The 72,089-nt window shown below is 38.5% G+C and overlaps 1 protein-coding gene across 1 annotated transcript; it reads right to left on the bottom strand.

Annotated features, from left to right (window-relative positions):
• Window positions 1-31,054: 31,054 nt before the first annotated feature.
• On the bottom strand, window positions 31,055-67,316 carry LOC134290764 (uncharacterized protein K02A2.6-like). The gene is made up of 3 exons (XM_062857960.1): window positions 66,559-67,316; window positions 66,252-66,491; window positions 31,055-31,226 (listed from the first exon to the last, which is right to left on the bottom strand). Exons 1-3 carry the CDS (start codon window positions 67,299-67,301, stop codon window positions 31,055-31,057), a joined length of 1,155 nt encoding a protein of 384 aa, XP_062713944.1. The 5' UTR covers window positions 67,302-67,316.
• Window positions 67,317-72,089: the final 4,773 nt, after the last annotated feature.

The raw sequence follows: 72,089 nt of genomic DNA, 5'->3' as shown, positions 1-72,089 counted from the left end.
TAGTGATCCAACGAACGGCTTTTTGTTTTGTACTATCAGCAGCAATCTAATCTGTAATAAATCAATAACTTTTTCCACAAGCATCCAATCGTTTTGCGGTCTTCGAAGAAAAGTTTCATAAATGATCAAGAAGCGTTGATCGATTTGAATTAAGAAGACAAGGGGCGACCTCTGGGATTTTTTATCTGAAAGTGTCCCATAGTAAATCCTATGAAAACTTTGAACCGCTTGCGCTAAATTATAGTTTCACCGATTGCGCTGAAATTTTGTACAGTTTATATGGAACCTAAATGGAATCAAAAAAGCCGACTGGAGCGAGAATTTGATGTTTGTCCCATACTTATACATATGCTCATGCTGATTTTTTTCTAATCCAATGCTTCTAATGTTTCAGAGATGTAGAATAGCATTCATCTTAAGTTCTATCTGCTCGGCCTATTCAGGTATTCCTCAGCATGCTGGTTTTTCTTTAGCGTAAACGCTTCACGAATTCACGAAACCGTCGCACAGTGGGACCATTCTGACAAAAAGACGATCATACCTTCTGAGACCTGTTAGATGACAATTTATGATATAGGTGGGGATTTTTTTCTTATTACCAAACACTTTGGGCCTAAGGGTCTCCGATTTTCACGAAAATTTCACCAGTGCTAGAGGTCATGGATATATGATCATATATGGAATTTAAAAAAAATCATAGTGGACTATTTTTCCGGGAAACGCTAGATAAAATTTCACAATTTTTCAAAATTTTGTAAAACACCCCAAATTTCAAAAAATCATATCTTAAAAACTATGCATCGTAGAACAAACTTTTTTTAGTGAAATCGACGCCAAATTACCTCAGCAATCTAACAAAAATATACTAAGAAAAAAGTTTCTCAGATTTTTTTTACCATAGGTAAAAAACATCTAAAAATGCTAATAAAAGTACCGTCTGTAGATTATTTTGAACAAAATTTTCCTAGCGCAAAAACTAATGTTCTTCCTTTCGTACTTTGACGCCAAAATGGAATCTCTTACCGTTTTAGAGATATAGCTGAAAAACCAACGGCCAGTCGCTATATTTTCATGGGAAGCCATCTACAACAGCGACCTGTTGCAACACATTTGCTTTGCAACGAGCAAATGACATACGCTAATTGCAACGTAACTTTGACACTAACGTGCATTGGAGTGCACTGACAGCACATATATGGCACTTGAGTGCCCTTTAAATGCAACAACTTATCAAATTTAGAAATTAATGGTAAGTGTAGATCAATACTCTACACGTGTACGAAAACCAATTTTGAAAATATTGGCTTCGTTATTTAATGAAAAATCAAAAACCAAAAAAATGAGGAAATGCTTCCAGTTTGCCTTACATCGCATTTCTGATCATAAATTTGCAACTGTCATGGTAAGCACTTTTTAGCGCACTGTGCCGTACATTGAAATCAAAATTGCAAGAAAACGATAAGAGCTGGAAGTTTGGTGTCAAAGAACGAATTTTAGAGTGGAACAGGGGCCACAACTTTGCCAAAGAATGAATTTTAATTTATTACGCACGTTTCAAAGATAATTGACAAAAACAAATCAAAACACACTATTTTTAGCTATTTTGCTCTAGAAAACTTAGTTATTTAACTAAACCAGTCGATACAAAGATGCCGATTCATAGCAAATTCAACAATCTTTCAAATAAGGGTAAAAAACTGCAATAAGTTTGACCATTTTAAAGTTGTAGCCAGTTAAGGCAATAATAATCAAAAACATGGAAAGTTCAATAACTACGTAACGGTTGAGATTTGACCATACGCGTAGAAAATTTTTTTCGCCATTTATGGTCCTCTAAAGTTTGCACTCATGAACCTAACACCCTCTTCAGCTTGAATGCAATAAGCCAATGTTTTGACCATGTCATTTTGTATAAACATCTGCTGTAAAATAAACAGGGTTCAAAATTTCCGACTCTTCTAGCAGTTCTTTCGCTTGGCAGTCTTCTAATTCATTGAGAAATGCTAGTATTATACAGTTATACTTCTGAGGCATTAGGATACGTCTTTATCTTTTCACAGAACTATTTTTTTTTGCTTATATTATTTCCATTTTGATGTTTAACCAAACAAAAATCTGTTGTACTTAATTTTCACACGGCATTTTATGCAATAATTTAAACATTTGCAACAATAATTCTGTGCCATTTTTTTTTTAAACAACTAATCTAGCTTACACTAGAGTGTTTACACCCTTCCTTAAATAATTTTTTCCTTAAAAAAAAATTCATTATCATCGTTTCTCCTTATCGGGGCAAATTTTTATATTTCATTGAATTTCACAAAAAATAAGGTCAATTATGTTGCTAACACGTAACAAACTAAATGCCTTGGGGTATATCCTCGGAATATATTTACGAAATTGAGAAATTTCTATTAAAAACCTGGCATATTATATTTATCTTATAACTATGATTCCTTCAATCAGTTAAGAAAAAGGCAAACATAGATCAAAACTATACATATGAAAGTCCATCTTAAACGTATTTTTAATGAAACCGAGTTTATAATAAACTTCTTGGGCAAAAAATAAAAATTGTTGATATTTTGTCAATGTCAATTAATTTTAGTGTTGATATCCAAAGATTTTCCACTTCTGTTCTCAAGTTATCTCTAATCATATATAGGGTGACAATGGGTATTATCGGCAGGTTTGTTCTCTTCGTCATGGGGGGTTTTTGTCAGCCTAATTGCCACAAACTTGGCCATATAATTCTGCTTAGTTGGGAAGGATTTGAGACCAACTCTGAGTTCAATAGGTTTTAAAAAAAAACCCCAAAGACGAAGAGAACAAAACGGCCGAGAATAGGCAATTTCCCCTATTAGAGCCTATTTAGATTGAAGGAAGAACACATTTAGTAATTTTTGTGTGGTATTATAAATTTGACTTATTTTCCTCTTTATGAATAAAAATTTTAACCCGGTATAACTTAATTCGCCGTGAGAAAATATTACATTTTATAACGTCGTATTAAGTATCAATATATTATCAGTTGACTTCATTGGCGTAGCTAGGGGGGGTTCCAGGGGTGCCTGGCACCCCCTAGAACAAATTTGGCACCCCCTAGAATCTTTTCTTGACAGACACCTAAAATTTAAAACTTAACACAATAATTCTAATATTAATTAATGGCACATTCCAACAAAACTTAAGCACACCCAGAATTACTTAAATGCTTGTTGTACGTTTTGGTGTTTAGGATATTCTGGCCAAACATTTCTATAGGTCCCAAGTGCAGATGAGAGACTCTCTTTAAGTCACCTCTTTTTCGATTATAACGTGCTTGTATTTATACAATTTGATTTACTTCTTGCATCGGAAGGTAGATTAAACAATCCTTTGCCGATCTTTACATCACAAATTGTCAAAATGTTCACAGTTACATCGTAATAATTTAAAGAGAACCGGAACAAAGAGAGCCTCTCTTTTGCAGATTGAACCTTTAGATATGTTTGTCGCCTATTGGTCAGAATCAACAGACTCTCTATGGATTTCTCCAGAAATACCTCTATCTATTTATACAGTGATTTCTCTAGGTTTTCTTATGGATTCCTACCGGTTTTTCTTTCAATAAACTTCCCTTAGGATTCTTCAGGCAGTCCTGATGGGGTTGTACAGAGGGTTCAAAATTTCATTCAATTCGGTTCACTGGTTTCCGAGATATAACAGCTCGAAAATTAGTTGGCTTAACAATAGTGTTTTACCGGAACGGTTCTAACTTTGCGGAAGATTGGTCAATTGAGCCCAAATTTGTACCAATGATGCACATATACTAGGTTGACAAACAGTCAAAATTTGAGATTTTTCGATGCACTCTATGAAAAATTATAGCATGTTGAACTTTATTGTGAGAGAAAAAAAAAGTTGCCTATCCCAAACATTTTGGCCACCACCTGTACATACTAGAATTTTCTGCAGAGATTTGTCCAGCATTTTCTTCTAGGATTTCTTAGCAAATTCTTGGAATTCTTCTAGGGATTCCTCTAAAAAATTCTATTGGGATTCCTTCAGGAATTCCTGGCGGGATTATTCAAGCCAATCTTCCTGGAATCCTTTCAGAAGTTTCTCCGGTGATTCTTTCAGGAATTCCTTTAGAGATTTTATTCAGAGATTCTTCCAGAAATTTCTCATGGCATTCTTCCAGGAGCTTATATTGGCCTTCATCCGGGAATTGTGGCTAGGATTCCTCAAGCAACTCCTGCTGCGATTCTTGCAGCAATTTCTCTTAGAACTCCTCCAAAAATTCTCAATATGGTACCTTCAGGTATTCTACTAGGGAAGTTCCAGAAATTCTTCCGGAAAATCTCCCTTGGATTTGTCTAAAAATCCCTTCGGTGATTCTTCCAGAGCTTTCTTCAAGGATTTATCCAGGATTTCCTCCAGAGTTTCTTCCAGAAATTCCACAGAAGATTTCTCCAAGAACTTCTATTGCCCATCCTCCATGAATTCCAGCAGGAATTCTTCATTTTAGAACTCTTTCAGAAATACTTCTAGGGAATTCTCCTGGCATATTTACTTGCTGCAATACTTTCGGGAAATCCTCCTGAGATTTCCAGGCATCCTCCAGGCAATTTTCAGGGAACTACTTTTAGGATACCCCCGGTATTCCTGATTCTAAGAATTCCTTCAGATATTCCAGCTGGGATTCCTTAAGCTATTCCTGCGGTTATTCCAGCTATTCTTCCTCCAAAAATTCTAACTGTGGAACTTTAGAAATTATGCTACGGATTCTTCTGGAGCTTTCTCCTGGTTTTTTTTTTGCTGGGAGTTTTCCAGGCAAACTTCCTGGAGTTCTTGCAGAAATTTCTTGGATTGTTCTAACACGGATTTCTCCAAGCACTCATCCAAGAATTCCTTCAGAGATTTTATCCAAAGATTCCTCCAGAAATTCTTGCATAAACTCCTTTTGGCCTTCCTTCAAGGATGCCTCAAACAAGTTTTCATGCGGTTCTTCCAGCAATTCCTCCATAAATTCTTACTAGAATACGTCCAGAAATTCTTCTGGTGATTCCTATACGAATTTATTCTTCCGGAAAATCTTACTGAGATTCCTTCAGAAATTCCTTCTGCGATTCAATCAGAGCCTTCGTTATAAATTCTTTCAAAATACCTTTACCGGTTCTTGCAGGGACTTCTCTAGGTATTCCAAGGATTTTTTTTCTTTGGATTCTCCCAGGCATTTCCTGTGTAGTTTTCTCTAGCAATTACTCCTAGGATTTATGCTGAGATTTCTACAATGATACATCACAGAATCCTGCAAATAATACCTCTTGAGATTTTTCCTGTGATTTCTTCAGAAACTCTCCGGTGATTTCTCCAGGAATTTTTAACCAAGGATTTTCTCATAAGCCTCTCATGCTCTTCCTCCAGGAATTTCAGCTGGATTTCTCAAGATATTCCTGCTGTGGTTCTTCCAGCAATTCCACCTAGGACTCCTCCTGAAATACTTACTGAAATACCTAACGGAATTCTTCTGAGGATTCTTCTAAGAATTTCTCCAGGGATTCCTCCAAAAACTTGCTGGGATTATTCAAGGTAATCTTCATAGGAGCATTGCCTTCAGTGGAATTTTTAAAGGATTTTTTTCGTTGGATTTCTCCAAATATTTATCATTGGATTCTTCCAGGAACCCCTCTTGACTTTCATCCTGGAACTTCTCCTGGGCTTCCAAAAGCGATTCCTGCTGCCTCTAATGTGTCAGCAATGCCTCCTAGGTCTCTTCCAGAAATTCTTATTTTGATACCTGCAGGAATCCCTCTAGGGATTTCTTCTGGTATTCTTGCTGGGATTCTTCTAGGCAATTTTCCTTGAATACTTTCAGAAATGCCTTTGATTCTTCCAGGGATTTTTCTTAAGACTCGTCCAGGAGATCCTCTAGAGCTTTTATTCATGGATTGCTCTAGAAATTATTCATGATATTACTCCTGGAACTCCTCTTGGTCTTCTTCAAGGAATTCTAGCTGAAGAAATTCTAATATAAATCTCTAGAGGATTCCCTAAACGAATTTCGGGAATAGTTGGAATTTCCAGAGAAATTCCAGGAGGTATTACTAGAAAAATCTGTAGTGAAATCGTTTAGGGATGTACGGGAAAAACTTATAATTAATTAGAAGACACAGATTATAGCTAATTGACAAATTGAGAGATGGGTGGGATTTGAACCCACGGCTCCGTGTTCGCTAGACCACAGTATGGCCATTTCTTTGCAAGTTTCTTCAGCATCACACACGAGACGCGACATGAGACAAGACATAACACTTATCGATCTTACAATCATCAAGAAAATATTAAAATTGCCAGTTTCGGGCGTGATCTAGCCCATCTACAGGACAATGTCCGAATGACTGCGTTGATTTTCGTACGTCCAAAAACGAAGAGCTCATCTCGGGACCCACGCTTTACTTCCCTTCCGAAGGAAGAACTCACATTGTTTTGTGACTTTGCCGGGAGTGGGATTCGATCCCAGGTCCTCGGCGTGATAGTCAAGTGATCTAACCATCACACCAGGTCCACTCCACAACTTCGAAAGTTCTAAGGTAATTTTGATGGAAATTTTTCCAGTAATTTCTTTTGGAATTTGTCGAGAAGTTTTCCGTTTCATTTTCTTCAAGCAAGCCCAGTTTAGAATTTCTGATTTTTCGATTCAGCAGTTTTCGGAAGCAATAGATATAACTAGAATTAAATCATAAAGAATTGCAAAAGTAATCACGATGAAATTGCCTGAGAAATTTGTAAAACAACTGGAAAAAAATGCTAAAATAATTTCAGAAGAATTAGCTATTAAAGTTATAAAAAAACTAAACAAATTAAATAAATTAAATTCCAATGAAACTACCACAGAAATTAAAAAAAAAAACATGCTGAAGGAACTATTAACTTTTACAGTTTATGCTAACGTAAGAACTTCACGACATACACGAGACGCGACATGAGACAAGACATAACACTTATCGTTCTTACAATCGTCTCGAAAAGATTAAAATTACCTTTACGTCGACCGCTTTCGGGCGTGTCTAGCCTAGGTCTAAAAATCTCGTTAATACAGATAAAAAAAATCCTACAAAGTGGTTGCAAAGAAATTCATTACCGGTTCAATTCCTAAAGAAAACATCAAGGCTTTTTTTTAATTGGCTAAATGCAATCTCAAAATAAATTGCCGAAATATATTCTTTAAACATTTTCACAAACATTCACAAAAAAAAAGTTTTGTGGAAATCCTCAAAGAATTTTCCGAAATCATCAAAAGAGTTCCTGAATAAAATTTTGAAAGAATTCCAAAAGTAGTTGTCGTAGTATCACAGTGACAGAATTTTTAAAGAACCACCAAAGATTTTTTTTTTCAAATAAGTTTTCGAAGGAAATCTTTAAGGAATTTGCCGAATCAATTTCCAAATGAACGGAAGTTCCCACAGGAACAATCGAAGTTTCCAAAATTTCCAAGGAAATTGCTGATAAAATTCCCAAATAAATTTTTAATGCAAGTAATATCGGGATTGCCGAAGGTGTTCCAAAACTATCTGCTGCAGGAATTCCTCAAATAACTACAGTAGAAATCTAGAAGAAATTTTCTAAAGAATTTTCATTACAAATATTGGAGCGATTTATAAAAGAATTTCCGAATATTTTTTTCAAAATTATTGCCGATTAAATTTTCAAAAGATGCGTTAAAGGTGTTTAGTGTCAATTTCTAAGCATATTACCAAATAAATTCTTAAGGAAATTGCCGAAGAGGATCCAAAGATATTTCCGAAGAAATTTGCAAAAACCAAAGGAATTTCTTAGAGATTTGTAAAAGAAGTCTTAATTGAAATGCAGTGCAAGACAATTTCTAAAATACAAATTCCATGTATTATACGCAGACGCAATCAAGTTATCAAGTTTCCAAACCTCTCAACGGTTTGGATTTTCCAAAAAAAAAAAACTGTTCTTTATAATATAGCGCGTTTAAATTTACGTTCTATTTTTTTCCGTGACGCAGTTTATCATTATACTAAGAAATTGAGGATGGATCGGTTCTTTCTTTTACAAAAAAATCAAAATAACCTAGAAGCCACTGAAACTGGCACCCCCTAGGCACCCCCTGGGAAAAAATCCTAGATACGCCAATGGTTGACTTACAACTTCAACTTGTTTCCTACGTATTGCAATCATTTACAGCAGGTAGGTTTTATGCTATACATTTGATTACATCGACCAGTAAAGTTATTTGCCTACGGAGATCAATACCACAGATATAATACTCCATCTTAGACGAGTTTACATAACATCAAAGTTAATTAAGGCTCAAATAATCATCATTCAGTCATCAGAAATCATCAATTATTCAAAAGCAGTTTTCTTGCTCTAAATCACAAAACCACCATAGAAAATGATTTCACTGTTATACAGATGGCGAGTACACTGAATTCTTTTTTTACACGACTTTTTTTTACGCGATTTTTTTTTGCACGACTTTTTTTACGCGATTTTCTCGAAGTTACGCGACTTTTTTTTACGCGATTTTGGTCATTTGCGGAGGGCAAATCGCGTAAAAAAAATTTCCTTTGGATTTTTTTTGCGCGATTTCTCGAAATTACGCGAACTTTTTTTACACGATCTTTTTTTGCGCGAACGCATCAATCGCGTAAAAACAGAATTTAGTGTAGAATGCAGTGATATATTTTTATTCACATTGGTTGCTTTTGAGTTGCTAAACAATGATGGTTTGTTTCCTCTTAAATAAACTTCAGGCTCGCTAAAATAATCGGATTGAATTTTTCCAAACTCTAAAACGCCTAACAGTATGCAATGCGCGTACATCCATTCGTAATGGACTTATCCACCGATGAATCGAATTCATCGCGGTCCGAAAATTTTGACACTAGAGCGGGGCCGTTCCAATCAGAATTGGACGATTCTGATTGGAACAGACCCCGCTCTAGTGTCAAAATTCTCGGACCGCGATGAATTTGGTTCATCGGTGGATAAGTCCATTGCCAGTGTTCATTTCGCCCCGAATCGACTACAGCATTAAAATAACTAGTTGATGAAATGAAGTTCTGATAGACGAGTGCACCGATGAACTGAATTCATCGCGGTTCGAGAATTTTGACACTACAGCGGGGTCGTTCCCAATCAGAATTGTTCAATTCTGATTGGAAATCTTTCACTTCTGATTGGAAGCGACCCCGCTCTAGTGTCAAAATTCTCGGACCGCGATGAATTCAGTTCATCGGTACACTCGTCTATCAAAAATAAAATAGGGGGATTAGGGGCATAATGGACACCCTAAGCAAATGAGTATGTTAGGCCTGTATAACAGACAAAAACTTAACATATTATCAGTTGGCTTGCAACTTTAACTTGTTTCCTACGTATTTCAATCATTTACAGCAGGTAGAATGTCATTATTGTGAAGAAATAATGAATTGTAAACCGTGTGTTTTTCAGGCCTGGCAGGAAAGGTACGGGGCGAAATGGACACCCATCGGGGTATAATGGACACCCCTGCATATTTTATGTTGTATCTTTGATAATATCGACCAGTTAAGTAATTTGCCTACGGAGATCAATACCACAGATATAATACTCCATCTTAGACGAGTTCACATAACATCAAAGTTAATTAAATAAATTTTAGGCTAAAATAATCGGATTGATTTTTTCCAAACTCTCTAAAACGCCTAACAGTATGCAACTCGCGTACATTCATTCATAATTGCCAGTGTTCAATTTCGCCCCGAATCGACTACAACATTGAAATTGCTATTTTGAGAAAATTCTGATCAAAAATGTAATACTTTATCCATTGCTAAATCTGCGTATACATGTAGATAAGCTAACAATTTACTTGTCTTTATGGTGAACACACTCAAACACTCGTAATACCTTATTTGCTGCTGCTTCGAAATTATAAGAAATCCACCACATGAAAAACATATTTCAATTTCAATGATATTTTGTTTATTTTGAAGGAATATAAATGGTAGGTACTTTTGAAAAATAGAACAATGACTTGTTCTTTTACACTTATGCATTAAAAGTTTTACATAAAAGTCAACGGTTTCGGCAAAAACAGGGGTGTCCATTTCGCCGCGGGTGTCCATTATGCCCCTAATCCCCCTACTCAAGGTAGTTCATCACTAAGTAGACGGAAATGATCTTGTAATACATTTACAGATATTTGCATGTCATAGGAATGGCCAATGAATCCGGAGACGGCGGGTTCGATTCCCGTTCCAGTCGTGAAAATTTTCTCGACTTCCTGGGCATAGCGTATCATTGTGCTTGCCTCACAATATACAAATTTATGCAATGACAGCCAAAGAAAGTCCTTCAATTAATAACTGTGGAAGTGCTCAAAGAACACTAAGTTGAAGCGAGGCAGGCCAAGTCCCAGTGGGGACGTAAAGCCATAAAGAAGAAAAAGAAGAAGTAGAAATGGCCAATATGGATGCCTATAGGACGAATGAAGCACAAATTAAAATATTATTGCTATGGGGATATCGCCTTATTATTCAGAGCGATAATGTCCCGTCATTTTTAAGTGAAAAATTCATTTTAACATGGGAACATTAGAAAATCGATACCGTTGAGTCCACAATTCAACGGCACAGTGGGAAGTCAGAATAAAAGAAGCATTGTCATCAACAAAGTTGGACAACATTAATTGGAAGGATGCCGTGGAAAAATACATCCAGATTCATAACAAAGTGAGACCAATCGCAAATTTAGGTGTAATGTCATTTGAAATTTTGGTCGGATGGAAGTTTAGAGGGACTTACTCATGCCACTGGGTTAGTAGTAAGCGTGCATCAATTGACAAAACGGTGTACACCCTGGACTTAACAAACAGTTTTTTTTAATAGTATTAGCTTTTATGAAATCTCATTTTGCTACAACTTTCTTAACCCACTTCAATCACAGCGACAAGGATGTTACAGGGGATTCGCCGGGTAATCGGTATTGCCTGCTCCTGATTCCGGGCGACGAGGATTGTTTATTTGGGTCCATCGCGCATCAATTCTATGGAATGGCTTCCAATGATACGTCATTCAAATCGTATAGCTTGAAGTTGCGAGCTGCTGAACTAGCCTGATAGATACCAATATGGATGGTTATTACGAACATATAGTGACCATCGCTAATGAGGTGATAGAAGAGCCTCTGGCTGCCCACGAAAAGGTACTAGTTCACCCATTCAAGTTGAAGACCTCCGGATATTGGGGCATGGCTGAATGTTTATCTGATATTACAAACCATTTTTACGTTACTATTACAGCGTACACCAGTACACCAAAATCTAATTTCGACCACATACAGCTGTACAAAACGACTTATATTGTTGTCTCATGTATTACGGATTCATCAACAGAACGCAGGAAAAGGTATGAACAAGATTCCCAGTGGATAGGAAGCGGGGTATTAAGCAGGGTTGATACCTGCCCTCGTTTATCCTCAATTTACTCATGGAGGCAGTCGTGGAGTCAGTGGCTGACGAAGTTTAGGGATTCAGTTTGAATATTGATGGTATACAGACGATGGCCCTAGGTAGTTGACGACCTGATTGCTGAATGACTCGAGGATGTGCAAATAATCCTAGCCAAGCTGAAAAAAATATCTTGGTTACGTCGGATTACGTGATTAAATGAAGACAAACGAATGGCTTTGCTTAGAGAGCCAAGTGCCCCAGCAGTAGAAGAGATTGAAATTCTTGGAAAAGTATACAAAACAACTGATCTGTTGCTGGGAACAACATATACCGGCAGACTTGAGAAGCCCATGACAATTCATACACGATGCCGGTACGCTATTCAACATTGTCGAGAATGGTTATGGATTTTTTTGAAGAGATACTGATCATCATGGCATGTGATCTATGAATCCATAATCGTTCAATTAGTGCATACTATACGATAGAAAGATATAATATAAAAAAGCAAAGTATTGTGTCAAAACTTGGGCCTAACAACTTGTTTTAGAGAAAATGATAATGATTTTCTTGTAAATATTGAAATCAAGTTTTTTTTACCAAAGAACTCGAGAAAGCCTTAAAAACCGTTTCGTTGCGTTATGTTTTGGAAGATTGCAATGAGATGTCGCACATGAATTCGGAATACTTACCGTAAGCAATCGAAGTAGTTATTCGAGAGCATAATATTTTCGATCATCTTCCCCAGGCATTTGAACCATTCATTGCTCAAATCGTCAGTTATTGAATTTAATTGCTCACATTTATTTTTGGAAAACCTTCGCGAACAATGTGCTCCAACTTACGAGTAACAACAGAGAAGGAGAATCAAATCTTTTCTTGTTGAGTCTGTATCACAAATAGTTGATGATCAACATGGTGAACACTCTTTGCTGGTGCTGGTTGCCGACGACAGACGGCAAAGTTAAGAAAAAAAGATCTTCGGAGCGGCCACCGCACCGCACAGTGGCTGATTTCGTCATTTTAGCGCGCTTAATTAATAACTTTTTAACTAAGACGTTTAGCGTCATGGTGTCTTCGAGAAAGTTTTTCGCTATAATAAGGAGCTTCTTTTGAGCTATTGTAAAAAATGATCAATCCCCCTAAAAGTGAGACAGACAATTTATTTTTTGCTTTTTTCAAGATACAAGGTTGGTGTCTTCACAAAAGTTGTATAAAATATTATTTGGAGCAACTTTTCCAAAGATGCCAAGTTTGTAACTCCGTTACGTTTCAAGATACGTTACGTTTTTTACCATCAGCCCCTTGAAAAGGGTTTTTGAGCAATAACTTTCGAAGGATAGATTCTACATTTTTCTAATGTTCTACAAAGTTATAGATAATAGTAAAACACATAACTTTGCCGAACACGACATCCCGCTTATTTCAAAAATAAAATAGTTATAACGGTTTTTGTAGTTTTCTGGGCCATATTTCAAGCATATATAATCTAGCTATAGGCAATTATATGCAAATTTCCTTTTACGCATGTAAATATACAAGTAATTGCCTGTCTTAGAAAGCCAAAACCATCAAACTGTAAGAGACTGTAAGATGGTTTTTGTACAGAAACTTTCAACCATGTATGTTACTTTTATATGGGATTTATTCATATTTTCACCATATTTTTTTGAGAGTTCATTACAGCTTGCATTTTTATTGTAAATGTGAGTGTGTGAATATATAGAAAGGATTGGAATGCATTCTGCAACATTCATGAAGTACGTTACATGAAAACTTACCATCTATTTCTATTTTCTGACTGACAGTGCTGCACGTAGTCCACGAAAAGAACGTATAAAGTGTAACTTTTTTGTCAGATCACGATTAAACAGCACCTTACTGTAAAGTACAATATGATTTATAATTTGCTATAACTATTGTATACATGTACTAGAGGGAGCGTTCACAAAATATGTCACGCGCAAGTTTAGAATTTGAGAAAAAAAATGGCACTTCGTTCGCTCTTTTCGTGGACTACATGCAGCACTGTGAGTTAGTAAGAAAATATAAATAGATGGTAAGTTTTCGTGTAACGTACTTCATGAATGCACCACAATCCATTCTATATATTCACACACACGTACAATAACAATAAAAATGCAAGCTGTCATGAACTGTCAAATAAATATGTTGAAGATATGAATAAATCCCATATAAAAGTAACATACATGGTTGAAAGTTTCTGTACAAAAACCATCTTACAGTTTCTTACAGTTTGATGATTTTGGCTTTCTAAGAGAGGCAATTACTTGTATATTCACATGCTTAAAAGGAAATTTGCATATAATTGCCTATAGCTAGGTTATATATGCTTGAAATATGGCCCAAAAAACTATAAAAACCGTTATAACTAATTTATTTTAGAAATTAGAAGAATATCGAGTTCGGCGAAGTTATGTGTTTTACCATTATCTATAACTTTGTAGAACATCAGAAAAATGTAGAATCAATCATTCGAAAATTATTGCGCAAAAACCCTTTTCAAGGGGCTGATGATAAAAAATGTAACGTATCTTGAAAAGTAACGGAGTAATGTAGAATCAATCATTCGAAAATTATTGCGCAAAAACCCTTTTCAAGGGGCTGATGATAAAAAATGTAACGTATCTTGAAAAGTAACGGAAACTTGGCGTCTTTGACAAAGTTGCTCCAAATAACATTTTCTACAACTTTTGTGAAGACACCAACCTTGTATCTTGAAAAATGCAAAAAATAAATTTTCTATCTCACTTTTAGGGAGATTGATCATTTTTTACAATAGCTCAAAAGAAGCTCCTTATTATAGCGAAAAGCTTTCTCGAAGACACCATGACGCTAAACGTCATAGTTAAAAAGTTATTAATTAAGCGCGCTAAAATGACGAAATCAGCCACTGTGCACCGGAGAGAATTCTTCGGTTGAGCGGTATGTACGAGAGACTCAGTCAAAAAAGAGAAGAAAGGGAACTACGGCGGCGATCGAGTATCAAACGCCCGGTGTTTATGCAACCAGCGTGGCTCACTGAGTCACTTGCGCTGTGCACATTGGGGACTACGAAGGTTGATGAGCCGGGAAACACTCTTTCTTCCTACGGGGTTTCTTATGGGAGTATGAGTGAAAAAAAAGCAAAAAATCTTCCCTCCTTCACTTTCTCACAGAAAACCGCAAACAAAATCATCACCTTCGTAGTCCCCAATTGAAGATCCTATAAGATTTCCGTTGGTAGAACTGAAGAACTCGCTGCTTATTTGGGAAAGGAAATATGTCATCGGTTTGGTCACAAGAAATTAACCGTTTCTTAATCGATTGAAACAAATCACTTTTTATGTAAACAACTATTCTGAATGGTGTTGCGTTTACATACTGACTGGTTGAACTATAGTTATTAAGAAAAATCATGCAAATCAATGAGAAAGGGCAGCAGACTAGTGAAAGCAAATAGTCCAATCTATGGACGAACGAACTCCGACTAGAGTTGGGCCCGTAGCTTAGATAACGAGATAATGTACGAATATGGGAAACAGGCGAAGGCATTTTTAAGACTGCGACACTGGGCGTTCAATTAAGTCGGATAGGGTTACCTAGAGCAAGGAATGATATCTAAACGTTGGAGAAACCAAATTGGTGACCTCGAAACGGGTGGTTCGAGGGAAACTCCCTCGGCTGGCTGGCGGAGCTTTATGATGGTAACGGTTTACGGCGGGAAATTGAGAAGAGAGAAGGTGTTGAATCTGGTTTGTTTACTTAGTCACCGGCAATGAATGGACTGGGACGGTAGGTGCTTTTTCGTTCCGATATAGGGAAGATTTCGACGCGAGTGCAAAGTGCAGTGATAGCAGTCAGTGGCAGCAGCCGCGCAGCTGATCTGTTGGATTTTCCTCTTAGCACCTCGCTACAAGTGTATTCCAGCCCGTTCGATCCAGAGGTTCTTCCTATCGGCTCGTGGGCTTTATGGTGCTTTGGGTCCCGATTGGAGGGCAAGGAAGAGACAAAGTAATAATAAAACATGAAATACGAAGGCGTCAAATGGCTTTATTTCTCACGGTTCGTTTGGTCGTTTTGTTCCTATTTTTGTGCGCTATTGGGAAAGGGCGATTGGCACAGAAAGTGACCGCTAGGCGGAAAAGTGGGGAAAATGTTTTTACGGAGGTTGGAAGCATGAGCTTAATTGTGTTAAATGAACTACTGGCCCCGTAAGTCATGAAAGCTTAACGAGGTCCCTTGGTCTATAGGGGAGACTGAGGAGACTTGATCCCTGGGGAGACTTGTTCCCCCCATAAAAACTCGGAATCAAAAACAGTTTTCTTCTAGCATATTTTTTCCAAAACAACATCTGGACAGACGACAATGTTTTGGCTACAATTGATTTTAATTGCGTATTGCATTATTTTTTAATGGCTGATGGTTTGTTTTCAGTCCTTCAGAAATCTTTTAGGCGATTCCGAAAAATCTCAATAACTTTGTGAAAATTGATCCAAATCGTGTCAAAATTTCACAGCACATAGTATAAATAAAATACTATCAAACGTATTTATCCAAATAAGGTTGTTATATAAATATTTCAATTAATGTACCTTAGTGTATACAACAGTCACATGGGGAGACTTGATCCCTCGAGGATTACACACACATTATACATGTGAAAAATATAATTCTATTTGGAAGCCTCTATTTACTCGGAATTCTAGTATATTCAATGATAAAACGTGTCAGATATTTTTTTTTTTATTACATACCATTAAAAGGGGGATCAAACCTCCCCATTTTCAAAATATGGCATATCCTTAACAATTTAAGAAAATCTTATAATTTCAAATACACCATATTCATCAAAAATGTAAGAAAACTTGAAAAGAAAATGAACAGGAAGCTTCTGGAATTATTTTCCCTTTAAATTAAACATGTGCTCAAAAGGGGATCAATTGTGACCCATTTTTGAAAAATACATCATAAGACATGCCTCCATAAAAACACAGTTTTGAAAACTTTAACAATAATTTAAAGTCCTTCTGTTGTGTATAAACTTGCAATAGATGTTTACCTGCCATTCTGTACGAAAAATGGATCTAGTTTCGTGTTTTTTCTTAATGTTACAGGCAAATTAAGAAAAAGGGATCAAGTCTCCCCAGTCTCCCCTACAGGAAAGCTCTGCCATAGGTTGTGCCATAGGTTTAGCAAATATGTACCTACGACGTTTGATTTAACCCCTTCGGGACGACTTTTTTCACCAACCTCGCCGCTGTAGAACGCGTCAGCGAGGTGCATATGACCCAACCGTCCTGAAAGGGTTAAGCCGCTTGTAACCGAGGAAGAGAACGGTCATTCAGCAAGACCGTGCTAAGAGAAAAACTGCAGGTACTTTAAAATAGGGCACTGTGTAGTTTCGGGTTTCCGATGTTGCGAAGTTTATCGAACATCATCGAAGAGAAAGCCGTAGGAGTCAAAGTATTGGAGTATTGTTAAGAGAGGTAACTGGTGGGGACTTTCCACGATCATCACCACATCCGCGACTGTATTTACCCGAACTGCCTTCAAATAAACACAGTACTCGAAACTTCAAAATTAATTCTGCTCTCACCTCCATTTCCACCTTTTGCGGAAATACGATAAGCTAAAAATCTCAACAAATCAGTTGAATCACTTTTCGCAATTTTCAGCGCCTAATTTTCAAATATTTAACGATATGGTTAAACGACCACGGTTTTCATCAGTCAACGAGCTTGAAACTTTTACTGCAAACCATTTTATTCTAATAAATATCATTTGAAATTAAAAATCCAAAGTTTTACTTTCGGGGTGAAATTGATCAGGTAGTGGAATGTCTTTGTATGTTCTGAAAATATTTTTTCCACCTGAATTATCCACCCCTATGCAAAACTTTTACAACTTAACTAAATTTTTAGTTATTTAAGTTTGAAAGTTTAAAGTAGAAAACGCCTGAAAGTATGCAATTTACATACTAAATAAGTAAATATTTACAGAAAAGTGCAATTTTATGCATAAGTTTGAATATTTATAGAATTCTTGATGACGAAATCGTGTTTAGCGAATACTTGTGCATTACATGTGCGATACTGCCAAGGTAACATAAGCCTAAAAGTGTCTTAAAAGTTCGCCTAACACGCAATTTCGGAAAATTTTGAATTTAATACAGAAATATGTGACTAATTGGCTGTAAAACATGTAAACTCAGCATTCAATAAGCCTTAAGCTAGATGATGGTCATTTTCTACGAATTGTTTCAAGTTTAACCCGTAGACATTACACATTAATAAAAACAAAAAAAAAACCCCCGTAGGCTACGGGGCTTACAACAAAATTTCAAACCGCTGCCAAAGACGAAAACATCAATATTTTTCAATGAAATTTTGAGGTTCACTTCACTATTAGTTGTAGTTTCAGTTATGCTGGGAGCCACAAAAATTGAAGCCACGAGGACAGTTTTATTCCGGTGGACGTCTGGGTCAGGAAGGGTAAAAATTGCATAACCTTCCTTTTAGCAAGGCCCATTAGTTGGAATTCAAATGAATTCATCTGAAAAGTTGTTAGTTATTTAGTTAGTTAGTTAGTTAGTTATGTATTATTGTATATTACGTCAGGCCTGCGGGTTAAGAAGTATATAGGTAGTGTAGAAGTTTTTCCAGGCCTCCAAAATATTTTCAATTTTGAGTCTAATTTCTATGCGGTTGTAAAATATTTCGAGGCACGCAAGAAGTAGTTTTTTCTGTTCTAAGCTAGGTCTTAAGCATATTGAATTAAACTATAAGTAAAACTTGATGGTTACATACTGTTTTCGTTAGAAAAATCATGTTTTCCACGAAAGTAAGACGATTTTACAAGAAATTGCATACTTTTAAGGGGCCATTAGACTGTTTGTCATAATGACAAATCACGGTGCTCCATTTACCGTTATTATAAAATAAAATATACCATCAAAACCTGAAACGCCATTCTCTTTATTTATCTATCCTACACCTCTGGACAAATTTTTAAAATCATCGTTGGGCGATTTTTTGAGTTACGCCCTTTTAAAGGGCCTAACCTCTAAAAAATCGAGTTTTCTATAGAATAACACCACATTTCATAAAAAAAAAATGAATCAAAGGCATCAATAACAGAAAATATCATGAGCAATATTGAAATTTGGTAGTATGCATCCATATGACTATCGGTGGAATGCATTATGTATCAAAATTTGTCATTACGTCAGTATACGGTAGAAGTTCTTAGGGCCTATAGAAAGCAAACATTACATTATTGTAATGAATATGTTAAAATTATATTGTATTGTGATTCTATATGTCAATAGATGGACGTCAGTCATAGCGATAGTATACACATGCATATCAGCACCAACATTTCAAAAGGACGTAACTGAACTTTGAAACAATATCTTTTCCCATAGCTGTAGATCGTATCTCATTTTCCCAGGACACCAACAACCACTATCGGAAAGAATTGCATTTCCTCCGTCCAGTAATGGTTGAGCATTGCAACGAAGAGATAAAGGATTGGTTTTGGCAAGCAGTTTTGAAGCCATTTTGAAATGTTAGCACCGATATATTGAGAGCGTACACTCTCTATATATAGCAAACCTGCTTTAAAAAACAATAGCCAAATATGGGCAACCACAAATTGAACAAAAAGAAATATGTGTGCCAATGTGTGCCAAACGGCTTAAGTTAAAAGTATAGTAAACCAAAACATTGAAAGGCCAAAAGACAAAAAGTCGAAACAGGCTTCAAATAATCACACATAAAAGGCTGCATGAAAATCCTTTCTTTTTTAAATATGTAGGTAAGACCTTTTGTATAGTAGGGACCTATTATACATTACAAGAAAAATTATCGAGCAAAGTTAAGCAAACATGTAAATAGATATGCGCGGTTACATTTAATCGTTTCGGTGTCTTCTGCGCGGTCAATCCTTAGCTATTTTCCGCACATATTGTAGAAGACACGAACACGATATGATGTACTGGCGACGATTTATTAGCGATGTTGAACATTTTTGTGCGATAATCTACGGCGAAACGCGCAATATTGTCTTTGATTTTTTTTGCATTTCTACGTTTTGTTTTCTCAGCCTCAGCATTTCAAAAGCGCGTAACTGCTTTCCAAAATAACACCTTTTTTTTCAAAGCTGTGACGTGACACTTCTAGGCAAGAAGAATGCTCCTCTTTCGATGGCTTACATTAGAGGGGTGACATGCAATCTACATCCATAGAAGAGCCGTATCATCAACCAGTTACGCCCTTCTGAAATTCTGAAGCTGAGAAGATAAATCATACAAATCTGGAGCAACATTTGAAAAGGGCATACAAGCATTGGTAAACAATGACTTCACACGTTGCTCCTGAGCCCCCGTCAACTTATTCACACAAACTAAGACCGTTTTCAGATAGAGCAAACATCGGTCTTTCGGATAACGGTGTTCATTTGCGTGAGTGGGCTGCTGTTAGGCCCTTGCAGCGATTTCGAAAAAAAGGCACAAAACCTGTTGGGCCTTTTTCAAATGTTGCTACAGAAATTAAATAAAATATAAAGGACAATAGGTCGAAGAAAAGTTAAACTAGTAGGGGCAAAAGGTCTTACCTACATATTTTCAAAGAAGAAAGAATTTTCATCCAGAATATTATGTTTGATTATTTCTGGAGCAACATTTGAAAAGGGCATACAAGCATTGGTAAACAATGACTTCACACGTCTCTCCTGAGCCCCCATCAGCTTATTCACAAAAACTAAGGCCGTTGTCAGATGGAGCAAACATAGATCTTTCGAATAACGGTGTTTATTTGCGTGGGCGGGCTGCTGTTATGCCCTACGGAGCGTTTTCGAAAAAAGACACAAGACCTCTCGGGCCCTTTTCAAATGTTGCTCCAGATTTGTTGCCTGTTCCGACTTTTTGTCTTTTGGCCTTTCGATATTTTGAATTTCTATTCTTATAACTTAAGATATGTGGCACACAGACATATTTGTTTTTGTCTAATTTGTGGTTAAATATTATTGACAAATTTTGACTTTGGAGGCGAATGAATTAAAATTAATAAATTTAAAGCCTCAAAAAAAAAAAAAATTGACTATTGTTTTTAAGGCAGATTTGCTGTATGGCTCTTAATATATCGCTGCTAACATTGCGAAATGGCAAAAATGCCTGCCGAAACCAAACCTTTATCTCTCCGATGCAATGTACAACCACTACTGGACGGAGGAAATGCAATTCTCTCCGATATAGGTTGTTGGTGTCCTGGGAAAGATGAGATTCGATCTACAGCTATGAGAGAAGATATTGTGTTGAAGATCAGTTACGTCCTTTTGAAATGTTGGTGCTGAGCATGTGCATACTATCGCCTTGACGGAGAGTAATGTGAACATCTATTGACATATGGAGTCACAATACTTTTAATTGAATTTGTTACACCAATGTAATGTTTGCTTTCTATAGGCCCTAAGAACTTCTCCGTATATTGACGTAATGACAAATTTTGATACAAAATGCATTCCACCGATAGTCATATGGATGCATATTATCAAATTTCAATATTGTTCATGATAATTTCTGTTATTGATGACTTTAATTCATGATTCTGTTATGAAATATGGTGTTATTCTATAGAAAACTCGATTTTTTAGGGGTTAGGCCCTTTAAAAGGGCGTAACTCAAAAATACGCCCAACAATGATTTTAAAAATTTGTTCAGAGGTGTAGGATAGATAAATAAAGAGAATGGCGTTTCAGGTTTTGATGGTATATTTTATTTTATAATAACGGTGAATGGAGCACCGTGCAAATATTTGCCATTGAAGTCCGACATTCGTCCAAGGTTGCTATGATTCACATTGTGTTGGTCATTTGTCGGGCTTGTTTGGACAAATATTTGCCATGTCTAATGGGACCATTAGGCGATTAATGCGGTACCTTTTGTGAAACATTAAACGCCTAAAAGTAGGCCCAAAGTCCATTTGGGCAGTGGTCGGTATTTTGGGCATTCTTCGCTATAACTCAGTCAATTCCAAACCAATTGACTTGAAATTTTGTACACGGCTAGATACTATACGTATATCATCGTGTTCCAAAAATTCTATAAATTGGTTCAGAGTTGGGTGAGTTATAGCAGAAAAGTGCCCAAAATAGTACCCCTGCCGAGGTGGTTTCACTTCCCTATCACCGAAATGACGAAGGAAATTGTTTTGAAACAGGACGAAAATATAACATTGAAATAAGAATATAAATCCAAGCCAAAGAAAATATCAAAATTGAGGATTAAAATACGATAACTAAAACCTAAAGTCAAACAGTTGAAAACACGTTTGAAAGCTTGTTCCACGGGTCTGATAGATCCTGTTTTAGTAGAGCTGTAGCAAAATAAAACAACTGCGCGGTGAAAGGTACTCCGAGGAAATGAAAAAATATGACAATTATTTTACACTAATGTTCTGGAAACGCCTACAAACAAATGCGAAAATATTTTACTCTATCCTCAATCAATACTATAAAAAATTGCTTTCTAGATTAGATATAGAAGGTTAATCCACCATCATTCTGGAATTTTTGAAGCTTAAGGCCACTGCATTACCATGAGATGGACGAGTTCCCATATTTTACCGTATTTTTACATGAGATGTTTATGTCGCAATGCATCACTAATGTAGCAAATATCAAAACAGATTATTTGACTGGATTCTCCAAAAAACATTAGTAATTGGAAGTTTGGTGTTAAGCAAATCTGAGAAAAAAATCTTCATCCAACTCAAGCCGAATCCAAATATGTTTTGGTTAAACAAGTCGTCAAACTTGTACCTGATGCCGGTTCAATACCTAAACTTATTGTTTGTGACCAAAGCTCGTTAAACCGATCTCTTTTTAAATCGCCAATTATGGTAAATTTTAAATGCGTCAGTGTAAAGGAACAAGTAATTGTTCTATTTTCCAGAAGTACCATTTATATTCCTCCAAAATAACCAAAATATCATTGAAATTGAAATATGTTTTTCAAATTCTAATAATTTCGAAGCAGTTGCTGAGGCCGGAACAAATCTCATTTTCTTTTTTTGTCACAGTGCTCGTTGACTCGTCAAGGGGGGGGGGGGGGGGGGGATGACAAACAATAAACGTATTTGAGCATGAGCATGAGCATTGTTGACCGTACACTTCGTGGTTGCTACTCCGTGATTGACCTGAGCTAGCGAAATTTCACAGAGAACTACTAGGCTTGTGGCTTGGGATTTGCCACCATTCTCAATGTAGGTACACGTTTCGAGAGTTCAAACTTTATTGGGTCAATAACGGCGCTGGCCACGTCCTTACGGTCTACCAAGGAAGGGAAGGAATGTTAGTTCGACAACCGTTGCTACTAGATGTTGTATGTGCTACTGGACCCTCCACAGTTGTCACGGGAAGAAGGTTTTGTTAGTAGAGAGGGATTGATGGTTGCATAGATCAAGGATCTTTCATTGATTTTGATCACCGCTTACTTTATTTGTTGGTTTTAATTGGTTTTAATTAAGAGCACCGCCGTGGAAGACGAACGGACGGCGGAATTTTTCTGATGATGATCGAAAAAATAAAAAAGTAGGTTGAAACGTTAAATGGTTTTTTAAATGATATTTAACATCACCGAGAAAAACCAATTAAAACCAACAAAAAAAAAATTGATCAAGGATACACTTTGGTAAGCGATGCGATCCATGCAACCGTACAGTATACACACAAATGTGTCACCTCAGAATTTGGAAGAATGGTGAGACCATGAAAATTTATGTATTGAGAAAGATTTTGCGTCACCTCGCAGTTGGAGAATTTAATTAAAGTAAAGCAAAATTAATGAAAAATTTGGCCGGTACTTGAAGTGACGAACTTTGCAGTTCTTGTTGAGTAAATATAAAAATATACATTTACTGCGTTTTTTCAAAGAAAAACAAGGATCAAGCTCACCGATCATCAATCATTCACTCGAGCACCCGTCGACCTATCGCTAAAAAACAATACAATATACTCGCATGCACTGCACAGAAAGGCGCAAACACCGGCGACATCCGTCTCCTCCACGATGTCTAACGTCGCCTTAGTGGAACCAAGATGAATGCTACGATGACCGGGAAAGGCACGTCTGGACAGTTACTGACCAACCCGGCTGACCAGTTGAAACGCTGGTTCGAGCACTTGGGAAACCTTTTTCATGTGTCGGCTACGCCATCAACACCTCAGCATGATCCTCCAAGGGTTCGACGCATTACCCGTGTCAACACCGAAGCTCCATCAGTGCTGGAGATAGAAACAGCCATCCGTGGCATGAAATCGAACAGGGCCCCAGGAGTCGATCGCATATCAGCTGACTGAGATGCTCAAAGCTGACCCCGTAGTATCCGCACAACTACTGCAACAATAATTCTGCAACATAGGCGAAACCGCGACATTTCCGGCCGACTGGATGCAAGGCGTTTTAGTAAAGGTACCTACCCAAAAAGGGTGACACGACTGTATGCGATAATTGGCGGGGCATCATGTTACTATGTATCGTTCTCAAAGCCCTCTGCAAAGTGATTTTAAACTGGATACAGGAGGAGATTGACGCAACTCTCCGACGGCTGCAAGCAGGATTCCGTGGTCCGGACGATCCTGTGTGGACCATATTGTCACGCTCCGTATTATCCTGGAGCAAATCAATGAATTCCAAGAGTCTTTTTACCTGGTGTTCATTGATTACGAAAAAGCTTTCGACCGCCTCAATTACGGAAACATGTGGGAAGCCCTATGTGTAAGGGTCTCCCTGAGAAAATCATCGGCCTCATTGGTACACAGAACAGGGCATTTTCGTGCAGAGTACTGCACACCGATGTTTTGTCCGATCCCATCCGGGTCGTTGCTGGAAAGAGGCAAGGATTTATTCAGAGCAAAAGCGGATTACAAAATGATAACAAGTTCTGTTACCTCGTTATCATTCGTTTGATAATTGGGTTTGTTATTATTTTGGTTGAATTATGAGCCAATATAACAAAAATGATAACTAAAGTTCACTCCTCGAATTCCAAATTGATAAGACGTTAAGTTATAATTGAGTTCAAGTTGATAACTAACTGTGTTATACAATATTATGTTCAACATTAGATAGTTATCAATATGAAAAGAGACAGCTAATTGATAACAGATTTTGTTATCAATTTGTTGTCATTCAAAGCTATTTTATCGCCCAACATAGCAAAAATCTACTTTACCGACATCGTCAGCAATTGAACAAAGTTTCTTATAATTTACAACCCATGTTTTTAATTATTGAGTCCAGCGGGTCTCGAACCCTGATCGAGCGATTGCCGATCGTAGCCCATAGTCCCTATACCAATGGGACTTAGTGAGAGGGATAGTGATTTAAGGCTATGGTTTCATACTGCAGTCGCATTGAAGGTGGAAAGTGGAATCTATTTTTAGATTCGAGTTCCATCAGACTTTCAGTTTTGGGGAAGCTTTGAAATATGCGCTTGGAAGCTGATAGCATATTTTGTTATCATTTAAAATTTTTATGTTATCGCGATAGACCAAAACTATCGATAACTAAATTTGTTATCATTTGATTATCATCCATAGGAAGAGATGATAACATAAATAACAAAATGATAACAACGATTACACAGTTTATTATCAAAGTGATATCACTTTGTTATCCGGCTTTGCTCGAGTACTATCACCGCTAATGTTCCTCATCGTTATCGACGAGATTCTGGTAAGTGCGATTGACCGTGAATCAAATCGTGGATTGCTGTGGCAGCCCATTACCATGGAGCACGTCTAATTGGCTAATGACGTTGCTTTCCTAGCTTAACGGCGCTCTGATATGCAGAGCAAGCTCGATGATCTTGCCAATCGCTCCTCAGCGGCAGGTCTTAACGTCAACGTCAACAAGACCAAATCGTTGGATGTAAACACGGTCACCCCTTCCAGCTTTACGGTAGCTAGGCAATCAGTGGAGAATGTTGAAAGCTTTCAATATCTTGGCGGCCGATGGCGGCACCAAGATAGATGCACTGACCAAGAAGGCGAGGGCTGCTTTTGCGAGTTTAAGAAATCTATGGAAAACAACCACACGCTAAAACTGCTCAGCACTAGAATGTGTAAGACCTACTCATAAGTGCATCCAGGCCACACAAAAATGTGTGACAGTTACACATTCTCAAAAAACAGCTCGTACACTCGTCTAGATGTGAAATGTTGATTTTTTTCTGTTTTACAAGGTCACTAGTAATCCTAGCTAGATTGTTGTACAATTTTTTTTGCGAATTTAACGATTTTGCGAACACTGGAGCTGATTTTGTAAATGTGCAAGGGTTACACATTTTTGGTGTAGTCTGGAAATTATGCACTTTAGTGCTGAGCGGCGTTAGCGTGCAGATCAGTCGACGCACCAAAATCCGAGTTTTTAACTCGAACGTGACATCTGTGCTGCTATACGGCAGTGAAACCTGGTGTGTATCAGTGGAGAACACACAACGGCTGCATGCATGGCTGCAGGTCTTCATCAATAGATGTCTGCGGTATATAATTCGTGCTTGATGGCCTCACAATTGGATTTCCAAAGTGGAGCTCCATCGTCGATGTCATCAAAAGCCGATAGCGAACCGATGCATCGATCTTGGTGCGCCATTTGGCTACCAAGATATTGGAAGCTTTCAACATTCACCACTGCTTGCCCAGCTACCGTAAAGCTGGTAGGGTTGGCCGTGTTAATATTCAACGATTTGGTCTTATTGACTTTGATGGTAAGAACTGCCGCTGAGGAGCGAATGGCAAGATCATCGAGCTTGATCTGCATATCAGAGCGTCGCGACGCGTCGTTGAGCTTGGAGAGCAACATCATCAGCCAATTCGAAGTTATTTAGGTACTCCATCGTAATGGTGTTCGCGACTGATCCGGTTGGCACAAGAAAGCTTGGAGTGTAGAGAGCACGATGGTTTGGCCAGATGGAGCGTGGCTTGGCAGGATGTTAACTCCGAAACCTTCGATATTCCCTCTAGATTACCACAGGGTAGCCATCTCGGTCCGCTTATTTTTGTTATATTCGTCAACAACATCTGTAGCCTTCTTCGCTGTGACTGTTTGATGTATGCGGATGACCTAAAAATCTTCCGTACTATTTTGTCACCATTGGATTGTTGTGCTCTCCAGGAAGATCTGAGCGCTATATTTAATTGGTGTGAACGAAATGGTATGCAGGTGAATATCTCGAAATGTAAGGTGATATCCATCACTTGACAACAGTCTTCGACTGCCTTCTCGTACAAATGGGATCCGAAATCCTGAAACGAGTCGATAAAATCGGGTATTGATTGACTCAAAAGCCAAGTTCAATAAACATATTTCAACCGTGATCGCTAAAGCAACTTCTCTACATGGGTTCATCCAGCGCAACACAGCAGCCTTCGAAGACGTGTATGCATTGAAAACTCTTTACTGTTCAATAGTGCGTAGTACACTGGAATACGCGGATCAGGTTTGGGTGCCGTATCACAACGAACAGATAAACCGAATTGAAAACAATCAGAGATCATTTTTAAGATTTTTAACTGAACTACCTGCCTATGAAAATCGCTGTAGACTGATCAACCTGGAAATTTTAGCTAACCGCAGAAAAAAATACGTAGACTGTTTATCTTTGACTTAATTGTTAACCGTATTGACTGTAATTAAAAATCTATGTTTTTATGCTCCTGGGCGTTCTCTCAGTAATCGTTCATTTTCGTGGATTCCTGCTCATCGCACGAACTATGCGACACTAGTTGTAGATTATTTAACGAAGTTGTTTGTACACTCCCGTTCAAAAGTTTGGGGTCACCCCCTCAAAAACATGTCTTTTTTTTAGGCCCATATATCCGCCAATTTGCGTCCGATTTCAAAACCCTAGGTTTCATTCAAAAGATAATAAGTCAAAGAAACTTTGAACATGATCTAAAAAAAAAAATTTTTTTTAAATTTTGTATGTAAGCTTAACCCAAAGTTGCCAAATTTTCTAAAAAAAACGAATATAAACTTACGGCAGTGTCGCTGGAAGTTGGGTCGACCAAATTTTAAGATAAGACCGGTAATATGACCCATTTTCTATTAGCTTTTAACTGCTTTTTACAGAACTTAGGTAAAAAATCTAGGAAAAAAGTTATTAAGTAAATTAATCCTTGATGTCATCGTCCAAAAGTTTGGGGTCACCCCTCAAAATGCTGTATCGGCCAAAAGTTTGGGGTCACTATCGTAAAACATGGAAAAGTGATTTGTTGATATCTTTGTCATCTTTCATTCAATTTTAATTCTTCTTGGCTTATTTGAAACAAAATGAATGATACTTACTGCATAGACATTGAACCACACATATTTGTTGAAATTTACATACTAAAACTTAACGTAAAGTTGCCTCATTTTTTTAAGGGTGGTAAAATGTGCTAACTTTACATATCATTTTTATATATAAAAATCGTTAAATACGTTAAGTAGAAGACATCAAACGTAAATTTAGTTAATTATCTTTGAAATGAGCCAAAAATAATTAAAATTGAACTATAGATGACGAAGATATCACCAAATCACTTTTCCATGTTTTACAACAGTGACCCCAAACTTTTGGCCGATACATCATATTGAGGGGTGACCCCAAACTTTTGGTCGATAACATCAAGGATTAATTTACTTAATAACTTTTTTTCTAGATTTTCTGTAAAAAGCAGTTGAAAGCTAATAGAAAATGGGTCATATTACCGCTCTCATCTTAAAATTCGGTCGACCCAACTTCCAGCGACACTGCCGAAAGTTTATATTCATTTTTTAGAAAAGTTGGCAACTTTAGATTAAGTTTACATACAATTTTTTTTCAAAAAGTTTCTTTTAAATCATGTTCAAAGTTTCTTTGACTTATTATCTTTTGAATGAAACCTAAGGTTTTGAAATCGGACGCAAATTGGCGGAGATATGGACCTAAAAAAATGACATGTTTTTGAGGGGGTGACCCCAAACTTTTGAACGGGAGTGTATGTCACGAATAGGCTTGGGAACGGGCCTACGGATCTACAGCATTCTTTCAGGGTTTCATTCGTGCAGGGCTTCGACGTGCTCGTAGGTACGAAAAAAAGAATTGGGAAAATCGACCGGGAACGCACCGTAACCAAGAAAGTTGGAAATTTCTTTTTACGGGGCATTTTTCTACAGAGCTGTACCTATGTCAAATGAATCTTAAGGCGCCTACTCGCTTAAGTTTTTGGATAACATAGAACACCTTCGGAAATTAGTTCGCTATAGAACCATGGTAGTGGTATAGTTTTTAAGACCTTTACTTGAGAAACTTTTTGGTTACTCTAGAACATCTTTGGAAATCAGATCTTCACAGAACCATACTCTACCTTTAGGAAAACCCCATTTAACTAATCTTAGCCCATCATGCACTAACACCAGTCTATCCCTTCCACCTAACTCCCCACATCCTTTGTAAACTCTACAGCTTTCTTACATGGCCACCGCCCTACAATCGCCTTGAACCATTTAGGATCCCCTTTTTCCAACCCTTCCAAAACTCCGGAAACTCTTCCCCAGACATCCCCTTTCATCCTTTAAGTAAGAGTTCCCTTCTGGACACTTAGTGCGCGAAAAAGCTGAAAACCCGTGTTAGTTCACGAAAAAGCACAAAAAAGCAATTTTGAAATAGCACGAAATCCTATTCAACATATTTCTGGTGCTAGTACAGTACCGGATTGCACGGTCTTAGATTAAGTCCCTTAACATGCTTCAACCAATCAGAGTAAGAAAACAATTAAACTTCATTTCTGTTAGTCTAACGGATTAAACAAATCGGCGAAGAGCAGCTACAACAGCAATTTCACTTCCATACTGCACCAGCTTGCAGTCTAAGATATCTGCATCCCTGTGTGATGCGCATTCCAGGGTCATAAAAACCATTTAACACATTCTGCGCTTCTGCGCCCGCCGAGCTCATCGGGAATCTTCGCTCCGGAATGAATGCATCTCATGACTCGGTTTTATTGGCAAGATTGTAGTTAATTTAAGACACAAAATAAGGCACAACACGAGGAATGTATCGCCGCGAAAAAATTGTACATCAAAACACAATCCCATAAAACTCCGGTTAATAAACATTATTACTGCATGCGCTCAGGTGGATACCTACCTATTCGGTCGGGCACGTACAATAGGTGTTGGTGGCGAGTGTGCGGGGGTGGTGGTTAGGAGTATGCGCTCAAATCGAATTCAACGACAGAAAACAAAAAGATTGATCAATTCCCGTTTGGACAAAGGAGATCTTGCTTTCGTTTGACGATAGTCGGAACTGTCACTCACGCTGTGCTCTATAACGCATCATCGATTCAAAACTTTCTGCATGAATTGCCTCCAACTGTGGTTTTAACTGACAACAACCATTGTATTACAGCAGAAAATATGCACATGACGAAAGACGGCGCAATTTTTGTTCGCAAGCCTTTGGCAGTTGCGTGAAACTTCCGCATAACATTTTGTTCCCAGTAATATAACCACAGACAAACAGACGTAAAACTTCGAACATTTTTCGATTCAAATCATAGTCACGGAAACATATTCGCCCAATGCTAAAATTACTAAGTTTGGCCGACCATCAACTAGGTGGCGGTAGTGAGCAAACGTCAAACTCGAACAAAAACGATGTGAGCGCCACAGGTGGGTAGTTGGCCAACTATCAAATTTTGAAAAAGATCGTTAAATCGAAGTACGATGGGAATTATCAGAGTGTTACGTCTGTTTGTCTGTGATATAACCTTAATTGGTGCCCTTTCTTCCCAATTCACTAACGTTAGTTGTCTCGATGGCTAAGCGAGAATTGTTCAAGGTAAAAGACAACGTTGAATCGATTTTTTCTCCTTTTTCCTAGTGTAACGTTCCAACTAGGACAAAGCCTGTTTTCAACTGCGTTCTGTGAAAATTAAGTTGTTAACATAGAGCTTCATACTATTATGTACTGTTGATACACCGCTTTTCTCAGGAGTAAAACAGTTAGGGTAATACAACGATCGCAACCAAATGGACGAGCTCGCGTTCATTTTCGCCTAACAACAGAAACGACAACGCACTCACAACCGAATGTCTGCCGCCGCCACGCCGCCCGATCATCGTCCCGGCGCTCCGTGTTGAAGATGATGAGTTGGGGGAGTGCCAATTGGCTGCGGTGCCGAACGGGACACAACAAATGCAGATCGGACACTTGGCACACGAGAGGGCACTAAAAGTGAATGTCCACCCGGTCGCGTAGACCGTAAATTCAGCGCTCTCGTACCTAACCTACCTGTTCGTTGAAAACGACCGAAGAAGAGTCCCCAGCGAAAGGCAAACGACCGTTCGACCGACCGCCCGACCGACCGGGGACTTTATCGGATGGTCGCGCGGAGATTCAGCAACAGCATGTTAATTGGCCTGAATTCCCGTGAAGATGCGCCAGCATCGCCGCCCGTCACCCTCACCGTCGTGTCGTCACAATCGCCCTGGTTCACCGTTTTTAATGGAGGCTGTGCCCAAGCAACCGGGGCAGAGAGAAATTGCGACTCACTCTGACTGGCTGGATGATGAAGTCATCCCATTTCAGCGCTGTGACGATCGATGGACAGCCCAACGAACGAAGCCGTTACGAGGGGAAAGGATTTGGGGGTTGTCGTTTTGAACCTTCCTCGCACTCGTTGTTGTTGGTGGTCAGTTTGAATGGGGTTGACTGTTGAGCTGCGATGATGGGGGTACTTTTTCCACCTATATGTATGAGAGAAGGGAGTAAAATGTTCTATACGAACCCATATAAAAGAAAAGGTAAACGCGCTGGTATTCCGTCAAACCATGCTGAGGATGATGGGATCGATTCCTGGTCATTCCAGAAACTATTCGTAAATGAAATCTACGTTGGGTTCAACGTAGAGTGCAGCGAGCTCATGGTTCATCCTTCGCCGCCACACACCGTTCTCCTGCACGTCGCCGAAGATCGTCCTTAGCACGCGTCGCTCGAAAACTCCGAGTGCTTGAAGGTCCTTCTTGAGCATCGTCCATGTCTCGTGTCCATGGAGGACCACCGGTCTTATTAGCGTTTTGTAAATGGTAGGGAATCGCGCCACTTGGGCGGTGGCTTCTATATTCGTCTGTTTTCTACTATAACTCAGTCAAATTTGAACCAATTGACACAACTTTTGGAATGTGGTGAGATAGGTATAGCATCTACCCGTGTACAACATTTCAAGTCAATTGGTTCAAAATTGACTGAGTTATAGTGGAAAACAGACGAATATAGAAGCCACCGCCCAAGTGGCGCGTTACCATTTGGTGCGGGGGTGAATCTTTTTTGACCGCAGTTTCTTCTGGAGCCCGTAGTAGGCACGACTTCCACTGATGATGCGAATTCGTGTTTCACGGCTCACGTTATTGTCAGTCTTTAGCAAGGAACCGAAGTAGGCGAGATCTTCTACCACCTTGAAAGTATCCCTGTATATCGTAACACTGCTGCCAAACCTTGTCCTGTCTCCAGGCCCGGATTTAAGGGGGGGCAAAGGGGGCAAGTGCCCCGGGCCCCCCGATAAAGGGGGCCCCCAAGAATCCGAAATACAATTTATATTTTTCAATGAAACCATATGAAATTCACAAACAGAGCCTCTATAGCCACAGCTGTTAAGGCGTGGATATTCAGCATGACCATACTAAGGGTGACGCGTTCAATTCCCGGTCGGTCCAGAAACCTTTCGTAAAGGAAAATCCTTGACTTCCTCAGGAAAAGAGTGTCTTCGTGCCTCCCACACGATATACACATATGAAATGGTCATTGACAAAGAAAACTCTTTGTTAATAACAGTTCCACAGTAACTGTGGAAGTGCTCATGAAACACTAAGGTGAGAAGCAGTGTCCCAGTGGAGACGTCACACAAGAAAAAGAATTTATAATTGGGTTCCTAAAGGTATCTAAATTATTTCTGGCCATTTATCTGGATTTTCTCTGAAGAATAATTCAAAATCAAAAGTTTCATAATTTTTGGTGCAGTATTTAAAAATACGCGATTTTCTCTAAAAACCCTTGAAAGTTCTTATCAAATGGAAACACTTTTCCGTGACTTCAAGTTGCTACAAAAAGTGTCTTTAAGCAGAGTACATGAAAGATTAAGCTTTTGAGAGTATCTTTAAGAGTAATTGTACATCAATATAAATTTCAATAATTTCACAAATTTATCAATTATTTCACAATGATTATGCATTCGTCTGTTGATTATGGTTATATTCTGAAAACAAATGCCTAATACTCATTTGTATCAGTTCGTTGTTATCATGAGAAAAAGAAGATAATGAATTCTGGAAATGTTTGGGAGTTAAGGCTAGTTTTAAAAACCGAGTGTCCTCCGAACAGTAGCTTTCCTTATCTGTTTGATGGATTTTTCTGAAGATATTAAGATTTATTGCTACAGTTGCTCCCAAGAGACTAATCTTTGTATAATCTGAATCTTGAAATACTCGTCGATCTCGTGCAATCTCAAATAAAGTTGCTCCATGTTTTAGTAGATTTTTAACTGAACGCTAAGTTTTTAAACTTGCATAAATGTTTTCAATTCGGATGAAAGTTAAAAATATCTGAACAAGATGTCATTTACGCTAGCATTTTGTCATTTGAGCCAAATATCAAATGGAATGTTCGAATAGTTTTCTATTTGTTGGAGCTTTAGAGAAGTTCAGAAATCAGAAGTTTTCAATATTAGGCCTAAAACAGTAAACATTAAAAATATAATAATACATAGGATTAAGAAAAAAAGACGTAATTGTATGGTTCTTTTTTTTTTCGAAACTTTGATTCTGGGGGCCCACTTTATAGGATTTGCCCCGGGCCCCCCGAGGCCTAAATCCGGCACTGCCTGTCTCGCTCAGTTTCACCTACCAGCGTGTACTTTGTTTTAGGTTCTTACTCAAAAGAGAGTCAATTGCTTCTATGCGTGGAGTGACGGTTTCTCTTCAAAAGCGCACTCCATACCCACTTCCCCCTAAACCTCTAAGCACGTTATCATCGTTTGATCTCGGAAGCAAATGGAGTCTGTCAATTCATGGCCTCGGTGGTCGCCGGAGAGCGGTCGCTAATCAAATTAAGTATTGCGCATCTCACACGTTCAGGTCAGAAAAGGTACAAACGGAGGGCGGATGAGAGGACGGGGGTGTTCACAAGCAGGGATGAGACCGTTGAAAAGTCGGAGCATGAGTGTTCGGATTGCCGCTTTTTTGCGATAAGGAGGCGAAATAATTGGTTATAATCAACAACCTGTTTTGGTGATGCGCGAATTGGACGAGTTGATTGATCGCATTGACGAAGCGAACCGTTCGAGTGGATGTGACGATAGTTCCAATTCTATTTTCTTGTAATTAGGTAGGTATAAAACATTGTTTGATATGACGCAGTTTTCAGGGGTTTGATATCTAAGGAAATGAACTGTATCCAGCAAATTAACAAAACAAAAATCACTGTCACTATTGCCCTTTTTGTGACTGTGACCAATATTTAATCTTCATAGCATTGTGTATGTCGGCTACGTGCAAAATATTGAAGGAATCCCTGAACGAAACCAGAAAAATTCTCGAATCCTGGGAGATGATCTCTGATGGAACCTTGCAAAGTAACCTTCAAGATTCCAGAAGGAACCCCGGGAAAACCGCCAAAGTAAAATCAAAAGAAGTCAATGAAATAATGCTGGAAGGAATCAATACAGGAAAAGCATTCCCTGATCGATTGCCGGAAAATATTCCTGAAGGAATCGAAAGAGGAATCAATGAAAGAATCTTGAGAGGAGTTATAAGCTAGCGTAAAAAAATATGGAGAAATCCTTCATTATATCGTATGCATGAGGAATCCCTGAAAAAAAAAACAGTGTGGAACTGCCGAAGAAACCCCTGGAAAAATGCCGGAAAAAACAGTGAAAGAATCCCGAAATTTCTCTGGAGGAATCCTTGACAGACACTAAGGAGAATTTTCTAAAGAAATCCCGGGAAAAATCCGTTAATCCTTTTAAGACTGCAAGCCAGACCAAAGCCAGATAAATGAATGTACGAATCTCGGATGAAATTGCGGAAGAAATCCCAAAAGGAATCCTTGAAAAAAGGAGAAATCACTGACATAATCTCGAGAAGAGTCCCTTTGGGAATACTTGGAGGTACCCTTAAAAGAATATCGGGACATTCCTGAAGGCATCCTTGAAGGAATTATCCATTTTAGGAAACCACAACATTGATGATGATGGTATTGATATTCACATGTTAGGACGCCAACTCCTGTAAAATTTGCATTCATAAAACCAGCTCGTAAAATGGTCTATACTTGAGAGAGTCTCAAGTGGGATACCGGAAGAAATTCCAGAAAAAAATCCTGGGACGAATCCCTACAGGGTTCTCGGGAGGAATCGCTGAATATTTTTATTTTCATCAATAATTTCCTCCGGGATGTCCTGGTATGTAGATCAAGATATCCTCATATCACTACTATACATACTTACCTTACTGATCAGGCTAAGCCCGGGGCTGGCCTCTGCTGTACATAGTAGCAGTCTCCATTCAACTCGGTCCATGGTTGTTTGTCTCCAGTTCCGCACTCTGCGTAGGGTCCGCAGATCGTCCTCCACTTTGTCGACCCACCTAGCTCGCTGCGCACCACGTCTTCTTATACCGGTCGAATGATTCTCGAGAACCATTTTAGTCCGTAATCTGCCATAACTGTTCTCGATCGATTGTATCATACGCCGATTTGAAATCGATCAACAAGTGATGCGTGGACACGTTGTATTCACGGCATTTCTGCAATACCTGGCGGATGGCGAACATCTGGTTCGTTGTAGCGCGTTCACCCATAAATCCAGCCTAATAAGGAGTGTATCGGAAAGTAGTTGAAAATGTTCAGGATGCTCTATCTCGAAGCTGGGTTGGTCTTTTCATTTCGGTTCTTCTATGAAATCTTCACAATATAGTTAAGTTTAGATCAGCATGGAAACATTTGGAAAATGTTTAGTATTATTGAAAATATAGTTTAATGAATACACCTCACAAAATAAAAATCTGCACAAAATGCAATTTTGTTAAGATTGTTCAACATTTCAAAAATCTGTAACGAATAAAATTTGTACGATAAAAAATCTGGAAAATAGTGATGCTTGTTAACAGTTATGTACACATAACATATCATTCAACACCGACTTTCAAAATTCATATTTTCGATAGAAAAATCTGCTATATCTAAAAAAAGGTCCACTCCAAAAAACGTCTACCGTCAAGGCACCATTCACCGTGGATCTAAGACGATTCGGGGCAAATAATGGCTGTCATTTGACACAAGTCTTATAAACATTGTTGATGCCGCTTTTAATTGCCTTCATTATAGGTTAAAATTAAAGCAATATCCACAGAAGTAGAAAATTTTTCACAAAATTTGGTGATATAGTACAATTAGTAAAGGGTAGTAGGGTCGCCTAATTCCGTGGTAGGTCACCATTCACCGTGGTAGTAGGGACCCATTCACCGTGTATGGGAAATTTTATTCTACTTTGTTTAAAAATGATCAAAACAACCCAGCCAAGGGAATTTTCTTCGTTTAAATTCATTTCAAGTAATAATTTGCAAGTTTTTATTAGAAAAACGATTGTTCAAATTTTCGATTTTTTCTAGATATATGGGACAATATGGGGCACGGTGAATGGAGACCATTGACTTTTAGGGTACCCGTTCACCGTGTCTTTTTGTTTCAATTAAAAAGTACGAGTAATCATACTTTCTTGTTAAACTTACTTCGGTAATGCAAAATACATACCTAATATGTGAATTTAATTGTTTCTTGGTGGAATAAAAACGTTACTACATTTAGTATATCGCTTAAATCACCTTAGCGCAGTTTTCGTTTTTTCACTATGAATGCAGTGAACGAGCAGAAACCCGCTTCATGTAAACACACTTTAGTGTCAAAATGATACTTTTAAATGTTTCTAATGAGCGTTTTGGCATGGTAACAATACATTAGTGTTGTATTGGTGAAATTGAATGGAAATTGTCATATCATTCAATCATAATATGGAAATAATGAAAAAAATATTCGAAGGCACACGGTGAATGGAGCCCCCACGGTGAATGGCGCCTTGACGGTATTTTTTTTGCTAAAACTTTGAAGTTCTGCTTCTAATATCTTGAAAGGTTATAAATTTCTATTTTTTGCTCTAACTTACTCGTACATAAATTCAAAAACATACCCTAATTAAAAAAAATGCGAATTTTTCATTTTATGTATTTTTTATTTGCGTAAACATGATTTGGAGGAGCATAGAAAAAAGGGGTTCCCAAAAAATGGCCTTTTTTCATTTTTAAGAATTGCGCTTAAATTCAGTGGAGATTTTTCTTGAAAAAAATAATTTGCCTATATCATGGGGATTCTGGAGCACATTATATTTGCACAAATAAGTTGACAATTTTCGAACATTATCGAACTTTTTTCGCAATTTCAATTTTTTAGAAGGTGTGCAAAAATTTAAAAACATGCGTCCAGTAATCTAGGTTAAAAACCTAGTTAAAAGAACATTTTAAGATAATGTTAAAACCTATTTCTCTTTTCATGGATTTATACAGTATCTCCAAAAATAAAATTACTTAAAAGTTGTATTAAACTATTTTTGATGCTATTGTAAACATTTTCAACTACTTTACGATACACTCCTTATTGACCCACGAGCTCTCTTGCAATCGGTGATAGACGGCGGCATAAACTTTTTTAGAGAGTACCTTGTAGGCAGCGCTCAGTAGTGTGATCGCGCGATAGTTCCCGTAATCCAACCTGCCGCCCTTTTTGTAGATGGGACACACGATACCTTCCATCCATTCCTCCGGTAATACTTCCTTCTCCCAAATCTTGGTAATGACCCAGTGTAGAGCTCTCACCAGTGCAGTATTTTAGTAACTCACTTGGTAGTTGATCTGCTCCAGCGTCTTTGTTGTTTTTCAACCGGCCAACCTCCTCTTCAATCTCTTATAGGCTAGGGGCCGGAAGTCTTTCGTCCTGTGCACATACTCCTAGATCTGTTACCACCACGCCACCTTCGGTACTTGCAACGTCGCCATTGAGGTGCTCATCGTAATTCTGCCGCCACCCCTCGACCACTTCACGCTCGCTCGTGAGAATATTCCCGTGATTATCTCGGCACATGTCGGCTTGTGGCACAAAGCCTCTGCGCGAGCGGTTCAGCTTCTCGTGGAACTTTCGTGTGTCCACGCGGTACAGCTCTTCCATCGCTTCGTGATCTCGTTCTTCCTGCTGGCGCTTCTTCATCCGGAAGACTGAGTTCTGCCTGTCCCGGTCTGTCTGTAACGCGCCTCATTCGCTTTCGTACGGCGTTGCAGCATTCTTCTCGTTTTTCAACTGTTCACACTCGCCGTCGTACCAGTCGTTTCTGTGATTCGGAGTCGCGAAGCCTAGTGATGTAGCCGAGATACTACCTATGGCGGATCGGATGTCCCTCTTTTTTTTCCTTCTAAACCATAGGGGGATAAATCTGCTCATCAGACACCCTAACAGGAAGGTTAGGGTAGTGTGGGATTAAGGCCGTCTTCTACAACGCCAGTAGAAGCCAGGACTACTCTCTCCTCGACCCACTAAAACACATTCCTATGGTCGCCAAACCCTACGTCTCTCCGGAACCACCAAGAAGGTATTGCTTCAGAGAGGGGCTAGTGCATATCGCACCCTCAAGGTTAGCTGCCGTAGCCTAGCAGCAACGAACATCGATGACTCGCTCTGGAGAGTCCATCACGGTAGCATGCTGGCGCTTAGCCAGTTTCCCGAGTGGTCCTCGCCACTCCCTTTGTCCTCGGAAGGCGGGCAGGGTGAAGCCCGCCCGCGCCCTACTGCTGAGCGGACATCAAGAACTGATGCCCACATGCAATCCGATCTGACCTGCCCGTAAGGAAGGGTATCACTACCCTTCAGGCCCTATCAGATGCATCCGTAGGTTGCAGGCAGCAGGGTCTCACCTACCCCGACCCTTGCCGCAGACCCCTTTCCAACCGCGGGCTCGGATCCAACCCAGTAGACTGACGCCACGACAGCACCGCTACCGGGACTTCCTCTCCGCGGCCACTTAATCGCTGTAAGGGTCGATCTCGACCGCAGGGCACCGGTATGACCTACGAAGCCGACTTCGAACCCCTGGACCACCTCGTGTACTGCATCTGGACTAGCCATTCTCCGAGTCTACGCGCCACCTCCTCTGTAGCTCCCAGACGATATGGGTGATAGCCGTTGAAACGGCATTCCAGCTAATCTAGCGTCTACGGTGGACCTCCCCTTCCGGAAGCCGTACTGGTTGCTCGAGAGACCATTTACGCCCTCAGTGAACCTCAACATTCTATTGAGGATGATCTTTTCGAGCACCTTCCCCGCCGTGTCAATCAAGCATATTGGTCTATATGCCGACGGGTCTCCGGGTGGTTTCCCCGTCTTTGGCAATAGTACCAGGCTCTGCCTCTTCCAAGCTTCTGGGAAAACTCCCTCGTCCAGGCATTTCTGCATAGCAGACCTGAACATCTCGGGAGCTTCTGCAATAGCTACTTTTAAGGCCAGGTTCGGAACTCCGTCCGGACCTGGGGCCTTACCTACGCTAAGGGACTTAGCTATCCCCGCAAATTCCACATCGGTGACCCTCTCCTCGTCGCCAGCCCGTCCTCGGCTGTCCTACGAAAGGAGGCCAAGGACTAGGATCATGACGCGGAAAAAGTCCTCCAATGATCCCCTCCAACATCTCTGGAGATTGCTCTGTAGGAGCCATCACACCTCTCGTCTTGACCATAACGATCCTGTAGGCGTCACCCCACGGGTTCGTATTGGCACTCTGAGAGAGACCCTCAAAGCAGGCCTTTTTGCTTGCTCTTATCTCGGTCTTGAGCGCGGCTTTTGCAGCGGCGAACACCACCCGCCGCTCGTTTCGCTCTTGCTCTGATCGTGCTCGCTGCATCCGCCGCCTAGCCCGTAGGCAGGCGCGGCGCAAGTCCGCAATCGCGTCGGTCCACCAGTAAGCCGGTGGCCTCCCATTTCTAGGGTGGACTCGCCTAGGCATGGTCGCATCATACGCACGTGAGAGCACCGCTACCAGCTCGTCGCCGTCTAAACCGATTAAGTTTCGCTCACGGCGGAGCGCTTCCCTAAATACCTCTTCGTCGAAGTATGATGTCTTCCACCTACGAGGGCTTGGCCTTGGCCTAGCCGCCTCTTCTTCTATCCGCTGTCTGCTGTTGTTGTAGTCGATACTGTAGCAAACCGCCAGGTAGTCGCTGTGAGTGTAGCCATCATCTACTCTCCAGTTCGGACTACTTGTTAGGCCAGGACTACAAAAGGTCACGTCAATAATTGACTCCGCTCCGTTTCGACTATAGGTACTCTTGGTACCGACGTTAGCCAAGTCGACATCTAAGACGGCCTGTGTTTCTAGCAGGATCTGACCCCGCTGGTTTGTGAAACGGCTTCCCCATTCCACAGCCCAGGCATTAAAGTCACCCGCTATTACCACCGGCCTTCGCCCTGTTAGCACGGTCGTTAAGCGGTCCAGTATTTGCGTGAACCGCTCGATCGGCCACCGCGAAGGCGCATAACAGCTACAGAAGAAGACCCCGTTTACTTTGGCGACCACGAAGCCCTCGTAGGTAGTAGACACCAATCGGATATCCCTCCAGCCATCTTCGAGTGTAGCTGCGCCAAGCTGCTCTTCCGTTGGTAGGGCCACTGCTAGCTGCTGCGCGTAGTCTTGAGCCACTTCTACGTTACGCAGCTGCTCGATGTTGAGCCGCGGCGTTCTACTTCGACGCGTGGTGATAACTGCCGAAACTTTTGGGCGCATGCATACAGCGACTAAGCAGTGATCCGAGTCTATATTCGCACTGCGGTATGTGCGGACATTGGTTATATCCGAGAAGAATTTACCGTCGATTAAAATTTCGTCGATTTGGTTTTCTGTTTGATGGTCGGGTGATCTCCAGGTGGTTTTGTGGATATCTTTGCGGGGGAAGGAGGTGCTTCGGACTATAATATCACGGGAGGCTGCAAAGTTTACGCATCGCTGGCCGTTATCATTCGATACGGCGTGCAGGCTATTTCGCCCGATTACCGGTCTGTACATTTCCTCCCTTGCTCTCTGCGCGTTCATGTCGCCGACAACGCTTTGTCCCAGTGAGGACGTTATGCCAAGAAGCAGGAAGACATGGGTAAAACATGTAAAATCCATATGAAGTGACCGAGAAAAAGTGGAAGCGTGCTATCGACCATCACGGATGCGAACCAAGCTTTTATGGAATGTTTGTTCAAATGGAAGAAGAAAAAATCCAAGCTTTGGTGCCGATTGGATCACCTGTCAGCCCGTGGCAGCACCCCTCATATTTGCCAAAAAAAAAAAATAATGCCGAAAACGCCTAAATTTATACTCGGCACGTTCTAATGCGTATATCAATTGAACACCCAAGTTCTTCATACAAACTTCGGTCTTAAACTGTGAAGGCCCGGTCCAATATTTTTCAAAAATTCTTCCACTATGACACTTCTAGGGTCCCAAACCCCTGTTCTTTTTTTTCTCATCCCATAACACCAAATTTTATGAAATTTTGTCGAGCAGTGTTATATACTGAGATTTCACAAAAAGTGCAAACCTTTTATCGACCAGCGGATGTCAGCAAAGAGTTGACCGGAAAGAAGGTTTGTCTAAGTGTTCGAGGACAAAGGAGCTCGCGTTTTCAAACAGAAGCGTTTGATCTGGGTGAATTTGAAGGAAGTGTTCTCTTCAAAGAAAAGTTCCCGGAAGATAAAATTGGGTTTTCCAAATTTGCTGATCTCCGGCCACCACAGTGCGTGTTGGCGGAAGCAGCAGGAACATACACGCTGTGCTTGTGTGTGATTCACGATAATTTCAGATTAAAATTTGTTGGAGGCACTTTGATCAGATAGAGATTGATGGAGTCAGATTGTTTGAATCCTATAGAGGCATGCTGAAGCGCTGTCTGCGATCTGCCAGTAGGAGCATGCTTCTTGAACAAATGCGAAATCTCGTCATGTGGTGATACCAGTTCTTTGAAGGACCTTATTTGTTTGAACATATATGGATGACAATGGAATTAGTGAGGACAAGTACTAACACTGACTGGTCACAACAAGAGAGGTGTAGTCTGGAGATCTTGGTTTTGAACATAGAACCTTTTGTGGATGAGTTTTTCGACACTATTTTCCAAGTTCGCAAACACGGCTGTGTATCAAAATAGAAATCACAATTCTTCAAAAACAAGCGAGACCTCCTTTGCGAAGTTGAACTATTGGTTGTTGCAGATTTTTCAGATTTTTGTTTGTTTGTTTATCAAGACAGTGCACAATCAGTACACTAGAAGAATAGCCAAGCCACCGTACATCCGTTTGTGGCTTATATGCTGCAGTTTGGAATAGTTGTATCTCTTAACTAAAAGTGAAGCCTCTTAACTGTGTCATCATATCCGATACACTGGAGTATAACACCACCAAATACCACCAGTTCCCGCAGGAGAGTGGCATTATGGCACATGGAAAAGGACCGAGCGACGAATTAGGTGGCACATTGAAGAGGCTAGCAACGTGTGTGAGCTTACAAGGTGTAACTATCCAGACGCCCAAACAAATTTACGATTGGGCATTAGAGATTTGCCGACTGAATGTTATGTTTGTTCCTGCTGCGGAGTGCAAGAAGGAGAAGGAGATATTGAAGCTGCATTACCTATTCCTATTCATGGTGTAATAGCTATGCATGCCGCAGCTCCTTCTGGTGCCGATTCGATCATAAAGAAAACAGTTTACAGCACAACTTAGGAGTCGACTTTCAAAATAGTAGCGAGGAAAACACACAAAAGATGCAGCGGAACACGCCTGTGAAGAAATCTATGCGCAAAGGGAAGCAATCAGAGCGCAAGGTTTGAACATCTCACTATGAGGCGGTTCCATACAAACAGGTGGCCAAAAATATTATATAATGTCTTGCTCCTATTCGTAGGGCTTATGCCTAAACAATATGAAAAACATGTTGAACAGGTTGTTTTAGCACGACAGTTTCAAACAGCATGAAATTACAAGGGCATTTCATACCTTTAGGAGTTTAAGGATTTCTGTTCCTATTTACAAAATGGATTCCAATTCGTAAAAACACGCTTCGCTAAGAGCTCCAAGACCAAATTCGGACTGCATTATGATTGATCTACCGATAAAAGTGACCATGACGACCAAATATTTCCTCAGAGGTATTTAAGGACAGACTTGTAAGAATCCCAAAATGACCGCCACAATGGACGACTTTGGCACCTACTCACGTTTTCGAGGGCACAAATCTTTTCGTAAACAAAACCAGTGCATCTGATTTTCTTATTTTAGGCTTATTACAAGTGAGCAAGAACAGAATAATAAAAAGTACTGTTGTTTAAAGCTTGCTTCTTGAGATTTGTGCATCTGAAGTACTGATGCACTGTTGAAGCGGGATTTCAGAATGTTTGTCCTTAATGGCCAATAGGGTGATTTTATGTAGCAATATCTCAATCATCACCGACAACATGATTAGAATTGCAGAATAGCAGCTAGTAGCAGCCAAATTTGATTTCAATGCCTCCCAGGAATCCTAAACCAAGTCATAGAAGTGGTCCCGAAGTGAAATTCAGCGAAACTTTTTTTGTATGGAACGGTTTGCATGGGAAAAAATTATTTTTTTTTCATGTGGCATCATTTAATAGTTTTACAATCAAAATTTCTACGTCTGATAAGTCATTCGAAAGGTTTATAAGCAAGCTTTTAGAAACTACTTTAAAAGTTTAACATTTTTCATTTAAGCCGAAGATATGCAAAGTTGAACATTTCATTAATTTTACCAAAAATTGGCAACGGTCTCATTCTGCTGCCAATATCTCGATAAGAATAGGAATTAGCAAACTAATATTCTAGGGTTTACTGGTCCAAGTGATCTACTTTCAACTACCGAATCTAAATCTCAAATTTAATGAAGTCAAATTTCGATTTTTGGCCACCTGAATCCCCTTAGTGCATCTGAAGCAATCATTGTCAATTAAATAAATGTAATGACACACTCGTTTTGAATATGTGCTTCAAGAGTGTATTTTATTTTAGTAGAATCATACCCATACTGATGAACTGGCAACACTGTCATATTTTATTTTCCACATTTTTTTTATTTATCACGGTCTCAAGCAGTCCTAAACTAATTGGATCTGATTTCATATAAAACAGTTTTTTTATGATTGGATTAATTACAAAAGTTCGTATGTAATACATTTTTTATAGGTAATAACCCTGCCATTTTTGGCAACTCATTCGCACACAATGTTTCAATAGATAAAACTGAAATTTAAATAAGGATCTTGCTTGATAGATTTTTAATTTTTACGATTCATTTTTATCCATTACACAAAATTGATTAACTGGCAACACTGTTATATTTTTTGCATAGTTTTCTATTTTACTTGTTCCAAATTAGGCAAAATCACAAAATTCCATAGAAGAATTCCGGTGTTTCTAAACGTTTCTTAGCAAAAAATGATAATTGAAAAAATGTAAATTCTGGAGCAACATTTGAAAAGGGCATACAAGCATTGGTAAACAATGACTTCACACGTCGCTCCTGAGCCCCCCTCAGCTTATTCACAAAAACTTAGACCGTTATCAGGTAGAGCAAACATCGATCTTTCGGATAACGGTGTTCATTTGCGTAGGCGGGCTGCTGTTATGCCCTACGAAGCGTTTTAGAAAAAAGACACAAGACCTCTTGGGCCCTTTTCAAATGTTGCTCCAGAATTATAAAAAAATACCTTTTATAAGCTTAAAATCGCTGTATAGCTGAAACGGTCCGAAAGACTTCGGGAAGTTCAGCTTTTTTGACTGGAAAATGTCTGATAAACACGATAAAATCAAAATTTTCAAAATCAAAATATACTCATTTGACGAAAAATCGATTTAAAATTTTAAAATTGGAAAATAACATACTTGGCAACGCTGCATAAAAAAAAAGGTCTGGATTCCTCGGACAATTTTCATCAAAAAACGCCGATGGTCAAAAATGTGTACATGTTATAGTTTCAAAGATATAAATTAAGGAAAGAAAGGAAAAACTTGAATTTTTCTTTTATCGGCAAATACGATGGATAATGCCACGGGCCGAGGGGTGATCCGATCAGCACCAAAATCTGGATTTTTTCTTCCTTCATTTGAACAAACAATCCATCAAAATTTCGCCCAAATCCGTGAAGGTCGATAACACACGGTGTGCACACTTGTTGTGGAATAATGTGGAATACAACCCGACCAGAAAGGAATAACAAAAATATAGCATAATTATATCAACGGTTGATATCTATATCAAGGTTTGTTATAATTTGATATAAAGCCTGTATCCGCAATAATCGGGACACAGAAATACGGCCGTAGCTCTGTAATAAATCGGTAGAATTGGCCAAAGAATTCACTGAAAACGCTTTGGTGTATGTTTATTATTTGAGCCAAATTTTACAAAAATCGATGCATTATTTTTAACTGGGGAAGAAAAACAAACAGACGTGGTTTTAAGCATTTTGTACAATCATGACAAATTTTTATTCGCACAATAGATGGTTCTTATACGCTACAGTTTAAAGTTTTGTGATGATAATTATGAAATTTCGTTATCAGTTATGATACTTATAGAGACATTTTCTTGCAAAATTTCATCAACTTTGATCAGTTGGTTTGAAAGCTACTGATGTTGATAGGAGTGAGTGTTAGTAAAAATTTTTCGTGTTTTTCATGTGCAATATTTGCCTATTCATAACTATTGAATTTCTCTGCCAATTTTCATGCAATTTTCACAGAAGGTAGTTGATTATGTGTATATTTTACTTGCAAAATTTGATGATTATTGGTCTAGTACTTTCAATAGTAGAATCGAAACAATAAAGAGTGCTAACTAATTGCTTTCTGAGGGGCTAAAATCACGTTCAGTCCCAATACACGTTTCGACTATAAAATTGTTGATAGCGCATCGATTTTTTGGAAATTTTGCGTATGCAACAAACGTAGATTGAGAGGCTTGTGTTCAAAGTTTCACCCATTTCCTTTGTCAAATTCAAAAGTTACAGCGCTGACGAGCAAAACTAGGGGCTGTACAAAATTCAATGGTGCACATTCTACTCTTTAATTGATACAACAAAAAGTACTGCTCCGATTCACATGAAATTTTGTAAGTGAAGTGAACCCATCTTAACATGTTATTAGGCCGAATTTGAGCAATTTTAATGTATCTATTGTAAAGCTACAGCTGTATTTCTGTGTCCCGATTAATGCTAGGTTCTAACAAAGTCAGTTACAAAAAAATGAATACGTGATTGATCATCATTACATCAACATTATAACAAACTCTGTAATAATTTTTAAAATGCAATGTGTAACTAATCAATCATTTTTTTTGTAGTGTTTAGTGCGTAAATTAACCGCTGTATGGCGCCATTGTGTTTAAAAAATACACAGTTGTTGATATCCTTTATTACATACCATACAGGGTGTTAGGTTCCCGAGTGCAAACTTTTTAAAGGGTGATAGAGGACCATAAATGGTGAAAAAAATTATTCTACGCATATGGTCAAATCTCAACCGTTACGTAGTTATTGAACTTCCCATGTTTATGACTCTTATTGCCTTAACTGGCTATAACTTTAAAATGGTCAAACTTATCGCAGCTTTTTTACCCTTATTCGAAAGATTATTGAATTTTCTATCAAATGGCATGTTTGAACCACTTGGTTAAGTTAAATAACTAAGTTTTCTAGAGCAAAATAGCTAAAAATAGTGTGTTTTAATTTGTTTATGCCAATTATCTTTGAAACATACGTAATGAATTAAAATTCTTTCTTTGGCAAAGTTGTGGCCCCTGTTCCATTCTACAATTTGCTCTTTGACACCAAACTTCCAACTCTTATCGTTTTCTTGCAATTTTCATTTAAATGTGCGGCACAGTGCGCAGAAAAGTGCTTACCATGGTGATTGCAAATTTATGATTTGAAATGCGACGTTTAAATCGAAATTGCAAGAAAACGATAAGAGATAGAAGTTTGATGTCAAAGAACGAATTGTAGAGTGGATCAGGGGCCACAATTTTGCCAGAGAAAGAATTTTAAATTATTACGCATTTTTCAAAGATAACACAAGTTTACAAAATAAAATGAAAGTCGTGAACTTCTGTCAACGACCAAAATTTTTGAAGCACAATTTAGTGCTGATTTCGAAACCGACCTTCAAAAAATTTTAAGTAGAACAGTTTTTGAGTTTTAGCTCAATATCGAGTTTTACAACTTTTCAAAATATGTAATTTACTAAAGTTCAAATATATTGCGTTTTATTCAACCATTTTTAAATCATTTTTCATCAATTGAAAGCTGAATACAATACCATTTGATCATCTGAATACAGGTTTTGCGTCAGATTGATCGAATTCAAGATATTGGCGAGCTTTAGGGACGATCTTCTTAAATTTTAGCCAAATTCCCAATTTTTTTTGAAGAAATGTATTTTTTTTCAATAAGAAAAAACCATCTTAAAAATTCTTTCTCGACGTTTAGTTGACATATCATATGTAGGCGAGTTACAGTAAAAATTTCAGCTCAATCGAAGCATTGATTACGGAGAATCAGATGTTTGAAGTGAGCGACTTTGCTTAAAAATAGAACAAAAATCGATTTCAAATCATCAACCTTGTATGGAAAGTCGAAAAAATTTCCGCTCTACTGTAATTTTTTTCTTTCGCGTTTTCGAACTCAGGGCATGATTCTACACCAAAAATGATCATCAGCTTACCGAGTTCAAAAATGCTGTAAACTAGTGTAATTGACAAAAAAAAAATTAAAACACAGCACTTTTGAGCTATTTGGTCAAGAAAACTTAGTTATTTAACTAAACCAATCGGTTCAAAGATGCCATTTGATAGAAAACTCGATAATATTTCGAATAAGGGTAAAAAAAACTGCGATAAGTTTGACCATTTTAAAGTTATAGCCAGTTAAGGCAATAAGAGTCAAAAACATGGGGAGTTCAATAACTACGTAACGGTTGAGATTTGACCATATGCGTTGAACATTTTTTTTCACCATTTATGGTCCTCTATCACCCTTTAAAAAGTTTGCACTCAGGAACCTAACACCCTGTATATGAACTACCAAAAAAGCTCATGTCTTCATCAAATTTGTACAGAAAGCTTAAAATGAGGTAGGCAACTCCACCATTACCGAAGTTGTCGAGAAGTCCTTGGCTTTCAAGTAGAAAATGTTATATGTAATTGAACCACGGCGTTTACATTTGTTTTCAGGATTTTGTTCATGTCTTACAGGTTGTCTGTTTACTACGGATGGCCACGGACCACGGAGTACTTTCAGGGAATATTTCTAGAGATATTAAAAGTATTTCTCTTTAGGTCTTCTAGGGAGCTCACTAGAAGTTCTTCCAGAGATCTCTCCGAGAGTTTTCTCAACGATTCCTACGTGAATTCTTACTGACGATCGTCCAGTCAAATATTCAAATATTTCTCCAAAAATTCTTAAAGAGATTTCCCCTAGAGTTCCTCTGGAAATCGTGGTTGGAGAATTCTTCAGCAACTTCTCCAAGGATTTCTTAAGAAAAGCTTCCGATGATTCCTACCAAAAATGACTCTTAAGATTCCTACTGTAATAGTAATTCCTCCAAGGAATTCCTCTACATATTCTTTCCAATAATTTTCAAAGGATTCCTCCAGGAATTTCTGCAAAAAATCCATAAGAAATTCCTCCACGTATTCTTCCGGGTAATCCTCTAAGGAATTCTTCAACAATTCCTCCATGATTTTTTCCATGACCTCCTCTTTAAATTCTTTAAAGAAATTTGCCCCAAGGATTTGTTGAAAGATTATTTCATATACATGTTGGGATCCCAAGTAAGCCACTCCTATGAACCATCATCTCTGATCATAGAACATGAAAACATATTTCAATTCACCAATTATATTTCACCGACCAGATCACGTCGGCTTTGATCTGTCGGAGCTCTCAACTTAAACTACTAATATGAATTTAATTGTACAGTGTACAAATCATTCGTGATAGGGATTTTAATTCCAACATACATTTGCTCCCTTGAGAATTTCTTCAGAGACTCCAAAAGGGAGATTCTTTAAGACATTCTTAGCAAATTACTTCAGCCTATGCATCACAAATTCCTTAAAGGATTTTTCATCAGGGAAAATCCATCAGAAATTCCGAAGGATCTCAGTAATTAATTATGTTCTAGTTTTAAAGTTAAACTTTTCAATCCAATTACAATTTCTTCGAAATTTCTTAATATGTGGTCAATTAACTACAGCTTTTTTCCGCATAGATAATCTGTGAGCATATCTGCTGATCGAAATAGTTATATACTACCAAATGAAGTGTGGTTGTTTTATTGGAGTTAATAAAATATTTACTTCAACAGCGAAACGAAGTGTTTTGATATCCCTTTGGACTTCCTGAACGCTCTGTGTTCGAAAATAAATTACTTCAAGTATTTATCGAAAGGTTTCTTTACAAATTTTATCGACAATTACACCAATGACTCATTATGGAAATGCTTTTTCCTATCCTTTTAAAAATTCATTCATAAATTCCTCCAAGGGAATATTCCTGCATGAATTTGCGGTGGATATTCCTACCGAAACATTATACTTTTTTTTTTCTATCTGTATTAACGAGATTTTTAGCCCTAGGCTAGTTCATCTCGGGACCCACGCTTTACTTCCCTTCCGAAGGAAGAACTCACATTTTGCGAGTTTGTCGGGAGTGGGATTCGATCCCAGGTCCTCGGCGAACATTATACTACTGAATAACTTTGCAGAAGGAATATCATTAAATAATAATGAAACAAAACATGCCAAAAAACGCTTTGAACATATAAATAAACGCTGGCGCAACTAGTGCTTAGTTCCACACTTTTCACTATTTGAAAGTCATTAGCTATCTGTTCAACTCAGTTAATAACATGAAGATATAATTGCTATCAACTGTATTAAGAACAGCTTCGTGTGACGTCCATTTGCGTAGGTACAGCGATGTGGGTTCCCGCTCCGAAGTAGTGAACGCTGGCTCTAGTGCACAACAAGCGCACACGACATTGAAGCTGAGGGCAGGCTTGTCCCGCACTGAACGCATAAAATTTCTGCTCTTTGAATTTACACCACATTAGTGATCATAAACTTCCAATGTTTATTGCTTGACCAATAGAAGGATATTTGAATATCCTAAATGTCATTTCGAACTGTCAAAAAACCGCACCGTAGTGCCGCGCTGGCGTGCGCAAAGAGAATTACACTTGAGTGCGCGCACTCTAGTGTATTTCACTTTGATCGCTCCGTGCGGCTCTGCGGTGCGGTTTTTTGACAGTTCGAAATGACATTTAGGATATTCAAATATCCTTCTATTGGTTAAGCAATAAACATTGAAAGTTTATGATCACTAAGGTGGTGTAAATTCAAAGAGCAGAATTTTTTGCGTTCAGTGCGGGACAAGCCTGGCTGAGGGACTAAATGGGCTGTAGTAACGTGCATGGAGACGTCCTAACTGGATATGGTGACGTCATACTTTCCCTCTCTGGTATGTTGGATCAGCGAGTCTATTTATAGAGGAGCTACCAATATGAAGAACCATTTCAGCATATATCGCCCCTCACTTCAAGTGCTGCGATGGCCTCACTGGTAAACACGACGAGCTCCTGTTCTAGGTTCTAGCCGTCCTAGGTTCGAATCCCTGGGTTTTATGATAGTATACAGTGGAGAAGTTTTTTGATGCCAGTAACTTTTTACTAAAAATAAAATGTCACTTTAAAAATTGGTTAAAAAATGAGTAAGTTTTTACACTACTTAATTTTTACCCAATATATTTATAACTGCTTTATAACAACATGTGACATAATTTGATTTTCTTTGCTTGATTTTTTATATCTCCTTTTGTTATAAGCTTGTAATAATTGTATCAAGACCTGTTATAATTATGTTATGGCTAGAGCAATTTTAGTTATAATTTTTGTTATTTTAACACTTAACCGGCGAATTATATAACTCATTCTGTTATGAAAAATCTTTGAAATAAATAACTTAATCGGCTATAATTTTGTTATGCCTTTCTGATCGGGAATGCATTGAGTATTGTATTCTAAGTATATTAGTAAGAATGCATTGACTTATAAGAGTAGCAATTCAGAGCGTGATTTTGTAATGGGCTTTGGGGAATTTGCCTTCTGCTGTCTTCTCTTCCATCTTGCGATCACCTCACATTCGGCCATCAAACTACCTTCCAAAGTCACCTGAATATTTCGGAACGATGCCTTTGAACGCGTTGAGCTTTTCACAAATTCAGTTGTATTTTGTTAAAGTTCTTACACTTATTGTGCTAGACTTTCGCGAACTTTTTCGTTAGTTAGTCCTCTCACAAAGTCAATGGCATTTTAGAATGTTTAATTAATAGTTAAAATAGAATTCAGTTATTGATTTTATTTATACATAAACTTTTTTTTATCTTTATTTAAGAGTTTTCAGCTTGAGAGCTGGTTCGCCTCCTAGCTATACATAAACTTACGATCAATGTTAAATCATTCCTATGTTGGCTCTTACTGATAATACTACTTTTTTCTAGCCCACAAAAGGAACACCCTCCAACGTCTACCACAACATCACCATTTACATTATTCCATCACCATCCAAATAGTGCGAGATGCCCTCAGGGCTCACATTGGAAATAAATCTTGCCGCACCTGAAAACTTTGCCGCTGCTGGCTGATGTGGGGTTCTGCCGCGACCGCGCGACTGCTATGGATGCTCCGACTGACATAAATCACCGCAAGCTCGCGATCTTCAGGCGATCACTTCATGTCCAGCAAGCAGGTAAAGGTACTGTCCGTGTCTCGCGCCAAACAACCTACGTCATCATTTACGAAGCTGTATGCATTTCCCCTCCATGGCACGATCAGAACCGAACGATCACTTCTGGAGCTGGAGGGGAGAAACTCACCTCAAGCACGAGTGCAAATTCACCACGATCACTCATACATCCGTAGGCTACCACTACACTCGGGCATGCAGCCAATCACAAGCGTAGCCTCACCGGTGGGAGGAGTTTGTTCCGCGCGTGTGTGAGTGCCTCACCAACACACAGACCAAGCAACCCTCACCCACACATCGATGCGCGCTATCACATCACTTCGCTGTATTGGTGATCGCGTTCCGTCAGCCGAAACACTTGTTTTCACGATCTTCGCGCAAGGCAAAAAAAGGGTTCGTCGCTGGATGGACGGAAGGTTTGCGGATCTTTTGTTGTTTATCCTCGCGTGCTGAAAAGTGCAGAAAAGATGACGTGAATCGTGATCAACGATGCGGCTTTTGTTTTAATTACATGCTACCAGTTCCAGTCGTCGTCGTCGTCCCCGTTGTAAGGTGTGTACGACTGGACGCCGGAACAACGCTAGGCCTCTCGGGATGCCTGAAAGGTGTGATGAATGCTACATTGAGGCAGAATGCTAAATTTACTTGAGGAATGATGTTCCACAAATGGAATGAAGATATCCAGCGGGTGCGAGCGGCTGACGATCATTATTCGGTTTGCATGCCGTATAGGTACTAGGCGATCACCAGCACCGATCCGCACTTGGTTGGATAAGGATCGGGACGCACGGGGGGAATGATGCACTTGCGCGCGATGAGTTGACGGTCATAATGAGAGTGAAGAATTATGTAATTACAGTGATTGAGTGTGAAGAAGAATTTTGCTGGGCGTAACGTTTTGAGAGCTTTTTCGATTCGTTTGTTGATCCGCCCGACGCAACACCCTGGCTTTGGTTGGCTTGGCGTATAAACGGTTCCGTGCCTTAATGCTAATGATGAAATAGTTAAATAGATGATCGTTATCACGCAAATTAGCCTCTTTAAAGTGTGTGCTTGTGCAAGCAAGAGATTGACGGGTACGCAGTCAGTAGTTTGTAATTATGATTGTTACAAATGTACTTTATTTGTAGTTGCATGCAAGATAAGAGATAAAGCATTTAACTGGACAAATAGCCATTTAATGGAATGTGCGGACTGTGCATTCTGATGCGCGTTTTTATTATTATTATTCTTACTACTTGACATTAGTAAGGAACATTAGAGGCTTCAGTATGTTGAACACCTTATCTTGTTTCGCCATACATGATTTTCTGGGGATCGCTACTGTGGTACAATTAATTTTCAAAAAAACTCTAGTATGGGGCTGTCCATTTATTACGTAAGGGAGTTTTTACCGTTTTTCGACACCCCCACCCCCCCTTGTAAGATTTTTTGTATGAAAGCCCAAATATTTTTGTATGACGTGTAAGATTTCTCAAACCCCCCCTCACCCCATAAACCCTTACGTAATTAATGGACAGCCCCTATCTTGTTCATTCTCAACTAATGAGATTTTCTATAATTGGTTAATCCACGAATCTTAAAACTAGACTTCTGAAACAGTAAAAACTGGATAACGCGTAGTAAGACCTTATTGAGGATATTAGCATCTTTCAAACAACTCGCATGCCTATCCGTATCCCTGGAACGTGCTTACCAATCACCTCGGAAGCACTGATAATGACGCATTATACGCATAAGCTGGAAAGCGAGGACGACGGACACTACGACAAGATCATCAAAGAAGATTTGGAAGTTCAGGTAGGTCAGGCGAAGGAATTAGGACTGACGAAAGAATAGTTGAGCGCTCATCGTCTCACTACCTTAAAAACATGGAGATCACTATAGCAAACGGAATCACAAATTGACCACGTTCTGATTGATGAGCGATGACACTTGCTCGAAATTATCAACGTCTTGGCGGTAACCTGATGATGATGATCAAGCTGCACCTAAACCTCTCCGTCGTCAACAATGTATTGTACCAACGCCCGCTATCTAGCGACTGAAGCATCTGGTTGTCACCTCAGCATACACGGAGAATCTCGAGGCTAGAGTACAGTAACAGCAGCCATCAATGAAACGCACAGCCGAGAGCAGCATCTGGAAAGTACTGGAAAGGAAACTATGGAACGAATGGTTCGACGAGGAGTGCCGGACGATTTTGAAGAAGAAGATCGCAGCGCGGGCGGTAATTCTGCAGCAAGAAATCCGGCAGAACGTGAAATGTTACAAACAGAAGCGGAAACAGCAGACCCGTCTCTTTCGGGAGAAAATGCACCGCCTGGAAGAAGCGAAGAGCGAAGAAATGGAACTAGTGTTGTGCCGGCAGTTCCTTTAGTAAATTCACAACGATACGATACTAACCTACAAATGTTCCAACAATGCAAAGTGTTCCTGGCACAGCGTCTGTTTGACTAATAAGGCGGGTTGTCAAAACTGTGGAAGTCCACCTACGCGTTTCAAAATGCAAATTCAATCCGAATCTAACCAGACCTCATGACTTTTGGATCTCGCTCACATAAACACAATTCAAAAGGAGTTTAAACTGAGTGTATGTATTGTTACGAATTTTGTATTAAGTTGGGTTAAAGGTCCTTAGGTTTGCGCAAACGTAACTTTTTATATTGGAAGAAATGTCTCTTATTCATATATAACCTGGTCAGCTCTTAAGCTCGTTTCGGGTTCAAGGAAGGACGGTGTGGCTGGTGGCGCGGCGTAGCTCTTGCCCGCCGGAGGTTCGATCATCTGGATGGAAGTTGTGACCGACAGTCGTCGTGGTGTGGCACAGCTCTGGTTCGCCGGATTCTCGATTACCGAGATAGAGGGCGTAGTCGATAATCGTTGGAAGCCAGATACGGATAGTAGTGATTCGCCGATTTGACTTCGCGAGGTTCATCGCTGACTCCGCTTTTTGGGTGCGTAATGAACCTCCTGTGCACTGTGCAGGGCCGTCTTTCCCTGGTGGGTAGCTCGTGGAATGTGCGGCAATGGCCGTTGACAAGGGCAGCGCAGGGCGCACTTGGAGTACCGCTTGGTCGGGTCCTAGACGACGACCTTCGTTCAAAGGATTTACCTTTACACACAACACTTGTAGAAAACCGGGCCACAGAAACGAATACTAATGTGAAATTACCTGATTATAAAACAGTCCACTGCAACTCAGAATCAGAGCTTCTATTGCTTTCTTAGAGAAATAACGTTGCTAGTACAGTGACCCCATAATTTATGAATCGGCAAAAATGACCGCAGTTTATGGATCACTCATTTGATCAACATGGTGATTCATAAATAGTGTACAAAATTAAGGTGATTCATCGGTGTGGGGTCACTGTACAATCTAATTTTTGACTTTTTCACTTCTGTTCGACCTCCTTTAGCGATCATCGAAACTAAAGAGGCTTGTTACTATCGATCTTTCAATAAAGAAACTTCACTGAGAATCAATTTTGTCATTCAAATAACTGTCAACTGATTAACCGATGATGCTTCTGACCAACTGATGAGGCTCGAATGTGATGACTAGTTTATTTATGATTAAATAAAAACTATATACACTCTCGATCAAAAGTTTGGGGTCACCCCCTTAAAAACATGTCAATTTTTTAGGCCCTTATCTCCACAAATTTGCGTCCGATTTCAAAATCCTAGGTCTCATTTAAAAGATAATAAGTCATAGTAATTTTGAACATGGTTTAGGAGAAAGTTTTTCAAAAAATTTTGTATGTAAACTTAACCCTTGGCAACTTTGGGTTAAGTTTACATACAACAATTTTTGAAAATTTTCTAAAAAAATAATATAAACTTACGACAGTGTCGCTGGAAATTGGGTCGACCAAATTTTAAGATGAGAGCGGTAATATATCCTATTTTCTATTAGCTTTCAACTGCTTTTTACAGAACTTAGCTAAAAAATCTAGAAAAAAAGTTATTAAGTAAATTAATTCTTGATGTCATCGACCAAAAGTTTGGGGTCACCCCTCAAAATGCTGTATCGGCCAAAAGTTTGGGGTCACTATCGAAAAACATGGAAAATTGATATGTTGATATCTTTGTCATCTTTCATCCAATTTTAATTCTTCTTGGCTTATTTGAAACACACTTACTGCATAGACATTGAACCACACATATTTGTAGAAATTTACATACTAAAACTTAACGTTCATTCATTTCATTTATTTAGTTAACATCAAATTCATGATAATACTGAATCAACAATTTGCCGCCATAATACTCGATTTGCTGCTGCAGCTCTCCAACGTCGGTCACGCCCAACACTCGCCAGATCACGCTCCACCTGGTCCGCCCATCGTGCTCTCGAAGACTGGCGCTCGAGCCTAGCTATTTAGCACTGTAGTTGGAGGAAATGCCAATGCAGAACCCGTAGCTTCCGGGAAGGTAAGCCCAGCTCCCTGGGTTAGTGGGTTGGTGTCAGGCCCTGCGAGCCAACCGTAAAAAAGACTAGCACCGGAAAATCAACAAGAGAAGAATGCGAACCGATACCAATGGCGACGACCACAGCGACGAAAAGGGACTTGCGATTGGAAGCTCGGTACATGGAACTGCAGATCTCTCAAAACTTAACGTAAAGTTGCTTAATTTTTTTAAATGTGGTGAAATGTGTAAACTTTACATAACATTTTTATATACAAAAATCGTTAAATACGTTAAGTTAAAGACATCAAACATAAATTTAGTTAATTATCTTTGAAATGAGCCAAAAAGAATTACAATTGAACTATAGATGACGAAGATATCACCAAAATCACTTTTCCATGTTTTACGATAGTAACCCCAAACTTTTGGCCGATACATCATATTGAGGGGTGACCCCAAACTTTTGGTCGATGACATGAAGAGTTAATTTACTTAATTACTTTTTGCCTAGATTTTTTAGCCAAGTTCGGTTGAAAGCAGTTGAAAGCTAATAGAAAATAGGTTATATTACCGCGCTCATCTTAAAATTTTGTCGACCCAATTTCCAGCGACACTGCCGTAAGTTTATATTCATTTTTTTTTTAAATTTGTCAACTTTGAGTTAAGTTTACATACAAATATTTTTGAAAAAGTTATTTTTAAATCATGTTCAAAGTTTATTTGACTTATTATCTTTTAAATGAAACCTAGGTTTTTGAAATCGGGCGCAAATTGGCGGAGATATGGGCCTAAAATAATGACATGTTTTTTAGGGGGTGACCCCAAACTTTTGATCGGGAGTGTATATACCTGTATCCACGGTACCTTAATTTCGTTTTCTAATATTTTCAGCATTCTGGCAGTACCCTTAAAGATAATGCGTATTTTATGTGGTTTTGATTCGATTTTATTTACAAGATACATTAGTCGTTCATATATAAAAAAGGGGATGACACGTCTTGGATTTGGCAAGTTTTCGATGCCAGCTGCAGACGTCGCGATGTAGTTCTAATGAATACATTATAGAAATGTAATCTGTTGTTGGACGCTGCATTACGAGCATTCAACAACATCAGGTAGATCTAAGATTGTTAGTAGAATTTGGTATCGTGTTTCGTTATCGTGTAGTTTTATTGGTCTAAAAGCTTAACTTTACGATGTACGGTGATCCGTATGGCCTCAGCTCGACGATCCACTGTATTTCGACCTGCAAGCAATATCAGAATTGTTAATCAATCAAACGGGGTTTACCTATATTTTAATACAATATTTACACTCCTATTCGAACTGCTTATATGGCTGTGCCCATGGAAATCTCGAAAAGGCTACGTAAAGAGCTGCGATTTATGATATGTATTTGGCACGTATAAGATTTGATCTGCCTACAAGAAACAGGCTATCTTGTAACGGTTTCTGTTACAATGGATGCGAACACGTCTTGACGCGGTAAAAGTTCGGTTGGATTGAATTTCTATTCTACACCCACCGCATGGGTCGGGTTGACAGCTGTGGAGAGAATCCGAGGGGTGCGCTGATGCGGAGCTAGGTGCATTGCATCTCCACATATCCTTCACAACATTACTTCCCTCCTCTACTCTAATTGGTTGGAAGCATGGTTGGAAGCTGTTAAAAAAAACTTCCTTTTTAACAATGAAATGAATGTATATTGAAAAATTGTTCTGTGTATTCTTTCGCTATATTTTAACAGGCTTAGACATACATCATTGAATATTACCATTCGATTTGTTTATGGTCAATTCTCTTTTCAAGTGAATGCATACATTTCTGTATGATAATTCGCATCATTTATCCAACTATGCTCAAGTCCGCTTTATTTTCATTTATACTGCCATCATTTATCAAATTTTATATAGGGTGACAATGAGTATTATCGGCAGGTTTGTTCTCTTCGTCATGGGGGGTTTTTGTCAGCCAAATTGCCTGAAACTTGGTCATATAATTCAGCTTAGTTTGGAAGGATTTGAGACCAACTCTGAGTTTGATAGGTTTCAAAAAAACCCCAAAGACGAAGAGAACAAAACGGCCAAGAATAGGTAACTTCCCCTATTCTTTTTTTTCACTTTCGTGCTTTTGTTTTGCTGCACATACATTTTTGTATGTAGAGACTACAGCATGGTAATTCTAGCTGGCGATGTGCTACGAGATTCATCGCAGAAGGCTTTGTTTACAAGAAACGTCAGAGAAAAAATGAACAGGATTTCAGTTCTTCAACGAACGTTAAGCAGTGAAGACAGAAGAAAATGAACAGCATCGACAACGTCCGGTATTTCTATGAAGAATGAAGTCTCGAAAAGGACTTTGGAGAACCTCCGGTCACAACATTGGCGTAGTTGAGTCTCCCATCAGTGGATTTCTTTTGAATAGAAAAATACAGAAGTTTTGAGGACGAAGATTAGAAGTAATTATTCACTCTGAAAAACGGTAGGCTTTAATTGTAGCTTATGATGTTGTCCTGTTACCAAATACTCTGGTCGCTAATAGATAATGCAGATACCCTTGAAATGAACTCCGATAGAGAAGGCGGAGATTCATAGATAAAATAGGACTCTGATTGAGAAGGCAGAGGTCCTAAACATGGATTCCGATAGAGAAGGCGGATATTCATATAGTGTGAATTGGGCTCTGATGGAAAAGGCAGAGTTACCTTTTTAGTTGGACTCCGATAGAGAAGGCGAAGTTCCATAGATACAGAAGGGCTCAGATTGAAAAGGCAGAGACGCTAAAGATGAACTCCGATAGAGAAGGCGGAAATTCATATAAATATTATTGGGCTCTAATGTAAAAGGCAGAGTACATTTTAGTGGGACTCTGATAGAGAAGGCGGAGTTCCCTTTGACGATAGGAAGTGTGAGGACTTTTATCGGTTGGGAGAGAGTTTCCAACTAAATACCAAACCAATATAATAGGATACGTAAGTGTGAGAAAAAAAGAAAGTATTCTGCTTCTGGATCAGCAATATTGAAAGTGATTGAATGTCTGTCTGAGATGTTTGGGGGCGATGAGTGTCCCAGCTATAAAAAGGAAGGATCTGGTTAATATTGGATTTGTATTGGATTGAGATTGGATTTAGTTTGGATTAAGATGAGATTTGGAATGGTATCGGATTGGATTTGATTTAGATTGCATTTGACTCAAATTTGGATTGAATTAAAGTAAAGTTGGATTGGATTTGTATTGAATTTGAATTGGATTGGTTTTGAATTGGACTGGATTTTAAATGTGCTTCGATTGGATTTGTAATGGATTTCAATAGGATTTGGATATAATTTATATTGGATTTGGATCGGATCTTGTTTGGGTTTGGATTAGATTTTGATTGCATTTGGTTTGGATTCGGATTGAATTCAGATTGGATTTGTATTGAAATTTGATTGGAATTGGAATGGACTTGCATTGGATTTGTATTAAACTTGCATTGGATTTAGATTACATATACTAGGATTGAATTGAATTGGATTCGGATTGGATTTAGATTGGATTTGGATTGAACTGGATCGGATTGGATTTGGATTGAATTTGTATTGAATTTGTCTTGCATTATTGGATTTGGATTGGATTCAGATTATATGTGAATTGAATTTGTACTGAATTTGGACTGGATTTGAAATGTATTTGAATTGGATTTGGATTTATTTTTGATTTTGACCGAATCGAGTGTAGATTTGGAATATATTTGGATTGGATTTGGATTGAATTCGAAATGGATTTGAAATGGATTTGAATTGAATTTATATTGAATTTGGATTAGATGTTGATTGGTTTGGACTGGATTCGGATTTAATTGGACTTGATTGAATTGTGTTTTGTTTAAATTTAGATTGAACTTGGATTTGTTTTGAATTGTATTTTGATTATATTTGGATTAGTATACATTTGGAATGGATTTGCATTAGAAATTTGGATTAGGATTAAACAGAAAAGTGTACATATTTCTGGTTATTCCATACAAGAAGTCATATTCCGTAAGGTAAATTGGGATTTCAGTGTCGCCTCATCCATTCATGGAAACTGTAAGAAACCATAGCCGATAGGTACCTTTTTTGCACTTTATTTATTAAGTACTCCGCCTTCTCTATCGGAGATTTATGCTTATAAGGGTATTCTGCTTATTTTATCAGAAACTTTTGTTTCGGTCGCTGGTATTCCGCCTTCTCAATTTGTTACCTGTTTCATAAGATCTCTGCCTTCTCAATCAGAGTCCATGATATTTTGTTTGGATACTCCGCCTTCTCTATCGGAGTTCCTTTTGAGGGTGCTCTGCCTTCTCTATCAGAGCCCTGCAGAAATTGTGTAACTCCGCCTTCTCTATCGGAGTCCACTTCAGGATTAGCTGATTCTCTTTCAGAGTACAGTATCAATTTCAGATATCATCCGTACAGTATCAATTTCAGATATCATCCGCAAACCTTTTTAAAATTTACCATTTATTCTTGAGCGCTTCTAATAATTCAATGATCCAGAAATTCAACATCTTGAGGCATCAAACTCCGGTTGTTTGGAGGCTCGACTGCACCATTGTTGTGACCGGAGGTGCCATTCTTGATCATCAGTGCGCTCTTCATTTCAGTTATTCACTGCTCAACATTCGTCAAACGACTGATTTTCCTTCTTTTCCATCATCCTGATTTTCACTACAGCATGGTGATCTTAGGTGGCGATGAGCTACGGGAACCATCATGGAAGGCATTGATTATGGACAAATGTCAGACAAATGAAAATGCATTTCAGTTCTTCAACGAACGTAAAACAGTGAAGACATACGAAAGCGAAAAGCTGCCACAACGTCCGGTATTCCAATGAAGAACGAAGACTGGAAGAGGAGCTTCGAGAACCTCCGGTCACAACATTGGCGTAGTTGTGTCTCCTACAAGTGGAATTCGATTGGATAGAAAAATATAGAAGTTTTGAAGACGAATATTTGAAGTAATTATTCACTCTGAAATACGGTATGCTTTAATTGTAATTGATGTTGTTCTGTTGCCAAACACTCTGGGCTCTGATAGATAATGCAGAGACCCTTGAAATGAACTCCGATAGAGAAGGCGGAGATTCATAGATAAAATAGGGCTCTGATTGAGAAGGCGGAGACTCTATAGATGGACTCCGATAGAGAAGGCGGAGATTCATATAAAAAGAATTGGGCTCTGATGGAAAAGGCAGAGTTACTGTAGGACTACGATAGAGAAGTTCCTTTAGAACAAATGAAAGGAGGCAGAAGAATAACCTAATTAACAGAATTTGGAAGTGTGAGGACTTCCACCGGTTGAAAAGGAGAGTTCTGCTTCTGAATCAGCACTATTGGAAGTGATTGAATGTCTGATGTTCGGGGAAGGTAATTGCCAGCAGTTAAAACAAAAAAACTCAGGTTTGGTTTTGTATTTCAATTAGATTGGAATTCATCTGAATTTGATTTTTCCCTAACCCGTTGTTGGGGAAATTGAGTCATGGCGTCCAATCAACTGAACGGGAGTGACAAGATTTTTTATTAAATATGAGTTAAACTTTGATGTGATTAAGATTGGCTGTGTATTGAATAATGATTAAAATTGGATGTTTTCTGGATTGAATTTGGATTGGATCTGTATTGGATTTGGATTGGATTTGATTTGGACTGGATCTGGATTGGATTTGGATTGGATTTGGATTGAATCTGGATTGGATTGGCTTTGGATTTGATTTGGACTTGATTTGGATTGAAATTGTATTGGATTTGGATAGGATTTGGATAGGATTTGGATTGGATTTGATTTGGACTGGATCTGGATTGGATTTGGATTGGATTTGGATTAGATTTGTATTGGATTTGGACTGGATTTAGATAGGATTTGGATGGGATTTGCATTGGATTTTGATTGGATCTGGATTTGATTTGGATTGGATTTGAATCAGTATTGGATTTGGATTGGACCTGGATTGGATTTGATTTGGATTAGATTGGATTGGATTTGAATTGGATTTCATTTGGACTGGATTTGGATGAGGATTGGATTTGGATTGGATTTGAATTGGATTTGGATTGGATCTGGATTGGATTGGATTTGTATTGGACTTGGATTGGATTTTGATTGGATTTAAATTGGACTTGGATTGAGTTTGGATTGGAATTGGACTGAAGTTAGATTGGATTTGGTTTGGATTTGTATTGGATTTGTATTGGATTTGGATTGAATTTGGATTGAATCTGGATTGGATCGGCTTTGGATTTGATTTGGACTTGATTTGGATTGGAATTGTATTGGGTTTGGATTTGATGAGGATTGGATTTGGATTGGACCTGGATTGGATTTGGGTTTGATCTGGATTGGATTTGGATTAAATTGGATTGGAATTGAATTGGATTTGATTTGGACTGGATCTGGATGAGGATTGGATTTGGATAGGATTTGGATTGGACCTGGATTGGGTTTGAATTGGATTTCATTTGGACTGGATCTGGATGAGGATTGGATTTGGATTGGATTTGGATTGGATTGGATTTGAATTGGATTTGGATTCTGGATTGGATTGGACTTGGATTGGATTTTGATTGGATTTAAATTGGACTTGGGTTGGATTTGGATTGAATTTAGATTGGATTTGGTTTGGTTTTTTATTTGGATTAGATTTTTAATGGATCTGGATTGGATTTGCATTTGATTTGGACTTGATTTGGATTGGTTGTGTATTGGGTTTAGATTGGACGAGGATTGGATTGGATTTGGAATGGATTAGGATTGGATATGGATTGGATTTGGATAATATTTTATTACGATGTGTTTGTCTTCATTCCGTGTCGTCGGGGAGCGTTCGAGACTCTTAAACCCTGAAGGAATGTAATATGAGATTACAAGTACCATTTTCTGTCAGTTTTGTGACAGATATTGCAAGAGATAGACGTAAAAAATAAAATTTGAAAAAAAAGAACGGAAAAATCGATTTATCTAATCCGGACTGCCTTCTGAATCCCTAATTTCGCGGACTCCAGGGCTTCCATTTTGTGTCCCTTGATCAGCTTCGACTCGACCGTTTCTCCAGTTCTCTTTTCTCCTGGACACGTTGGTTTTGCTTCTGATCTGCGTCGCTTCAGTTCGACCGATTCTCAACTTGTCTGCTTTTCTTCTTCCTTGCTGACACGTCGTTGCTGCTTCAGAATCGTTGAAAGACTGATCATTTTTCCAAGTTTCAAAGCATACTTAGTTTAATGACGATTTTCAAGGGTTTCTTTGTCATATTAATTTACACAAAGCATGTTCACGATTATTTATTGAGAGTCATTTATTCATTTAACAATGTACAACTATTTATTAATATCCTTACTCTATCCATCACAACATTACTCTCCTTCTCTACTCTTACTCAAAAATAGTATACAAAAACATGTCTTTAAATCTATCAGGTTTAACCCGAGCAGAAGAAAACAACAGTCGCATAACAAAATGCGTTATTTTGGCAAAATAACTGAATAATGAAATCAGTTATTTTAATGTTATTAACATAACATATTCTGTTATAAACTTGCGTGTCATAAGCGGCAAAATAACATATATCATAACAAAAAAATGTTCCTGAAAGACCAATTTAATAACATGTTTTGTTTGTGTCAATAACAACTTAATAACAATGAATTTAGAAAATATTTCAATAACAAATTTTGATCTTCAAAAGTTATTGATAACAAATCAAAAGCAAAATATTTTGGATAGAGTTATCCTTATTGCGAATTATAAAATATGAGTCTAACTATTTCCGAGGAACTACTAATCCACCAACATTCTGAGATTTTCTATGGCATGGATACGACTATATGTAACTGGATACAAAAAATAATGAAAAAAATAAGATATAATTTTCGAAGTGTTCATAAAATAATAAGCTAACAAGATTAATAATTAGAATTATTAGGTAATATGTACGGAATGCTGTAAAGAACGTAAATCTTCAATGTTGTAGTTACAATTTAAAAACTAGTTATTGTTGTGATATTGTTTATCAAATATTTATACACTCTCAATGTCACAATAATAACTTAGTTTTCTCCATAACAAAACATGTTATTTAAATAATGTTTAATAGGTGCCTATCAATAGCTGGATAATAACAAAATAAGATTGTCCAACAAAACATGTTACGGAAAAGTAATTCCTTGATAAGTTAATAATAACAAAACAAGATATAAAAACAGGTTATGTTATTTTGTAGTCATTATTTTGCTATTCTCTTCTGCTCGGGAACTATCTCTCTTCTGGGTCTTACTTCGCAAGCTGCTGGTGAATTATCCTTATTTGTATGGTTATTAATTGTCTCAATGTTGCTGTCACTTCTATTCCCTGTCATGGTTTCCTGTACCAACGTACTATCATCTTTATCATCGAATACCTTTTTAACATCTTGAACATTTCTACAAAATTGAACTCCACGATTGCTTCTGATTACTACTTTTGGGCCTTCTCTTGCAATAACAGTGTATCTTTCCGCACCAAATGTTGGATCTGTTTTTTGTTTCTTATGCTGAGCTTGTAACATATCATCGCCCACCACAATGTTTGATTCTTTCGCACCTCTTCTCAAATCTACGTATTGTCTAGTCTTTAATTTATAAAGGTCATCCTTTTCCCTAATTTCTGCCCTATCCATATTAGGTCGTTGTGGGCTCTCCCAAAGACAAGGAAAAGTTCCTCTGAACTTCCACCCAACCAAAAGTTCGAACGGCGTAACACCCAAATTTGAAACTGGTCGCACCTTGTTGTGTATGTGCACGTACTTGTTTAGTGCAGATTTCCAATTGACGTTGTCCAGTTTTGCTCCAATCAAAGCTTCTTCCCGAGCAGAAGGGAATAACAACAGCATAAGGAGCTGTGTTATTTGGGCAAAATAACTGAATAATAAAATCGGAGAGCAGAATTTGCTATGATATCAAACTCGTTACTAAATAAGTTATAATACTTAGGCCGATGCAAATATTATTCTTTTATGTCCGACACCTCTCATCAGGTACGAGGGGGGGGGGACAAAAATAAATAAGGAACAAACAAAAAAAACTATTAAAAATTTAAGAATTATAAACACTATCGAAATAGTTATTTATGTAACGAGTTGCGTTATTCAGCTATATTCAGCTTTTAATTCATTATAAGAGATTTGAAGTCGCAATATAATCGAATTTTAGTTATTTCCATATTACCAAATACGACGAGCTTCGATCTCCACCTGTAATTCATAAACTGTTCTACTTTAATTGTTTTCGGAGCACGGTTTTCGATAGCAATTTGTGACTTTTGTTTTGTTTTTTTTAGCGCAGAAACTGAAGAATTTTTAGAATGCTGTTTAGAACTGTTGCAGAAAATTTTTGGGATATTGGAAACACTGTACAGATTATTACAACTTTTCTGGAAATTTTGTTTTAATTCCTCCGATTTTCCCTGGATTCTAGAATTATGTCGAATATTCCTTCTGGATTCTACCAGGATTCCGCCAAAAAATTTGCTATTATTACTTCTGAACTTCCTCTGATGATTCCTACAGGACTTTCACTAGAAATGTTTGCAATATTTTTTTATAAAATTCCTCTATTTATTTCACCTAGGATTCCGTCAAAAACTCCTTTTGTGTTTGTCAAGTGACTTTGTCATACAATTCTTCCAGAAATTCCAGAAACTTTTCCAAAAATTACTTCAAAAATATTCCAGAAATTTATTCGAGAGTTCTTTGACGGAATCTTTCATGGATTTTCAAAGACTCCTCTAGAAATTCCTCCAGAATCCTGCATAGAATCCCTTCAAGGATTTCTTTCCTGTGATCATTAGTCCTGAAGTTCAACTTAAAATTTCTCTGAAAATTTCTTTGAGGATTTCATCAGGAGTTTTTCCCAATGTTTCTCCAGGTGGTTTTCAAAAGATTTTGCCAAGAATTCTAAACATTGCTCAGAAGAATTACCTTCGGAATATCTAAGAAAATTGCGCCAGGAGTTCTCTTGAAGACTTCTCCAGGGATTTATCGAAAGGTTCCTCCAGAACTTCCAAGTGCTTATCCGAAAATTATTTAAGGAATTCTTAAAAGGAGTCGTTCAGAAATTTCCTTCTAACCTGAATACAAAAATGGAACAACACAAAGGGACAGGTCATAATCGTCGAATTGTTGCTGTGATTTCAAAATTTGTTACTGTTGTATTATTGCTGATAAGTTGATCAATAGTACAACAAAACATGTTATTTAAATGTAATTTAGTTAATGTATATCAATAGCGTGATTATAATAAAACGAGATTGTCCAACAAAATTTGTTATGGAAAAGCTATGCCTTGATAATTTAATAATAACAAAACAAGATATAAAAACAGGTTATGTGATTTCGTAGTTATTAACTTGGTATTCTCCTCTGCTCGGGTTTGATTCCTTTGTTTTGTCGCTCGACCGCTCCATTCGATTGAGGACTCAAGGGGATTGATTTCCTTATTCTGACTCCTTTGTTTTCCCAAGTTGAAATGAATTTCTCGCTTTGGAATGGAGGGCCGTTATCACTTTGAATGATAAGAGGTAGCCCCCATACATGAAACACTTTATTCAGCGCCTCGTTTGTTCTTTCGGCATCCATGCTGCTCATTTCAATTACATGCAAGTATCTGAAACCATGGTTAAATATCATAAAATCTAACTGATTATCAAAGCTGTATATTGTCATTAGGTTACCTTGAATAAATATCAACAATTACGAGAAATTCTCCTTGTCCAAACTCTTTAGCAGTGAAGAAATCGATTTGTAATATTTCCCATGGCCCTTGCGGCAATTGCCTGGTCGATAATGGAACCGGTGGATTCTTCCTCGACAGTTGCAAGCAAGTCATACATTTCTTCACATAGTTTTCAGCATCAGTGCTCATACTGGGCCACCAAAAATATTCACGAAGAATTCTTTTAGTAGATCCTATTCCCATATGGCCCTGGTGAGCTAATTGTAATACTCTTGGTCGTAACTGTTCCGGTATTATTATTTGATCATCTTTAAACACTAATCCTCCTAGAGAACGCAAATGGTTTGCTTGAACTTCATACCGCTGTAATCCATTTTCCCAAACTCCAGTGTTCAAAGAATATCGTACTCTTGAGAGTTCCTTATCAGATTCAGATTTTCTCTCAATCTCGTCCCATGACAAATCCATAGTTCCAGCATCCAGTTTATATAATAAATGTTTTTCGAATGAATCATCAAACGGTTCCGGTGGCTTCGTTTCCTCTACCAATCGTGACAAAGCATCAGCTATATTTGATGATCCTGGAACGCATTCTACCTCAAAAGTATAAGGTTGCAGCCTTAAAGCCCAGCTTTCTGCACGTGAAATTGCTCGCTTTCCTATTCGATGTTTACTATTGAAAATGAACTCGTTCGATACCGCGTCAGATCGAATAGTGAAATTTTTCCCAAGTAAATACATTGAAAACCGTTCCACACCCCAACCCAATGCTTCTTTTTGGGTATGTGGGTATTTCTTTTCAGCAGTCGTCAATGATTTTGATGCGCAAGCTATTATACGGGGTTTTGAGCTAGCATCAAATTGAACAAGAGCAGCACCTATAATCAAATAAGTGTAAACATATTTTTCAATAATTCAGAATATAACAAACAAATATCATTACCTAAGCCATAGGAAGAAGCATCAACGTACAGTTCGGTGTGATCTTCTTTATTAAAGTATCCCAATGTGCCAATGTGTCTCCACGCGTCATTTTTCAAGCTTTGGAATTCATTTCGAGAAATTTATCTTCACATTGTGGTTCTTTAAACGATTCAAAACCTCTGCCAAGTTTTCATCATGCTCTTTTTTAGTTCTTCCATGAATCAAGATATCATCCAAATAGTTAACTGTTCCTTTGCACCCTTTCAAAATGATCGACTGGAGTATTTCTTGAAAAATATCTGGGGCATTGCATAAGCCGAACGGTAGTCTACAATATCTATATAATCCATGACCAGCGAAAAAATTGGTCAAATGTCGAGAATCTTCGTCTAACTCAACGTGAAAATAAGCGCTAGTTAAATCAATGGTGGAAAAGTAAGTCGAGCCATGCAGTTCCATAAGAATTGATTCGAATGTTGGCATCTTGAATGGTGTTCTGTATATACACTTGTTCGGACCTCTTAGATCAATAACCAAACGAATGTCATCTTTTCCTTTGGGGACAGCCAATAAAGATGAGCAAAATGATCTGTCCATGGTTTCATTTACTTCTTCAATTATTCCTGACGAAACACAATTTTCAATTATTAACGTATTATAATTCCAAATGAGCAATGAACTGTCAATTACCTGATTCAAGTAATTCATCAATCTTTTGCTTGGCAAGATCCTTAAAAATTGGCGGTATGTGAGTATAAACATTTCGAGACGGCGGCATATCTTTGTTATATTTTAATGAAAAGGGTGGTACGTTAAATTTAGGAAATTCCTTCGATGTAGCTACTGATCTTATGTTTCGTGCATCCAATATTGAGAGTTCACATGGCCATACATCGTACGCAATCTCCTTTACAGGAATATCTAATCCAACAGCTAGTACGCTATACCTCATTGCTGTGTTAAATCCCAGTAAAGCCCTTCTTTCGTCCACCACATAAAACTTTTCCGCAAATACTGGCCTGTCCTTGGTAATATATAATTCTTCTTCCTTGCTGACACGTCGTTGCTGCTTCAGAATCGTTGAAAGACTGATCATTTTTCCAAGTTTCAAAGCATACTTAGTTTAATAACGATTTTCAAGGGTTTCTTTGTCATATTAATTTACACAAAGCATGTTCACGATTATTTATTGATAGTCATTTATTCATTTAACAATGTACAACTATTTATTAATATCCTTACTCTATCCATCACAACAAAGACCTTCGGTTACCATAGCAGAATGTCACATTGTAGAATCGGTGTCAATTCACGGGTCATCGATTAGGTAGATTCGGATGGGATTAAGAAACACGTGTGATGAACAGCTGCTACAGCTGGCTTCCAAGTGTTGAGTAGGCGTTCCGACGATGTTGATAAATATGCAATTACGACTTCGATTCGTATCAAACCGACATCCGGCGAAATCGGTTAAGCTTACGAAAGCAATTTAGGTGACGAAGCAGGAGGGTTGATGAAGACGAGAAGCTAGAACTTGGGCTGGCTGATTATCCAAGTAGATGTGTCGAACGGTAGTTGTCCGAATGCGTTCAAATTATCGAAACTGTTTTATTACTTTTCAACCTGGAGTAAAACAGAGAATTAAAACCCAACTTAACAGATTCTTTGAATATTTTCTTACTATATTCAACTTTCTGGCTTTCTCCGACCCAGCTGCCTTGCCATATTTCCGGGATCGTGGCTTCTTTAAGTTAGTATTAAGGAGTTTCAGTTCGGCTTTGATAAGCATATTTATGTATTTATCAAATACGAGTCGTTTGCATTTTCTACACAAAAATGTGTATGCATCATGCTGCAAAATGTGAGCCGCAATTGTTTGTTTGATGCCAATGTTTGTTTGAGTTAGTAAATCCTTAAAACTGTCCTTGAAAGCACTTAATATCGATTTAAGGAAGTTTTATAGATTTTGGCTTACTACTCCATATGATCGACTGTTATTTAAAACCGAATGATCGCTTTTAGTTCGTTCATCGCTCGTTGTATTGGTCAGGCACTCTTTATGAACGATGGAGCGGGTAATCCATCCGGCCGTATAGTTGAGGCAGTTCATTTGTGAAACATCAAAATCCTCTGATTCGAACTGTTTTAATGGGACTTCACATTCCAAATTCGGTTCTGCGTCAATGATATTCGCATTCAAAAAATCTTTCAAGCAGAAGAAGTTGACGCCTGCATCTTCCTCGCAATTTGCGTTTTCTGGCCTTTTGAGCAGCTGATTCACGCAAACCGAACGACAAGCTGTCATGAACTGACTTGGATCAGGACGATTATTGTTCATATTTTGCATCCGTACTAAACCGAAAAAGTCTTCAAGACCATCTTGGTTTAGCACCCTTGTAGGTAAACATTCAAAACCATACTCTTCTGCGAGATTAAAAAAAAGTTTTTTCAGGCTTTCAATGTTCAACAGCCATCCTCCAATGAACCAAGGCTTCCGGCTCGGCTTTGGAAATGTTTTGTGTTTTGCTAGCTGTAAAAAAATATGAACATAAAAAAACGTCATACACACAAATATGTATTCGCATTTATGTCCTATCTAAAATATTCTACCAAAACATTAGCTTATGTAGGTAACTAAAATGGTATAACATTATATTATGTATGTCTACTAGGAAGATGCACACTATGGCAACTGAGAAGTTCTGGTAAGCGTACAGCGAATGGGAGTGTCCTGTAAAAGTCTTTCAAATATACTTAAATCATTGTTTTAAATGCCGAACACTTCAATGAGTCCAATCTGCAATCACTTTTTGTTCATTATCTCTTACGGTAGGCATAAGAGTAGGTTTTTCTATACCGTTTGCAGTATAGATCCAAATACGATCATTTTAACTTTTGGTTTTGCATGTGCTGAAGAGATGAATTTGAATAAATTTTAATTAAGGTAAACTTTACTTACATCTTCAAAGCTTTCACATTTCTTGTCGACGAACATCAATTCTTGCAATTTGGGCTTTAATTCGTCCCAAAACTTCCTAATGATCTGACTGTTTTCAAAGTGCATCCAATAGTGTCTGAAAAAAGAAGTTCACTATTTTTCTTTTCCTAATTTGTTATTAAATATTGTTTTACCTTATAATTTTTCTCGTTGCCGTCGACAGCGTTGAAAATGTCGAACAATTTGTCGATGTCCGAACAATACTCTGCAGTATCCTCACATTCCTCTGGAAGAACACCTGCTTCTACATACATCTGTATGGAAGTTGCGACGGTTTGGCTTAGTGTTTCCGCTGCCACTGCCACACGCATCTCTTCAAACGCTGGAAGAAATATATGCCCATTTCACACTTTTGGAGCGGCTCTGGGCAACCGTGTTGAATCTTCATCGTATCAGAGCCGGATGTGGTCCCATTTCACCATTTTTCCGTTGTATACCGCAATGTGACGCATTAGGTTGTTTCAGGATGATTTTAGCAGGTGCGGAGCATCAAACATTCCGTATATTTTCTCCTCGCGGTGAACAAAAAACGGGGAAAGATCGTTTACCCCGAGCTTAGTGTACAGGGAACGGTTCGTGGCGTTTTGGTCACACACAAGCACTTTTGGTATGAGCCCAGAATCGCTGATTGCAGTACAAACGGTTTTAACGTAACGTAAGTAGCTCCTCTGCCTTGAAACCTTCTTCGCTAAAAAAAATAGCCGATGCTTTGCTTGTATCTGGTGAATAAGCATTTAATCATTATTACTAAAGCGGATGAGGCTCTGCATGAGGTCTTCCTAACGTCTTGACCCGGGAGCTTGGACGGAAATCCAACAATTTCGTCGGGCTTGGCCTTAGCATAATATGAAAGGTGGGGTTTACTTAACTTTGATGCACAATATATTTGTAACTACATCAGCTACAAACTTGAAATTCTGGATTTCTTTTAGTTTATATGTTTATTATTGATAGAAAATTTCAGAACAAGCATTGGTAAAAGTCACTTTTCTGATTTTTGTCCGCCTGATACCCTATAGTGTGATGGAGCTTCGGTGTTGACACGGGTAATGCGTCGAACCCTTGGCGGATCATGCTGAGGTGTTGATAGCGTGACTGACACTTGAAAAAGGTTTCCAAAGTGCTCGAACCAGCGTTTCAACTGGTCAACCGGGTCGGTCAGTAACTGTCCAGACGTGTCTTCCACGGGCATCGTAGCATTCATCTTGGTCCCACTAAGGCGACGTTAGACATCGTAGAGGAGACGGATGTCGCCGGTGTTTGCGGCTTTCTCGCCTTCGTCGGCTAGGGAGTCCGCCCACACTCTTTTGTCCCGTCTACATGAGCGTTTCACTTCCTTCTCGTGAGCCAAATAGCGCTGACGGGCTACGGCTTTGGCTCCTCGTGTTTTCGCTCGCGCTATCGTGGCTTTGGCGTTCCTTCGCTCCTTCAGATTCCAGGTTCGAAGCTCCAGGTATCATCTGTGATCCACTGCTTTCTTGGGGTGCGTAGTTCACCCAAATTATTCTAGCCGGTGGCGATGAAGGCGTTCTTGATGGCGCTTCATTGATCTTCTACGCTTTCACCTTCTGGGATATTTGCAGCACGATTTTCTAGCTCCTCGACGA

This window comes from Aedes albopictus, chromosome 3 (assembly GCF_035046485.1).
Source record: "Aedes albopictus strain Foshan chromosome 3, AalbF5, whole genome shotgun sequence".
NCBI classification, from domain to species: domain Eukaryota; kingdom Metazoa; phylum Arthropoda; class Insecta; order Diptera; family Culicidae; genus Aedes; species Aedes albopictus.
Note: the sequence above shows the minus strand (reverse complement) of the source record. Positions and strands in the feature narration are given on the sequence as shown.

Excerpts from the sequence above, each read along its gene's own strand:
- LOC134290764 (XM_062857960.1), bottom strand. The coding sequence starts at position 67,301 with ATGTATTTACTTGGGAAAAATTTCACTATTCGATCTGACGCGGTATCG. Across the intron at positions 66,492-66,558 it reads ATTGTTGATATTTATTCAAG|ATACTTGCATGTAATTGAAA; the intron begins GTAACCTAATGA and ends CCATGGTTTCAG. Across the intron at positions 31,227-66,251 it reads AACAAAGGAATCAAACCCGA|GTGGAAAAAGTACCCCCATC; the intron begins GCAGAGGAGAAT and ends TCATACATATAG.